This window comes from Polypterus senegalus, chromosome 11 (genome assembly GCF_016835505.1).
Source record: "Polypterus senegalus isolate Bchr_013 chromosome 11, ASM1683550v1, whole genome shotgun sequence".
Classification (NCBI taxonomy): domain Eukaryota; kingdom Metazoa; phylum Chordata; class Cladistia; order Polypteriformes; family Polypteridae; genus Polypterus; species Polypterus senegalus.
In genome coordinates, this window is record NC_053164.1 from 17,368,658 (window position 1) to 17,429,605 (window position 60,948).

At 40.1% G+C, this 60,948-nt stretch overlaps 1 protein-coding gene and 1 long non-coding RNA gene across 2 annotated transcripts; both read right to left on the reverse strand.

Moving 5' to 3' along the window:
* Nucleotides 1–37,185: 37,185 nt before the first annotated feature.
* Nucleotides 37,186–38,662, reverse strand: LOC120538700. Its single transcript, XR_005635503.1, has 3 exons — nucleotides 38,230–38,662; nucleotides 37,524–37,624; nucleotides 37,186–37,289 (listed from the first exon to the last, which is right to left on the reverse strand). It is a non-coding gene; the product is annotated as an uncharacterized LOC120538700 (long non-coding RNA).
* A 1,944-nt stretch (nucleotides 38,663–40,606) lies between these two features.
* On the reverse strand, nucleotides 40,607–52,956 carry snrpd2 (small nuclear ribonucleoprotein D2 polypeptide). Its single transcript, XM_039768101.1, has 3 exons — nucleotides 52,837–52,956; nucleotides 47,022–47,201; nucleotides 40,607–41,095 (listed from the first exon to the last, which is right to left on the reverse strand). Coding segments are annotated over exons 1-3 (357 nt in total). The 5' UTR covers nucleotides 52,839–52,956; the 3' UTR covers nucleotides 40,607–40,920.
* Between the last annotated feature and the right edge of the window lie 7,992 nt (nucleotides 52,957–60,948).

A 60,948-nucleotide genomic window follows, 5' to 3' on the forward strand; every position in this document is an offset into this window, starting at 1 on the left:
AAGACAGAAACAGACAACCTTAGACCAGTTTTTATTTCCGAAAAGGTTGAGACCTAGTAAGCCAGAAGCAGGTCCAAGTGGGCTACAGCCTCTCCCAAGGAGAGAAAGGACACCAGAGAGCCAGAGTCCTGATGTTCTTATGGAAGGAGGCTCTCCTTTCAAACAATAACCACCTTCCATTTCATTCTCCTCCTCCTCCTCCGTTCCTGCAAGACAAAGATGTCAAATTAAATGGTGAGTACAGTGGTAGGCTAGGCACTTTTTATAACTGTTTGGTTAGTACATTATGAAAAATTATTGGTGTTTTTGTTAAATTATGCACATTATACATATTTTTTATTATGAAAAGTTTAAGTAAGTGTTGCTGTGGGAGGTTTGGAACGCATTATGGGTATTTACATTATTTCTTATGGGAAAAATAGTCTTGACGTACAACCAACTCGAGTTACAACCAGCCCTAGTGAACGAATTGTGTTCATAAGTCAAGAGTCCACTGTAATCCATTCCAGACCGTACGAACTGTATGTAAATATTTATTTTTTTAGTTTTTAAGCACAAATATATTTAATTATACCATAGAATGCACATCGTAATAGTAAACTAAATGTAAAACATTGAATAACACTGAGAAAACCTTGAACAACAGAGAAAACTAACACTGCAATAGCAATACCAACCACTCACTAAAAACACTTTTTTTTTAATGAGTTTTAAGCACAGGGAAAAAAATGAACATTTGAAAAATCCGTAATTTAATAAACGACTGCATAGAGAGACTGCATAGCCGCCTCGTGCTCATGACACAAGCATTTAACTTTTGCCGAAATTTGTCGCTGCGTTTTTAGCTGTGTTGTTATTTTCTCTTTCTGTTTTATATTCAGTATATATTGGCGTAGCCGTCACTGCAGTCCTTGCTTTTCTTTCCCCAAGTAACCGATCGCCACACAATCAGCTCTGTAATAGAAGTTAAGCCATCTGTAAGCTTAGCGCCGATTCTTCAAAACGTTTAAAGAACATTGAAATATCTTCGTAGTACATGTTTAATTATTCTATCCTTCACGACACTCTCAGTTAAGAATATAGATTATTTAAATGAAGTTAAAGTTTTATCTGTATAATTTAATAAACATATTTTGCTGCATTTCACCTTAAAAATGTTATCGTCATCATATGTAAATACACGCTTTATAAAGTGGCTCAGGTTGTGCGATATTATAACTATAGTGCAAGTTTACAGTAAGGTGATTGTACTTATAAGTACAAACAGTTCTACGAGGAGCAATTGATTGAGTGCATTTAAAGTTCTTGGGATGAAAATGTTTCTGAACCACGAGGTCCGTACAGGAAAGGCTTTAAAACGTTTTGCAGTGGCTGAGACAGCGTGTCCATGAAGCTGTATACTGATAATTCTCTTTCTGATCAGCTGCTGCTGTGATTCCCACTCAGATACAGTGATATAAATACTCCGAGTGGTGCCGTGAGAGAAATAAGGAAAAAGATGATCCGCTGTGGCAACTCCTAACGGGAGGAGCTAGAAGAAGAAGAAGAGAGTAACAACGCTAAAGCAGTTATGGTATTTGGAATACTATGGCTGTTCCCTGGACCATTATATTGTTAAGAGTTAATTACAATCAGATGCGTTACACTAATAAACAATATGCGGTTAGTTTCAGTGTATTTATAAAGCCGCGTCATGAAAATAATGAGTAATCACACAGGAAAAGTAGCACTGCTTTGACGCTGGGTGCCGCCAGTCTGCAAAACCAAGCGGAGAACTTGCGTACGACAAGGTATGAGGTACTGTGGAAAAGTGCGTGGCTGTACGCCAAGTGTAGGTTTTATACATCGCGATTTGAACGTGGAAAAGTTCTTACGCAACATTTCTGTGCGTACGCACCGTTTAAATATGAGGCCCCTGGTCTGTAAAGACTTCATTTTGCATCTTTTCAAGTATATGCGGTACAAAAATCCCCAAATCTTTTATGCTTTTTCCTGACTCTTATTGCAATGTGTCTTTCATGAAGCAAATCAAAAAACCATCAGAATTATATGAAACCAGCTGCAATTCAATAAAGATACAAAATAAGGAACAGCATGTCATTTATCAAACACATCTATTACACAAATGTTTTCTCAAGTAGTCAAGTCAGGTCAAGTTCAAGGGAAGCATGCACTGGTACAGCGCGTTTCCGCACCCACTACACGATGAAACAACTCAAGATCCCAGTTCCCCAGGAAGACACGCGGTACAGTCCCACCCTCTAGAAATGACCCTCTATCTGCCGCAGCCAGGTGTTACATGGGCGTCCCCTTGGCCTGGTTCAGCCACTCGGGTCTCCAACAGTGAGGATCCTACAAGCTGGATCACCCTCAGGGAAACGCACCACATGGCCGTAGTGTCATAACTGACTCTCCCTCACTATGCAGGTATTGTGCCTCATTCAGGACTCCATGAGCAACACAGAGTCAAACCAGCGATACCCAAGGATTTTCCAGAGAGACACAGTACCAAAGGAGGCCAGTCTTTGTCTCAGGTCACTGGACAGCGTCCATGTCTCACAACCAAATAGCAAGACAGGAAGCACCAGGACTCTAAAGACTTGGACCTTCGTACTTTTAGCATAGATATCGGGAGCGCCACACACCCCTTACCAGTGACCTCATGACCGCCCATGCTCTCCCAATCTGTCTACTGACTTCACAGGAAGAGTCACCAGAGACATGAATGTCACTGCCAAAGTAAGTAAACCTCTCAACAAGGTCGACACTTTCTGTGCAGACGGAAAAACTGCTGATGGCCGTGCCCAAGAGGTCATTAGAAGTGCAAAAATTAACATTATAACTTGAGCACAGGCTTCCAACATGTTAAGCATTTTATAAGAATATAGCAGGTCAGGTAAAGAGCCCTTAATTATAAATTACGCAGTCCAGAGGGTCAACATAGCCATAGTATCCAGGATTTGAACTTCTGACAATTAATATTCACATTATTATCTATCAGGGCAATGTGTTTCAGGACTCTACCCCTTCATCAGGGCCAGACAAACTAGAAACTAAAGATAAATAATTCTCTCATCTCAAGATGCCACATAAATTCATACTCAGAAAGGGGTTATCACCGAAAACACTTTAGGAACACTTCTCAGGTAAAGTATCCACAAATTAGAGTAACGGACCTCTGTCCTATTTAAAGAGCACCAACTAGTTAGACGACTCTGGTGTGCCCATTAATCCAATGCATTAATTACATTCAGTTAGGAGCTTGTTCAAGACCACATAGCCTAAGGAGTGAAATACAATGCAATAAATTGAAAGAACCCCCAAAATTCATAAAAGGGCATATCTCTCTACTATATAAAAAATTCTTGGGACGAGACGAGACTTTTTCAGAGAGACGAGACGTGACTTTCTCAGATAGACACTTTCACGTCCCGCAAGACAAAGAGTAGATGACAAAGTAGAATGTCGTAAAGAATTCAAAAACGTTGGCGTGATACACATGCAGAGCAGGTTAGAGATAATGAAAGTACGAAAATTCGAAAGTCTCCAAAAAATGATAGTAAAGATCGCATTAGCGCAAACAAACAGAATATTGGAACAGCAAAAAGAGATCGAATATATTCTTCGGATTTAAACTTTAAGTCGTAGACTTGTAGATCGCCTAATTCGTGTTGCCATCAGAGACAACTAGTGTTCCTTCCCAATGAAGAGGCGTATCTGTGAGAATTAAAAGATTTGTGGTGAAAGTGAAATCCACATACGCTGTCACGCTTGGGTTACAGAGTTGCACAGATACACAGGAGATTTTAGAGACAGAAACGTTATTCAAACACTACAACCAAACATAACTCTTTTTCAGGAGTGAATCGAGCTCTGTGTGTAGTCGGAGGGGACAGTTCCGTCTCTCAATTAAACAAATAGAAAATCTTCCTCTTCATAGGGGCGCACCTCAGGAGCGGGACTCCCAACAGGAGCAGAGGATGTCTGGGGGAGAAGAGAGACAAGGCAGTGAGAAAAAAGGACAGCTGCTGTACAGGCTTTTAAATTTTCGAAGTGCCATGAGAGATGCAGATCATGCGGCACGGCAGCAGCAGTAAGCCAGCAGCTGATCGAGCAAAGAGGAGGTAAAAAAAAGAAACCTGTAATTATTTCCCATTTATCAGCGAGGGGGTTTTGGAGGAGTGACCACGTCTCCTTGGGGTGCACTCAGCCTCCCACTTCACAACACGAGTGGCAGAGACGTGAAGTGGCTGGCACATAGCGCAGGCCGGGGGGTGGCCTTGGCAAGCGAAGCCCCCTAGTATAACATATACTAAAGGCTGACATATATGTATATAATCCCTCTATATTTATCTCAAACGTTGATGGAAACAGTCAAAAGACTGAATAATCAATACAAAAAAACATGATAATTATACTAAGCCCACTGAATTTGATCAAGATACAAAATAAGGGACAGCAAGGTCATTTATAAAGAAGATTTTAGTTCACCCAACTTCTATTACATATGTGTTTTCTTAACTTAAGTGCAAATATTTTTAACATTATAACTTGAGCACACAGACTTCCGACATGTTAAACATTTTATAAGGATACAGCAGGTCAGGTAAACAGCCCTTAATTATAAATAACAGTCCAGCGCATCAACACGGCCATAGTATCCAGAATTTGAACTTCTGGTTCAGAAATCACTTGTGCAATAGAGGTTGGGTGAATTAAAAATGTTGACCTTGCTGTTCCTTATTTTGTATCTTCATGAAACTTACATACGATTTACAATTCTGGGGTTGGGGTACCAGGCCAAGCCTGAAATGACACACAATCAACAACTGAGGGGTCTGGGGGAATTGGAGAGCTCTGTGAAGCAATGGCTCCATTTTTAAGTGTATTTTTTAAGTCGCAGTCCTCTTGTGATGGTGTGGCTCTGGCTCCATGCTCCCCCTTCCTGTTTTGGGAGCCTCTTGAACCCAACCCCGTCGATAACGTAACCAAATGAGCTGAACAAAATGAGGACAAATCACATGATGCAGCTGACTATTACAAACAGTCAAATCAAAAGTGGCTAAAATGTGCAGTGCTCAAAGTTCATAAATTATCTATAAATACATGGAGGTTAAAAATCCAATAAACAATTCCATTGACAATGAGGTTAAAATACTGGCAGGAACAGGAAAAAAAAAAAAAAGGTGCCTTTCCTTTTATCTGGCGGCTCCTCTGCTTATCCCTCACGAGTCTCACAGCAGAGGAGATGATGCTGACCTCCCGCTCGTCTGGTTGCCTTCCTTCCCAAGGCTAAGTAGAGGCTCCTTCAGCGAGACTCAGGTCCCCAACCAAGGAAGTTCGGTCATCATGAAAATTTAAAAAAAAAAAAAAGAAACAATTAAATGTGTCCACTGGTTTGTGCTATACATTTGTTTTCTGTATGATTCCAATAACTTTGATCATTTTTATAGTCAAAACCGCTAAAATCGCTCATTTACTGTTCAAACACAGGGGAGAAACGTGAGGTGCAGCAGCGACGAGCCTCACCTTGCCTCAGACTGTGCTCTCCCTACCACACAGCGTTGATGCCTGCTACCTCTCTGTAAGTCGCCAATATAATGTTTGCAGACATGTTTATTATACACCCTGACTTTCCACAGTCTGGCTAATATCATTAATAAATATTTAGTCTGGCTGATCGGACATAAAATCGCAGGGAAAAGGCACAAGGTGAGTGAGGCAGACAGTATCGTGGCGCCCTGAAGGGGGCGGATGTGAGCCCAACAGGTACTCGTTGCTGCTGTTCTACTTGGCGATAATCTCCATTGAGGCAGAGAGACTTTTAAAAGTAAAGGAAAATAAGGAAGGCTTTTACAAGAAAGTGACGGAGATTTTCGTGGAGAAGGATAGGAGCATGGACTTCATTTAGAAATAAAGGTAAGCCCATAAACAGTTTTCAATTTTATAAAAAACAAAAAACGGGATCAGACTAATAAAAAAATAATCCAATATTTAAAAATGTAATTTTGACCTTAAATGAAATACAGTATTCTTTTGTTTTTCTTTTTATCCTTTTGTTGAACCATCTGTATTAAAACTGATTAAAGCATCAGAATTAAAACTAAATATTTCAGTTAAGGTCAAAATTGTAATCCATTTTTTTTGCACACCTCTCTATACTTTCATTTGTATTGAATGAGTATAAATTGTGGAATTGCAACGGTAAGTTTAGAACACATGGAGGGTGCAGAGGAAATGCGCTTTCTCCACTCTCTCTCCTCGCTATAAATGTCACATTCTTTCTTAGTCATATATGTGCCTTACCTGTGTGTGTAAAGAATGCTGATGAGATATGAAACATGACCAGCAGTCAATGTGCAGGCTGCCAATTAAACAGTGAATAAGCTACACTCTTGGATTCATATATTTGTAAATCTGACTCTAAAGGAGTCAGTGCCTCACCAGCCATGAACCTCACCACATGTCACTGTCCCCAATAGCCTGGGTGCTCACGCTGGGGCTAGCCTCCCCAAGCCTCCTCGACCCCTGCTGCCTTCCCGGCCTTATGCAGTGAGCTGTTCACATTCCTTGTTGCTGATGCACCTCAGAACTGCTCAGCTGGAGTGACCGTTTCCAACAGCACCCCACCGAGTGTCGGCCATACAATCCTCCTAAGGGGCTCTTCTCCCAGCTGTCTGCATTTTCTCTCACAAGTCTGCTACTTTTCACTTTCTCTTCCTGCCCTCTGTCTTTCGTCCATCTAACCTCCATTCTATCCTGTTTTCTCTTTCAAAAATAATTCCCCATCTCCGGTGCCAGCCCGTACTTATACGGCTCCGTGGGTGCAGTGTCTTCAATCACGCACTGCAGGTGCATCTCTTGGGGCATCTCGCCCCAATTACCTCATCAACTCCCTGTGGATGCGCGAGCGGGTGCACAGAGACTGACATGGCCAAACTTCATTTTATTTTATTTTATCCATCCATCTATTATCCAACCCACTATATCCTAACTACAGGGTCACGGGGGTCTGCTGGAGCCAATCCCAGCCAACACAGGGCGCAAGGCACCAGCCCACTGCAGGTACACACACACACACACCAAGCACACACTAGGGACAATTTAGGATCGCCAATGCACCTAACCTGCATGTCTTTGGACTGTGGGAGGAAACCCACGCAGCCACGGGGAGAACATGCAAAGTCTGTGCAGGGAGGACCCGGGAAGTGAACCCAGGTCTCCATACTGTGAGGCAGCAGCACCTACCGCTGCGCCACCGTGCCACCCTATCTCATTATTGTTTGGCTGCTAATTAAGAGAAAAGAGAAATAATTAAGGGGTTAGACCAATGGTTCCCAGCCTTATTTTGGTCATGCCCCACCTAGGCCTCTCTAAAATCATAATGTCCCCATTGTAACATATACCTCATTCTTATTATTACCTATTCAAAAAGTGAACTCCTACTCAAGTGGAGGAAGCCCATAATGTCATTAATTGGTCTAAACAAGCTTGCAAAGAACATGGAAACAAAAGAGGGAAAGGATAGTTGAAGTACTGACAAAGAAATTACTAAGAAATTGTTAAAAAAAATATAATAAGAAGTAATATGAAAATACAGCAAATACAGTTTTCAAAACATATAATAAAAGACGTGATATTCATAAATTCTGCGGTGGGCTGGCGCCCTGCCCAGGATTTGTTTCCTGCCTTACGCCATGTGCTGGCTGGGATTGGCTCCAGCTGATCCCCGTGACCTTGTAGTTAGGATATAGCGGGTTGGATAATGGATCAATGGATATTCATAAATATAAAATAACTTTAATGACAGTTTTTTCTGTAATATTTTGATCATTTTATATTTTTGTTATGTTACAAAATTTTATAATCATTGTTACAATTCATATTATTTTAATGGTAAAAACGATTTCTAAGTAGAAAAACCCAAGCCGGTTGTAAAATCATAAACTAAAGGGTTCTTCACCACCCCTTTTATGTTTATATAAATATAAAGTATAAATGTCTTTGTAAAAAATAAAAATGATTTGTTTTTTTTCTAACATTTTTAACAGCGAATTTCTGTTTTTTCATTTTATAAATTGTTTAACGTACCTAAATTCTCGAATTGCCCCGCTAAAAAATCTAATTGCCCCACATTGGGAATCACGGGTTAGAGTTTTAAATAGCAATTGAATTAAAATTAAGGCAAAAGAAATTTATTAGCAGCAAAAACTTGTCACTAATAAGGAAAACGGTTAGAATGAAAACCTGCAGCCCTCCGAGATCAGAGGTGGACACCCTTGTCAAGGAGAGAATTTGTGACAGATGTGCTGAAGAATCAGACATTCATGTGACTTCATTATTACAGAGGTCAGTGCCAGCAGCCGGTGCTCATTTAGAGTGTAAGGCAGGGGTGCCCACACTTTTTCGGCTTGCGAGCTACTTTTAAAATGACCAGGTCAAAATGATCTACCTACATTAGAAATGATATACACTCACCTAAAGGATTATTAGGAACACCTGTTCAATTTCTCATTAATGCAATTATCTAATCAACCAATCACATGGCAGTTGCTTCAATGCATTTAGGGGTGTGGTCCTGGTCAAGACAATCTCCTGAACTCCAAACTGAATGTCAGAATGGGAAAGAAAGGTGATTTAAGCAATTTGGAGCGTGGCATGGTTGTTGGTGCCAGACGGGCCGGTCTGAGTGTTTCACAATCTGCTCAGTTACTGGGATTTTCACGCACAACCATTTCTAGGGTTTACAAAGAATGGTGTGAAAAGGGAAAAACATCCAGTATGCGGCAGTCCTGTGGGCGAAAATGCCTTGTTGATGCTAGAGGTCAGAGAAGAATGAATGGGCCGACTGATTCAAGCTGATAGAAGAGCAACTTTGACTGAAATAACCACTCGTTACAACCGAGGTATGCAGCAAAGCATTTGTGAAGCCACAACACGCACAACCTTGAGGCAGATGGGCTACAACAGCAGAAGACCCCACCGGGTACCACTCATCTCCACTACAAATAGGAAAAAGAGGCTACAATTTGCACGAGCTCACCAAAATTGGACAGTTGAAGACTGGAAAAATGTTGTCTGGTCTGATGAGTCTCGATTTCTGTTGAGACATTCAAATGGTAGAGTCAGAATTTGGCATAAACAGAATGAGAACATGGATCCATCATGCCTTGTTACCACTGTGCAGGCTGGTGGTGGTCGTGTAATGGTGTGGGGGATGTTTTCTTGGCACACTTTATGCCCCTTAGTGTCAATTGGGCATCGTTTAAATGCCACGGGCTACCTCTGACCATGTCCATCCCTTCATGACCACCATGTACCCATCCTCTGATGGCTACTTCCAGCAGGATAATGCACCATGTCACAAAGCTCGAATCATTTCAAATTGGTTTCTTGAACATGACAATGAGTTCACTGTACTAAAATGGCCCCCACAGTCACCAGATCTCAACCCAGTAGATCATCTTTGGGATGTGGTGGAACGGGAGCTTCGTGCCCTGGATGTGCATCCCACAAATCTCCATCAACTGCAAGATGCTATCCTATCAATATGGGCCAACATTTCTAAAGAATGCTTTCAGCACCTTGTTGAGTCAATGCCACGTAGAATTAAGGCAGTTCTGAAGGCGAAAGGGGGTCAAACACCGTATTAGTATGGTGGTCCTAATAATCCTTTAGGTTAGTGTGTGTATATATATATATATATATATATATATATATATATATATATATATATATATATATCAGATGCAGTGGGACTGATAGAGGGATAAGTAGAATATAAAGAAACGGGCTGGTGTCACCCTTAAAGGTATAATAAAGCATCACGATACTGCCAGTTACACACCATTAAAAATTGTTTTTCAGGCACTACTCACACCTCTGAAGATATCCTTAGGTTCAAATGTCATAATAAAGATCTCAATAAATCAGTACAAACCCTCCTTGCAACACTTTTGGTGTCAAATTCTCAACAAGTCTCTCCTCGTCTTTGGCAAAGAGGAAATCCCGTAGGCGATTCAGGCTGAAAAGTCACTTGAGTTATGTATGTGCAGTTATGAAGTTTGAAGAAAATGGAGCAACTAGTGGGGGGCATTGGGTAAAGTAAAAGGGTGGGATGCAATAAAAAGGAAGAAGGCCAACAGCCTGAGAAAAAAAAAAAAGAAAGAGCGAAAGAGAGACAAAGTGAACCAAAATTGCTAAGTGAAACTTCAGATGTCAAATGGAAAAGTTGAAATGACACTTGTAGGCACCAGGGAGGAAGGACAGACATTCTGGCCGGAATAAAGGATGGATTCAGACCTGGCCAGGAGGCCATAATGGATGGACTGGTCAAATGGGTTTATGGGGAGCAGTTCATTCCCCCACATGACAGGTTGGCAGTGTTACTCAAGGCTGGACTAGATTAGGGTGGCATGGGAGTTGGAGACCAGAAATACAGAAAAGATGTTGGGGTCTTTGAAACTGCTAGAGGGCACTGCCAGAGCAGGACTACCCTGGTTTCTGAAATATCTGGAAATGGGCTGGATGACTTGGGCCTGAGACCAGAAGCAGTGTCTCAGGTCAAACTTAAAAGAGAGCCCACCGCCTCACTTAATTGGGAGACAGCGAGCAGCACTCTTGGAGGTGGAAAGAAAGAATTTTGTATTTGTGCATTCTGGCCGGTGTTCTTGGAAAGAAGGAGTTTTTGATTAATAAAAATCCTTCATTTGAATGGAGTTTGGGAATTATTGTGTTTGCGGTTTGGGGCTCAGTGACGTCCCCTTGTGGTTACACAGTCAAGGTACACATTCTTCTCCAGTCTCCGTAGCTTCCTTCTGGTTTTCAGTCCACATCTCACAGACGTCCATTACAGGCTGACCTGACATCTTTAAAGTTTAGAAGCAAGATTAGAGGGGGATATTAAAGTCATGGGGGGCTTTAATTACTCAGACACTAACTGGGATAAGCTTACAAATAGCAGAGCACAAGAACAGGGGTTTCTAGGTGTAATCAATGGCTGTTTTTTTAACACGCCATTGTGAGGGGAGACCTGTCGAGATTTAGCATTCTGTAATAATCAGGATAGAATTAAAGGGGTAAATGTGATTGAATCAAGAGGGTCAAATATAATCCAATTAAATAAAAATGGTGATCATGCTGATCCAAGTAACTGTAGGGCAGTAAGTGTAACGTACATCAGAGGAAAATTAATGGAAGCAATGACTAAGGAAAGCACATATCTACACTGTGAGTGGAAAAAAAACACACCAAAATGTTTTTCATCACATCTTCAAGAATAGTCGGCTGATTTACTTAATGTTTGATACAAAGTGTATGTAATATGTTTTCCATCAACAGTTGTATTACTTACTCACATCAAACAAACAACATCGCTGCACTAGCTTATTGAACTTAAGTCTTCGTGTTTTAACATAAATAAAATGAGATTACCTTTTCATTCAAAGTTATCAACAAGATGAGGAACAGTAATTTTAATAAGTGTTTTATGATTTATTAAAGAAGTTGTTCGAAGTGCTTTCCCTTGGCACGGACACAAGCCCTCAGCCTTGGTCTCCACTGATCAATTGCCTTGTCAACAACACTCTGTTTCAGTTCAGCCCAGACAGAGATGAGGCGCCGCTTCAGGTCCTCGATGTCTCGTATTGGAGTCTGGTAGACGCGGTCTTGCATCAAACCCCAGATTCGATCGGCGACGGGATTGAGGTCTGGTGAGTTTGCTGGCTCAAAGGTCTGGTCCAATTAAACCTGGAGTTTCACGACGTAGCAGCTCAACAGTGTCCCGTGCACGGTGTGCCGGGGCGTTGTCCTGCTGGAAGACAAAGAAGTCTCCTGACATGTGTCTGATTGCTGGCAACATGTTCTGTGTCAGCAGGACATCCCGGTAGTATGCACCATTGACTTTTACTCCGGGTTCAATGAAGAAAAGCTCTGTGCAGCCAAGTTTGGAGACTGCTCCTGATACCATAACTGAGCGGCTGAAGGTAGGGCGGGTCCGCAGGAGGCGCTTGGCATCAGTATCTCGCTTCTTTGTTGTTGACGGTACGTACAGACGATCATTCTGGGCATTGACAGGTGGTGCCACCGTAAAAACCTTTTCATCTGTGAACCAGATGAAGCTGACGCTGTGCTCTGAAAACTTGTCCAGCAGCTGCTTGCATCGTTTCAAGCGCGACTCCTCGTTGGCTGTTGTTAACTGCTGTGCACGGCGCTTTTTCAAGCTCTTCAGCTTCAGGTCTTTATGGATTATCTCAACCACAGTTCTTTGGCTTATTCCGGTTTCTCTAGCTATCTGTCGAGTTGTTCTGTGAGTCTGTGGTGCGTCTTCTTGGCTTAGTACAAGATCGTTAACAGCTTCAATGTTTTCAAGTGTACGCACCGAGCGTGGTCGACCACTGCCTGGTTGCCGGTCCACAGTGCCGGTCGACCGAATCTTTCGTAGCAGCACATCGAGGCCGTTTTTGTTCCAACCTTTCTGTGGGAATTCTTTAATCAGTCGACGACTGCTGTAACCCTTTAGCAGAACCAAATTCTTAATAAAAATTCGGTCTTCTGTACTGAAACCCATTTTATCTGCAAATTTAGCAAGGGTCAAACTTGTTTACAAACTTTATCGTCTGCGTTCGCCCGTATCCATGGCAACCAAATGTATAAATAAGTAAGATCTTATACTGCTTTGACACAAGTTTATACAATGTTCCAAATTTGATCAAAATCGGCCGACTATTGTTGAAGATGTGATGAAAAACATTTTGGTGTGTTTTTTGTTCCACTCACAGAATAGGAATACCTGTATTAGCAAATACTCAACTTGGGTTCAAAAGGGGACGGGCGTGTTTCACTAAAATGCTGGAATTCTGTAAGGACGCAACAAAAGAATATGATCAGAGAGGTAATAATTAATAATAATAAAAATTCTTTGCATTTATATAGCGCTTTTCTCACTACTCAAAGCGCTCAGAAATTGCAGGTTAAGGGCCTTGCTCAAGGGCCCAACATAGCAGAGTCCCTATTGGCATTTTACGAGATTCGAACCGGCATCCTTCCAATCACCAGTGCAGATCCCTAGCCTCAGAGCCACCACTGTGTATGATATTATTTTTCTTCATTTTCAAAAGGCTTTTGATAAGATGTAACAATGAAAGTTTATTCATCAAACTAAAAGAAGGGGGAGTGCAGGGTGCAGTCTGTGGGTGGGTACAAAATTAAATCAAAAATGTAGAAAGCAAAGGGTTATGGTGAGGATAATCTTATCAGAATTAGGTGATGTCACAAGTCGAGACCCTCAGGAGTCAATGCTGGGGCTGCTGCTCTGTTTATGGTACATAAACAATCTGACAAGAATAAAATAATTAGCTGGTGAAGTGCGTACATGTCACCAAACTGGGTGAACGGGACAATAATGGAGAATCAGCTAAAATGTTACAGAGGGACTTGGACAGAATACGGCAGCGGGCAGAGGGGCAAATGTAAGTAAATGTAAAGGATCACACGTGGGAAGTAGAAATGTGAGGTCTGAATACACAACGGGAGTTCTGAAACTTGATGATATGTTTTGGCCTGGGTTTATGTCTTTTGTCCTTTTCATTCATTTTTCTGTTTAAATTATTTAGTTTGATTGATTATTACTTTTAATATTGTTCTGTTCATTTATCATTTAGTCAATATGTTTATTGTGTTATTGTTTTTGTTAGGTTTTAAAATATTTCTGTACTAATTATTTAAATGTCTTCAAATTTTCTGTAATTTGTGGGTGGTTCCCCAGGAGTGAGGTAACTTTTCCATCACAGTTTTTTAGCATAGATAGATAGATAGATAGGAAAGGCACTATATGATAGATAGATAGATAGATAGATAGATAGATAGATAGATAGATAGATAGATAGATAGATAGATAGATAGATAGATAGGAAAGACACTATATAACAGATAGATAGATAGATAGATAGATAGATAGATAGATAGATAGATAGATAGATAGATAGATAGATATCTTTATTTGTCCCCAGGGGGAAGTTTGGCTTTTTACAGAAGCTCTTTAAATAAATGCATGCATAGATAGATAAATGTATACACACACACACACACTATGGTCTGAACACACACCAGAATGACTAAAAAAGTAGAAAATTAAATAAAGAAATGAAAACTTCTGACTTGGCAGGTGGTCCAAAGTGTGTCCCATAACTGAGCCTGTCCTTTTAATTAGCTTGTTGATTCGGGTGGCCTCTGTTGAAGTGATCTTAGCAGCCCAGCACATCACAGTGTTGGAAGTCACACTCACCATCACAGAGCTGTAGAAACATGAAGGATGTCACTCACCACATTAGTAGGAACACAGTCTCCTGGGGAAGAAGAGCCTGCTCTGCCCTTTCTCCTCTGTGTTCCAAGACCAGTCCAACCTGACATTACTGTGGAACCCCAAGTACTTGTAGATGTGGACCAGCTTTACATCCACTTCTTGAATGATGACCCGACATAAAGGGTTTTTGGTGCAGTTAATGTCAATTGGGGGGACTGCTTCCACCTCTATTAAGGCTGATGGGAAATTCAGTCCCTTGCAGTTCATTGAATGTAGTTTAGTGAGTTCTCTTTTGGATTATTGCAGTTCTTTGAATTTACTGGTTATTGACATAATAAAATAAAACTATCACCGTTAAATTTTCAACAAGACAAAGTTGCTTTTTGGACTATATTTTGTAGTGTGTAGCTAAAATTTACTTTGACAGTAAAAGAAAATGATGAAGTGTCTGACAGAAAAATTATTGGTAGCTGAACTTCTAGTCATTTAACTATTAAGTTATAGACAAGTTTTATTCACAACATCTTGTGGCGGATAACCGGGGCCCTTGCCCGGACAGGACGCCTCTTCTTTGTATGGCCTGGGAGAACAAGTATGGACAGAACAGTACCTCCCCAGGGATGATAGAGGGCAGCCCCCATGCGTAGCAGTGGTGCCTCAGATGCCAGCAGGGCTCCATGGGAAATGGAGCTCTCTACAACCCTGTTGGGATCCGGGGGTGCCACCAGGGGGCACTGAAGTGGGTGGTTACTGAGCCTGTGTGGGAGGTTCTTCAGCCACACCCAGAAGTACAGCCAGAAATGGGTCATCAAACACCTGAGCACTTCTGGGTGGGCCATAAAAGGAGCCAGCAGCCACCACTCTGGGAGCCAGAGTCGGGAGGAGGGAGACAAAGCTGGCCTGAGAGGAGTGGTGGAGAAAGAAAGAGAAAAAGAAGAAGAAGAAGAAGAAGAAAGTATTAGGATTGTGTGTGCTTGGTGCTTGGACTGTGTTGTGCCTGTGGGAATAGGGAAGGCGTTGCCCACAGACTGAAGAAAAGAAAAATGAAAACATTTATTTGTTTTATAAGTGTGCCTCCTTTGTGTATCTGTGTTGGGTAGCACCTTTTGTCACAATCTTTAAACTAAAATTGAGTAAATTTACAGTTAGATGCTGGCTATTGAATTGCTGTACTGTTACAGTTAATGAGTAAACATTTACAAAATGACTGCAGTTCAACAGAAGCGTACAAACACATCACATTCATTTAGTGGGCAAGTTTACTGTGAAGTCACTGTATTGTATTTTTATTGCAATGTACAGTAATAGGACTGTTAAAGCAATGCAATGACTAACCAGTAATTTACTGTAAATCTGCAGTCAATTATTTTTCATTGTGGATTATATGTAATTGAAAAATATCATCTTCAGCCTAGTATGGCGCTACAGGAGAGCAGCAAAAACACCCCAATTATTATTATTTATTTTTTGGGCCGACATCTATACCTAGAGCGACTTACAAAACGATTATAAACTCGAAGATAAACTGAATCATATGTAAAGCATAGTACTAAAAACAGTCATTGTTCTGGAAGAAAGGTCATCCGTTTGCCTCTGGTAAGATTTTTCTTGTCCTCGATTTTCTTGTTAGGTAACATGAATGGCAATTTCGGAGAAATAATTTATAGATCGAATAGGTCGAATGAAATCCATCGATCTTCATTAATTTTACTCCCATTTAGAAATTGGTAAGTCTGAGTGTGACGAGGCAGCGCCAAGTATATATGCTTTGTTTCAGTGCCACTAGCACCGTCAATCCATTATGTTGGTGGCTGCATAGCGCGCCGTCATCTTTATGCTCCCACCCCCAAACCGTAGAAGTACAATAAGAATGTCTGCGGTAAGTCTCGCTCACTCCGGATACCGAGTGGGACACCAACGTAGGATGATAACGAGTGGGCACCGTTTTGGAAACGAAAAGTACGCACGTTCAGTACACCTGAACTCCTGCACATTGGGACTAAAATGAAACTTAATAAAATGAGCTCCTTCCCAGTCCATTGGCGGTGATCTCATCAGACCTGCTTCTACTGCAAAGAATCTTAATAGTGTCATTTTTGATTCTTTCCTTTCCTTTCTTATTCCGCCCACATAAACCACGTTAAGAAACTTTCTTACTTTCACCTCCGTAATGTATCACGTGTTCGCTCCTTCCTCTCCTTTTCTAATGCTGAGAAACTTGTCCATGCTTTTATCACATCCCGCATCGATTATTGTAACTCGCTGCTGGCAGCTGTCCCTTCTAATCTTCTATCGCAGCTCCAGCGTATTCAAAACTCTTCTCCAAGAGTCCTCACTCGAACCAGCAGCAGCGAGCACATCACACCCATCCTGCTCCGTCTTCACTGGCTCCCTGTGTCTTACAGAATCCAACATAAAATCCTACTAATAACCTACAAAGCCTTAAACGACCTCGCGCCAAACTACATCAGTGACCTTCTACATCACTATGTGACTGCCCGCTCACTAAGGTCCTCTGATTCTGGCAATCTTGTGCCCCACACTAATCTACACTCCATGGGTGACAGCAGGGCCTTCAGCTGTATGGCGCCCAGACTCTGGAATGACCTCCCGAAATGAATCAGATCAGCGGACTCCATGAATTCTTATAAAAAAACAACTCAAAACTCATCTGTTCAGGAAGGCTTTTAGCTCTACTTGACTTTATTACCCTTCTCTCAGTTTACCTCTCTGTCAAGATGCTCGTGTAACCTGTGTGTGTGTGTGCTGGACCATCAATTATGTTGTCTGTTAGGCTTTCTCTGAATTTACTGTCTTAACCTTCTTTATTTATTTATTTGCTTTGTACAATGCTATATACTGTATACCCTGCCGTTCTTTCTTATATTCTGTAAGTGCCTTGAGCATGGGAAAGGCGCTATATAAATAAAATGTATTATTATTACTATTACACCAAGGGCGCGCGCTCCTTAAAGCCCGCGTTATATGCAAAAAAAGGGGCGCTGTTTGTGCTGTCGTGCGCTCCGGAAACCGAGGGGGACTGCCAAACAAAAACACATATGTCGTCAATGTCTAATAATATCGACTTTCCTCTTTGGACAACGTGGGCGACGGTCAGTCCACCCTGCAGCTCTCCGAACGGGCTTCGAAGATTCCAAAAGACGTGTTGGGAGATACTGGGCACAATCGTGGTCTTTGTGAAATTGGGATCACTTTCAGTCTCCTCCAGGAACTGCGCACCTTTTTTTCTCGCTGTTTTATTGGGGGCGTCACTAGACTTCCCACCCAAAAGCAGGTGTCCTACAGCACCTATGGCGAGCTGTTTGCATGATGACGACGCCGTAAAAACGAGTCAGTGGCAGAGATTTACTGCTGCCGCGTTTTAATAAATTTGACAGCTGTGTTTTAATTGAATGATGGGAATGTCAGGGAAGAATCTACGCTTGGAGCCGTGCGGAGGTGGCATCTTGGCTGCTTAGGTGTTAACACTGCTGCAAAGAGCGCAGAAAAGACAATAACCCGAGAAAAAAAAGGCATGGGATTATTAATCACAGTACATCACAGACATTTTGGAAACATTACGCTTTATTGATCTGCTTAACTTCAAGGTGCTTATATCTTCTCCTTTTTTTAAAGTTCATATGAATAAAAGCTTTCTGATCAGGAAAAGGTGCCGATTATGTCTGAACCGCATTCACGAACAAAAATGGTAAATTGATCCATTTAAAATTAAATCTTTAACACAATAAACTTTGCAGAAAGTGGATGACACTTTATTTTTTAACACTACATCTGCTGGGGCATTTACATATGAACTTTTACGGGAAAACTTTAAGGGTTTTAAATAAATTCGGTTAAAAATCGCGGATTTTTCGATAGTTTATGACTTGATTAGTTCGCATGCTTCAAAACGTAACTCTCCAGAGCATATTAGTAGTTCATTTCCCGACCCACATCAATTAAACGTCAAGAAACAAACCCAAAGTTGAACATCTACATGACTGTTAAAAGAATACCCGAATATTTAGAAAAGTAGCGAAAATGTGTACCGCTCAGCTAATGTTTCCCACATGTACAAGAAAGAAAGAAAGGTTTTGTCCTGGGCATTAGATTATCTTTGTATCGTTGTTCGGGGGAAAAAATGTCAAATAATTTATATGACAATCTTTCTGTCTGTATGGGCTGCACGGTGGCGCAGTGTGTGTTGGTCCTGTGATGGACTGGCACCATGTCAAGGGCTTGTTCCTGCCTTGTGCCCTATGCTGCCGCTAGGATTGGTTCCATGCCACACCCACGACCCTGGTCTGGATTAAGCCGGTTTGAAAATGGCATGGCATGGAATGACATGACTTTCTGTCTGTCCATCAGTTCATTTCTGGAAACCTCATTTATCAATTTAAGTTCAATATAAGTGAGGGACCATAGCTGGACGGGATGCCAGTTCAGTTCACTCACGTGTGGCTAATTGTGTGTCTAATTTAGCTTGGTTGTTGCAAACGGACAGTGATGGTGAGATGTTATTTCAGTTCCATTAAATTACTTGCTTAAACGAACACGCTTAAAAATAAAGTGTGCCAAAGTGGTTATTCAGAGCAGTGCCATAGGGGAAAAAATTTTAAAACACCAACGAAAAAATAGATCCGCATGAAAGTTCTATAAAGAATCTTTCTTTATTTAGGTGACTTTAATGTTTGTGGAATTATTTTTTATTTTTATTGTTTTCAACTTTCTTTCGTACTAAGCAAGGGTGTTGAGATCTCTTGGACCACAATGCAACAAAAAGGGGCGGATCCTTATGCGTGTAAAGGATAGTCACGTGTATAACGTGCGTTTATTTAAAGTTAAATCAATTTAATTCAACTGAGTATCATAAAAATGGGCACACCATGTTTTGTGTACTAAAACAGTGTACATTTTGAGAAAGATTAACTTAAAATTGACGAGTAAAGACAACAGGCTGATTAGTGTCTGCTAAAAGAAAATACTTTAATGGTTTTGTTTCAGCGTACTTTAATTGAGTTCATGTGACATCTAAGAGAATTATATCAATTTAAGTATAAAAGGCAAGTGATATCAACTATCACTATTCTTAGTCATTAAGTTAAATTAGATATATTATTTGAAAAACATGTTAATTGTTTTTAGAGTGTTACGCTTAGTAATCCATAATGATAAATGAAAACATGTTTTCAGAAAGGTTTGCAAATGTACTAAACTCGGCATGTCTGGATGTAATTCTAGAAAAGTCACCTGCGGTCCATTTCTAATGTGCAGCACCGTGTTCACGAAGCACAGCCCCGGGACTTTATCTGACCGTCCACGGAGGGAGAGGAGGGAGGACTGATCGCAGCTGCACGCCTGCTGGGGTCCCACGGATAGCCTTTCAAACTGCCGAGGGCTGCTTTCCTACAGACGGGACCTCAGAGGCTGAAGACGCGCCGTCAGATGTGACACCCGCCGGCAGCTCGATCGGATATCTTCGGCTGCGCTCTCTTAGTTACTTTTTAACCGGTGGGTTTCCGAGTTCAAAAGTTTGCGTTTTCATTTTAGTTTTAGACACGCAAGCACCTAAATCATATATCTTGTTAAAAATGCCTGTAGCGAGTATCATTTTCCTCCCCGCCCCCAATAACGGAAACATCCAAAAATAAAGTCAAACACTAAAAGTTAACACTTGCGAAACCAGTGTGTTATTTTGTACAGATAACCTGTGTAGGTGGGCGAGTGAGTAGGCAGAGCAAGCCCCAAAAATGGCTTGCCAACTGGGTAAACCGCGCTAAATTTTAAACAAAACTAATAAATAAGTAAATTAATAAATAAATAAATAAATAAATAAATAACAGGGGCAATGTGAGCTATCAAACAACAAAATAAAAATACAAATGATCGAACATTTTTCTTTCTTTGGGCACAACTGGTCGGAGCTGCTACTGACAGTCACTCTCCCGGGTCTTAAAAAGACGTCACCACTCGAAGACGTCTCCCTTTTATACCGGGTGGACTGGAAGGGGTGGGGCACCTGTGGCTCCATTGCCCTCATGGGATGGCATGTCACTACCCGATCTGTGAGGGTAAAAAGGAGACAAGACTGTTAGTAACAGCACACCCTCTTGATACGGGGTGGTACCACATATTGGGTGAGCCTGGCAGGTGACCATCTGACGCGCATGCGTGACACCTGTATACATTGTTTTTATTACTGTTATAATTATTATTCAAAATATGTTCTGGGGTAGTCCTGATGCTAACACGTACAGTGGTGTGAAAAACTATTTGCCCCCTTCCTGATTTCTTATTCTTTTGCATGTTTGTCACACAAAATGTTTCTGATCATCAAACACATTTAACCATTAGTCAAATATAACACAAGGAAAAACACAAAATGCAGTTTTTAAATGATGGTTTTTATTATTTAGGGAGAAAAAAAATCCAAACCTACATGGCCCTGTGTGAAAAAGTAATTGCCCCCTGAACCTAATAACTGGTTGGGCCACCCTTAGCAGCAATAACTGCAATCAAGCGTTTGCGATAACTTGCAATGAGTCTTTTACAGCGCTCTGGAGGAATTTTGGCCCACTCATCTTTGCAGAATTGTTGTAATTCAGCTTTATTTGAGGGGTTTTTTTAGCATGAGCCGCCTTTTTAAGGTCATGCCATAGCATCTCAATTGGATTCAGGTCAGGACTTTGACTAGGCCACTGCAAAGTCTTCATTTTGTTTTTCTTCAACCATTCAGAGGTGGATTTGCTGGTGTGTTTTGGGTCATTGTCCTGTTGCAGCACCCAAGCTTGAGTTGACAAACAGATGGCCGGACATTCTCCTTCAGGATTTTTTGGTAGACAGTAGAATTCATGGTTCCATCTATCACAGCAAGCCTTCCAGGTCCTGAAGCAGCAAAACAACCCCAGACCATCACACTACCACCACCATATTTTACTGTTGGTATGATGTTCTTTTTCTGAAATGTTGTGCTCCTTTTACGCCAGATGTAACGGGACATTTGCCTTCCAAAAAGTTCAACTTTTGTCTCATCAGTCCACAAAGTATTTTCCCAAAAGTCTTGGCAATCATTGAGATGTTTGTTAGCAAAATTGAGATGAGTCCTAATGTTCTTTTTGCTTAACAGTGGTTTGCGTCTTGGAAATCTGCCATGCAGGCCGTTTTTGCCCAGTCTCTTTCTTATGGTGGAGTCTTGAACACTGACCTTAATTGATGCAAGTGAGGCCTGCAGTTCTTTAGACGTTGTCCTGGGGTCTTTTGTGACCTCTCGGATGAGTCGTCTCTGCGCTCTTGGGGTAATTTTGATCGGCCGCCACTCCTGGGAAGGTTCACCACTGTTCCATGTTTTTGCCATTTGTGGATAATGGCTCTCACTGTGGTTCGCTGGAGTCCCAAAGCTTTAGAAATGGCTTTATAACCTTTACCAGACTGATAGATCTCAATGACTTCTGTTCTCATTTGTTCCTGAATTTCTTTGGATCTTGGCATGATGTCTATCTTTTGAGGTGCTTTTGGTCTACTTCTCTGTGTCAGGCAGCTCCTATTGAAGTGATTTCTTGATTGAAACAGGTGTGGCAGTAATCAGGCCTGGGGGTGGCTACGGAAATTGAACTCAGGTGGGATACACCACAGTTAGGTTATTTTTTAAACAAGGGGGGCAATTACTTTTTCACACAGGGCCATGTAGGTTTGGATTTTTTTTCTCCCTAAATAATAAAAACCATCATTTAAAAACTGCATTTTGTGTTTACTTGTGTTATATTTGACTAATGGTTAAATGTGTTTGATGATCAGAAACATTTTGTGTGACAAACATGCAAAAGAATAAGAAATCAGGAAGGGGGCAAATAGTTTTTCACACCACTGTATATTGGGTCTAGGCCAAGACATGAGGTCAGTTTTATGTGGTGTGTCTACGTGTGCATGTTTTAAAGGATTGTGATTGTCTTAAGGATTTTCCTCACTAAGTGATCTCAAGTATTTAAAATGGCTGCTTTCTGTAGTTGTCTGTGTACTGGTTAATAAGTATATATTTTGTGTAGCGTATGTGGGACAACACCAGTAGTGGATACAAAAGTGGCATGAAGGTCACCCAGTGGCATAGCTAGGAGCGGGCGGAGGGTGCGGTCCGACCCGGGCAGCACATTTTTTGGGGCGGCATTATTGGCCAAAAGGCTCAGTACAATTCGTGTGTTCTGTGGCGGCATCAGACACAGCAGTTGACTTTTATGAGGCAATAGCAAAAATAAACCTAAACATTGCACCGAGAATAATTTCTGGGAAGATAAACAACTAATTTACAATTTATAATTTCGTTTCGTTATCAATCCGAATGCGTTCTTGCTCTGCGCAGAAAACATCCCCACCTATAACTTGTACACTACACTGGTTCTGGTTTTCGCAAAGTAATTACATTAAACTAATAATCAGGACACAGCTTATCAGTGAGTCTATACTATATTCTTGTCTAGTTGATGCTTATAAATGATTATATGTGAAAAATTATTGCAGTTTCTGTATAAATTAATACACCTATGCAAAATGTATCTTAATTTTCCTCTATACGTCATTTCAATTTTCTATTTAAATGGGTTAACATATTCAGATATGTTGGAGGACAGCAAATTGAAGCACCGCCCCGGCCCGAGCGGCACACCCCCGATGTCACCTTGTCCGTTCTTTACAAGTGATGCATTTCTTCTGTAAGTTATGTGTACGTCTGTGTTTTATCTGTGTGTGTATTTTCTTAGTTGTGTGTGTTTCGTACAGCAATGCCAATTAAATACGTTGTTTAATGTAATGTATTTTTACAGTATTTTTCATGCACTATTTTCACCTGTTTTCCCCAAAATCTACATCAGTTTCAGTTTTGAAGGTCCCTACAGCGCGTCCTCTGCCCACCTCACTATTTGGTCACTTATTCCTTTGTGTCTATTGTTCCCTCTGTGATCTAACACTTTCTGACGTTTGTATGATAGCAACCAAGTGCCCATTAAAGTCCCTGTAGTCAGGATTTCACTTTTAACCGTCATTTTACCAGAATTTACACCTTATGAAAATACAGTACATGAACTGAAAAAGTCCCACGATGCAATGCGGACCAGTCCAAATACAATTTCATAGTAACTTGCTGAAGATGGCTTAGCCCGTGATTACATATTTTATAATACATTACCTTATTGTGAAAAACTATAGTTAACTTCTGTGGAATGCTGGTAATATTGCGATACAGGCTTCGTAATACAAACAATCTACGATACAGTGCATCCTCAGAACAACAGAAAAAGAATAAAATAAATAATACATTTGGAAAAAAATGAAGATGAAATATTAGCTTTAACACGAAAGATACAATTAGCATTACATACAGCTTTATACATTGTTCGCCGTTTCTTTCTGAGCTAAAAATACAGTACTATGTATGCAAACGAACCTCGGCTGTTTGGAGCACCCTGTACGCTTCTATACGACGGGCATTGCAGAAGTCCTTCGCCCTCAGTGCTTGGTGAGCGTCATCGTGCTCGTATTGACTGGAGATCTAGATTATTCTTCTTTCTTGAACTTACTATAAAAAAAAAACTCCCCCACAAGAGCTAATGGCGAGGTACATGGGGAAGAGTGAGAGGAGTGGAGGTCGCCCGTCCTCATTCTGCAACAAGTCCATTTTTCCAAGCGCACACTGCAAAGCTGGACATTGACATTTCGGAGAAATCTGGCGAACAGCTAGTTAGAAGCCTTCCTTATTTACCCAGTTTAGCACCTTGTGGTTTCTGATTGTTCCTGAACATTAAAGAACCTTTGCATGGAAGAGTTTTTGAGACACGTGATGAACTGGTTGATACAGTGAATGAGCAACCATGAGTGCTTAACTCAGATGGATCAAGCGTATGAAAAAAGTATTGATTCTGCGATAAACTCACCAAAAATTAGTTTTCATTGGAGAAAAAGGTTTTGTCTCAATTGTTATTAAGTTCATGAAAGTCTAAAAAAATTTGCAACGCCCCTCGTAAATACCGGCAAGCTAAAAGGCGACTTCCTGACCGGAGCAAATACAAGAGACATTTAACAGACATTTACATATGACGGACAAATTAATAACATTTCAGAAATTGATTCACTTTTATGAAATGTCATAATCGGCACATATTATTACGATATTTAAAAGGTAGGAGACGGAACGCCAATATCTGACGCTGGGATTACATAGCTTTGAAATGCGCGTGCGCGTTTTGATTCGCCCAAGCTCGCGGTGAGGACATTGGTTGTGCAATCTGCATTAAGTGAAATTTGAAATTTTCATAATAAAAATTTGTATTAGAATTTTTAAAGGTGGAATATAAATATGGGATCAAATACATAAGTGATTCTCAAGGTTTATAGTTTCATTTTCTGTATTTTTATTTTGTAATATATTGTTGCATTCAAATATCTCTCTTATTAAAGTGTAAGTTAAGGCAATTGCCTCGTCGCCTTAGCCTAAGCGCCAGACCAAACAATAATAAAAATAATGATATTTCCCCACTTTACCTGCTGCTGCATTCTAAAATCTACCTGTGCATATTTGTATATGTGCTATCTATCTATTGTGACAGATAGGGGGCAGTATCGCTCCCTTGAACCCCTGTCCAATACTCCAGACACCGTATAAAAATCCAAAATTTTATTTTATTTATTTGCAACAGTGCACAAAGCACATTCTCCTCCACTGTACTCATCCAATACACAATACAATAACAATAAACCAATCTACCACTCCCAGACGCGTTGCCCTCTTACCACCCAGCTCAGCTCGCCATCTGGGAGCTCCCACAATCCTTTTATATTCCCTGACCTGGAAGTGTTCCAATCCCCAGTCCATGTGATCTCCTATCACTTCTGGGTCAGATAAAAAGTCCTTTTCTTCAACCCGGAAGCACGTCATTCCTCTTGTCCATGTGACTCAGATGTACTTCCGGGGCGTAAGGCAAATAACCATTGTTCCTCCCTGCAGCGTCTCCTAGTGGCCCCCAGGGTATCCAGCAGGGCTGTGTATAAAAACTCTAATGTCCAGGATTCCCTGCTGACATTCAGGGCACCTCCATGTTGCAGGGAGGGCTCCACCTGGCAGCGTGGGGGTACTGGCTGGGATGAACGGCCGGCCATCTATCACACTATCTATCTGAATACTCTCTTAATAATGTGCCATTTTCTAAATCAGAATCATTGTATGCTTTATTTCAATTAGGACGGGACAAATTCTGATTAAATACGCATTGTGCTTAATAAGCAGATCACAAGTTTTCCAGCAGCAGGAGTGTATTTATCAGTTATTTCCAATTAGTTACGACATAAAAATCTATTTGTGGTAGCATCAATGTATTTAAAGCAAAATTGGTAGTTCTATTTTCTAAAAGAGTGGGAAGTGTGTGTGCGACTCGGTGGTGGGGATGCTTATCAGATCACAGTGATTAACTCCCACTTATTATAACAAACATGTGTCCAGGGAGGTGCCTGCTGGAGCCCAGTTTGACCCCTGACCCTGTGCACAGATGATATTTCACAGCAGGTGACTACTTTGGCCATACCCTGCATTGATTGACCAGCTCAGTGAATAAACTGAACAAATAGCCAAGGTCACACAGGTCAGCACTGGGGATCAACAGGAGGATTGAACTTGGCCTCATGTCTCCTCGGTCTTTTTCCAATCCAACTCCTTGTTAAAGGGTGTCCACTGACTGTGGCAGTATCGTGTTATGCTCCCTGGGTCTAATAATGTGCCATTTTCTAAATCATTGAAGAAAATAAAAACATATCTGATGAATAATTGCAAGTATTTTCATTTCTGTTTGGGGACATGTAAAGTATCTATCTATGTGCTATATAGTGCCTTTCTTATATATATGTCTATACACTAAGACACCTTTCCTATTCATGCACAGTATATATTTACCATTATATAGTGTCTTTTCTACATATTTATCTGTTATATAGCACCTTTCCTATTTATATATGGTATATATCTATTATGCAGAGTCTTTTCTATGTTTTTATCTATGTATTATATGGCATCTTTCTTATTTATTGACCTATATACACTATGATGCCTTTCCCATTTTTGTACAATATATTTCTATTATACAGTGTCTTTTCTATCTGTCTGTTAAATATTAAAATCAGTATATAGCTGCCTGTGCTCTATTAAGTCTTTCTTATCCATCTACAGTGCATATCTACAGTATATATTACATAGTGTCTTTTCTATGTGTTTATCTATCTGTTATATAGTGTCTTATCTGTTGGTCTATAGATACAGAGTATCCTTTTCTGAACTGAAGCTCAAGAGAAAGTGGGCCAAGCAGGAAGACAAACACCCATAAACATATTCTACCAAAGAATGATTAATGGAAGAAATTTCATGTTTTGGATTGGCCAAGTCAAAGTCCTGACCTTAATACTACAGACATGTTGTGGAACGACCTGAAGCAAGCAGTTCATGCAAGGAAACCCACCAGCATCCCTGAACTGAAGCATTTCTACATGAAGGTATGGGCTCAAATTCCTTCATACCAAGGTGCAGGGCTGGAAACGATTACTGGTAATATTTGGTTGAAGATATTGCTGTGCACTGGGTTCACACCAGTTATTGGAAGCAAAGACTCACAAATAAATATGTCACACAAATACACCACATTGGATCATTTTCTTCAATAAATAAATGATCGAGTGTAGTACTTTTGGGTACTCTTTATCTCATTTTAGCACTTACATCAAAATCTGAATGTTAATCTGAAAAATGTTAATGTTAACCTCAAATAGATAGATAGATGTCAAAGGCACTATATAATAGATAGCTAGATAGATAGACAGACAGATGTCAAAGGCACTATATAATAGATAGAAAGATAGCTATATATGTTGTGTCACAATTGCACATCAGACAAGCACCTTCCAGGCTCATCAGAGATATGTCATACCACCCCAGGACGATAGGGGGCAATGTCACGAATTGTCTTGTCTCCCTTTCCCTCCACAGCTCTGAGAAGATGCCCCTTGATGGCAACTGATTCAGTTGTTCTACCCGGAAAGATGGCTAAATTGCCCCTTTCACGGCTGCTTTCTTTTCATTTAATACACACTGTTTTTATTGTGCCATTGAGATTTGATTTTGTTTTCATTTTATTAGAATTAAATGGGATGACCTGGCTGTCATCTCACCTTTGAGCTGTGTTTTTCCCCCACTCAATGACAATATAAAGATTGATAGGCACTATATAATAGATAGATAGAACTGTATAAAATATAAAGCAGTATGCCAGCTTGCCACTCGTTTATACTTTAAACAGACTGTTCGTGGCCAATGAGTGACCATATTAAGTGACTCATCATTGGTCTCTCTGTAACTTAGTGGTGAGATAGGAGACTGCTACTTTTGTGCTTAACCAACTCCCCTAATGCCACTTGTTGTCTTTTCATTTTATTTCACTAGGGGGTTTCGCTCACCAACCCCTATGTTTGGTTAATCGGATATACAATTTAATTTTTTTTTTCTTTGGAATTGTTTCAATTTCATTATGTGCACTTTTACTTTAAAGCTTCGTTATAAGCAATATTTTTGGAGACACATTGTGACAATGCAATGTATAACTGCCCGTGAGTGAATATTGTTTCTGTTTCTCTAATAAATAATCCGACTTTTTCTAATGTTTGTCCCTGTGATGTATTGATTGTCATAGCAAAAGCTATTCTCACGGTAAACTGTAAACATTTCAATACAAATGGCATATCACGATTTCCTTTGGTGTGTAGTGTTATTCTCAGAGTATATACATTACCTTTCTTTTTGCCCGTTAAAATTTGCATCGCTTCTCCGTGATCATAAATATACACCTGACCAAATTGTGTATTCTTTGAAATTCAACTTGTCGTTGCTTTAACTGGACCACAGATCATCATAGAGTATGGTCAATTATTGTGTAAGTCCACGTTTTGTGCATAAGAAAGATACGAATGTGAAAAGACTTTGTTGTCTACTCTTTGCCTTTTATTTCTGACCTCGATTTTTCCTGCTCTTTTTTCAATTACACCTGCTTCTGATTATTAATCACCTTTTGTTTTGCGGTAATGCGATCTTTACTATCCTTTTATTGATACTGTAGCGACTGACGTAATAAAGTGTCACAAAAGTTTTACTTGATCAATCGCTGACTTCGTAACCCCAAACACAACTTTCTAGCACCTTCTCCAACCCCTCATGCCTTGCGTCTCCCCTTACCATCAGTCTTCCGTGCTGTACTCCGCCCTCCCTCGATCGGGCCGAACAGTCACTTAACACCAAAAAGGCCTCAACCTAGCTGGGACGCTACAATACTTTCTAATTTTACTGGTTTCATAACCTCTTATCTGCCTTTTTTTCTCTCCAGCGCCTTTGGGTGTCTATTCTCCATATTGTCCTGATACGGTTTATATGTGTTGAGAGCACAGTATGTGAGTGCACTACATGCTTTTACACGACCGACTGTTTTTTGATGCATGTGCTCTTGTAAGATATCATTTGTGAGTAGGGCGTGTCTTGCAAGAATCTCATGTTCCATGTCCCCGCGAGACGGCCCTGGCACCGTCTCTTTTGTCTCACGGGTCTTTTAAATGTTTAAATCATGTATTGTCGCCTTGCTTTTGCATTCCAGGATTTCTTTTTATAATAGAGAGATACATTTATTTCCAGACTGCCATGTCATAGTCCACATTAGGCTGAATCAAGCTGCTTATTACCTTCTTGTGCTGGCACCCAGACTGACTTAGGACTGGACTGTGAGGCAGTGGTGGGATTTGACCTTTTGACCTTTCAGTCTAACTGTCCAGCATGTCCGTCTCCAGTAAGTCCCCAAATTCAACAGATGGTCAAGACCATCCAGACATTTGCACTTTGTCTAATTTTTCTAACACCTGTTAAAATGACACTTTTTTATATTTAGCCAAGCGCCTCATTCAGATTAATGGAGGGATCCTTCCTCTGGTTAATGTAGCTACAAACTGTTGCTGAGGAGCAGACATCCTTGTAAACATGGCTTTCTGCAATTCTATCACTGGGTTGAACTTCTCCATATAAAAATGACTAGATCCCCCCACCCCACCCCACCATCACCACTTCAGGCCTGGTATAACACACAGATGGCTTTTCGGATTTGGAGCCGTGTTTCATTTGGCAGCTTTGTGATGAAGTGCCTGTCAGCACATCTGGCCACATCAATAATTCAGTGCCTTTTAAATCGCAGTTTGTTACCGCTATCGATCACGGCCCGGCTGTAATTAATACTTTAAGTAAATTTGTTTTTAAGAGCGGTGGTTTAAAGTGTCGGATTTGGAGCAATCTGTAAAAACATAAGCGCTGTGCTGGAGCCATGGCGAGAAGGAGAAAGCAGAGTAGGGATGTGGGCGTATGGGGTTGGGGTTGGGGGACAGGCTGAAAACAGGAGACAGAGATCAGAAGATGAAAAATCCATTCATCCATTTTGTAACTGCTGAATCTTAAGACTTGGATGCAAGGCAGGAACCAACTCCGGATGGGACACCAGTCCATCATACGATTGACCACTTAGCCATCTCCTCTCACACAAGGAGTCCCTCAAGGTTCTATCCTGGCTCCCCTTCTATTATCCCTTTATCTGCTCCCCTTGAGGGCCATCTTTTACAAACATGATGCCGCGTATCATTGTTATGCTGATGATACGCAGCTGTACCCCAAAGTTAGTCCTGACATCACTTCATCTGTAAAAAAGCTGTTGAAGTGCTTTGAGGATATTAAATACTGGATGGTACAAAATCTCTTACAATTAAACGGAAATAAAACAGAGGTCATAAACAAATCTCTATGGTAGTAAAGTCCAGTTTTTACCAACTAAAATCCTTACTTTCACAGAAGGACTTGGAAATAGTCATTCATGCCTTTATTACATCTCGGCATTATGAAATATTGAAGGTCAAAATAACAGAATATAACAACACTAGCCATGTGCACCCAACTACGTTGCGTGTGTTAATGTAGGCTGTGATGGGCTCCCTGTTTAAACGCGGCCGCCAGTCACGAACTGGGCCCTTCGTCACACAGCATTATGATTTTTTTATAAGGGAAACAAAATAACAAAAGAAAACCCTTGGATATTGATTCGATAGGAACGGCCTACTTGGAATCACTGTCCGAATCGTAATTATGTGGTGGTGTAGGAGCATTTCTGCTTCTGTCCGTTCACAGTCCGTGTCGTTTTCATGACGCTATCGTTTTCTCTCACGATGTCTTCTCAACCTTTCTCCAATCTTGCAGGTTGCTTTGTGGCAATCCAAAGAGTAAGGCAATATACACGGAGCAATGGTTATAAAAGGGGGACACATAGGTATCCAGGCTCTTTAAAGCATAAATAGAGATCACTTCACTGACATGTGAGCAAGCCACGGTACAACTGTGAGATGCGCAGCACTCGCCGGCTACAACGTAACAATAATAATTTCCTGGAGCGTGCTGTTACGTTGTCATTCATTTTCTCCACTGTCTTTCTTTCATTCATATGTTACGTAGGCACGTACCTTTTATCTTCGGCAATCTCATTCTCTAACCAGGCCTCAGGAGCTAACCAGCGTAACACTGTCCACCACCCCTGTCGTTATTCCGGCACATTGTTGACATCCGTGAGTAACAACAGCGTACTAAACTGGAAGGTGGTCTACGCATGCGTGGAATTCGCAGACAAACAAAGATCAAGATCTAAATGAAGATCTCTTTAGTTAATTTAAAGCACAACAATTTCTTTAGTTTGAATGTCTGTGTTTTGAGGTGTGACTGGCGTACTACAGTCTTCAGTAGTATAAGCCTGGAGGAGATTCTTAATGCAATGCCTATGTTTTAGCTGTCTCTCTACTGCCATCTAGTGCTTCTTCTTCTAATTCATTCGCGGACAAACAAAGATCAAGATCCAAATGAAGATTATATATAGAGATAGTCCGTCTTGATTGGCGCTGTTATTTCTCTAGAATTATAAATAACAATTCTAGTAATCCCAGAGTCTTATTCTCTACGATTGATCATCTGATAAACCCCAGTCTCTCAATGGAATGCCTCCAAAAAACTTCCAGTGAAACTAATGAGGCTTTTGCTGTATTTTTTAATCAAAACATTAATGATATTAGAAATAATACAGTACATCTCCACAATACTGAACCACTTAAACCCCAGTACTCCATTTTAAACAAATTAACTTCTTTCACCAGAATGGATTTACCTGATTTATATAAAATAATTTCTCAACTGAGATCCTCCACCTGCATCCTTGACCCAATACCAACAAGGTTTTTCAAAGAAGTGTTGGGCGTGCTAATTGATAATATTCTTGACATAGTAAACTCGTCATTAGATACGGGGGTTTTCCCAGACTGTCTTAAGATTGCTGTAGTTAAACCCCTGCTCAAGAAAAATAATCTTGACTCCTCTGCTTTTATAAATTTTAGACCCATTTCTAACCTGCCTTTCTTAAGTAAAATTCTAGAGAAGGCAGTCATTAAGCAGCTAAATGACCACCTCAATAAACCTGCTATTCTAGATAAGTTTCAGTCGGGTTTCAAAACAAATCACAGCACAGAAACTGCACTCGTTAAAGTAGTAAATGACTTGCGAGTAAATGCAGACAGAGGCCGCTTATCTGTTATCCTCTTACATCTGAGTGCTGCATTTGACACCATTGATCACAAAATTTCTTAGAAATCACCTTAGTCAGTGGGTGGGACTCTCTGGCGGGGTCTTAAATTGGTTTGAATCCTACCTGGCAGGTAGAAAATTCTTTGTAAGTTGTGGTAATTATACTTCAAAGACACGTGATATTCTATATGGTGTTGCACAAGGCTCTATCCTGGGTCCGTTGCTCTTTTCGATTTACATGCTTCCGTTAGGTCAAATTATCTCGGGCCATAACGTGAGCCACCACTGCTATGCTGATGACACACAACTGTACTTATCAATAGTGCCTGATGACCCCGACTCTGTTGTTTCACTAACACAATGTCTTACTTGTGTTTCTGAATGGGTGAGTAGTAATTTTCACAAACTAAATAAAGAGAAAACAGAAATTTTAGTGATTGGAAATAATGGATATAATGAGGTTATTAGAAATAAACTTGATACATTAGGATTAAAAGCCAAAACGGAGGTAAGGAATTTAGGGGTAACTACTGAATTTGACCTGAATTTTAAATCACATATTAATCAGATTACTAGGAGAGCATTTTTCCACTTAAGAAATATAGCAAAAGTTAGACCCCTTATAACATTGCAAGATGCTGAGAAATTAATTCACACATTTGTTTTCAGTCAACTAGATTACTGTAACGCTCTCCTCTCAGGACTACCCAAAAAAGACATACATCGACTAAAATGAGTGCAGAATGGAGCTGCTAGAATCTTAACTAGGAAAAGAAAATCCGAGTACATCAGTTCTGATGTCACTACACTGGTTACCTGTGTCATTCAGAACTGACTTTAAAATCCTGCTTATAGTTTACAAAGCCTTAAATAATCTCTGCTCCATTTTATATTTCAGAATGCCTCTCACCTTACACTCCAAATCGTAACCTTAGATCTTCAAATGAGTGTCTGCTTAGAATTCTAAGAGCTAAACTTAAAAGAAGTGGTGAGGCGGCCTTCTGCAGCTGAAATCCAATAGGAATTCACCAGGCTAATACAGTGGAGCACTTTAAAACACTGCTGAAAACTCATTATTGTAACATGGCTTTCTCATAACTTTATTTTAGTTTAATTCTGATGCTCTGTATATTCAATTAATTATCATGATTATTCATGGTGGCTCCAAAATCTGTACTAACCCCTACTCTCTCTTCTGTTCATTTTCCGGGTTTCTGTGCTGGTGACCAGTAAAGCACTTTGAGCTACATTATTTGTATGAACATGTGCTATATAAATAAAGGTTGTTGTTGTTATTGTAATTCCTTATATTTGGGTCTGCTAAAATCTGCTCTGTCGCGCCTTCAGCTGGTTCAAAATGCTGCAGCTAGATTCTTAATTGGGTCAAGAAAAGAGGGTCACATCTCCCCAATTTTAGCCTCTCTCGCCACTGGCTACCAGTGAGATGTCACATTGACTTTAAAATCTTGTTGTCTGTTTTTAAAGCCTTGGTTGGTCTCACCCCAAAATACACCTGTGACCTCCTTCACCTCCTATGTGGCACTGAGAGCACTGAGGTCATCTGGTCACCTAGTCCTCGTAGTGCCAAGATCTCGGCTGAAGTCGAGGGGAGACAAAGCTTTCTCAGTTGTTGCTCCTCGGCTTTTAAATGGCTTCCCTTTTCACATCAGGAATTCATCCTCTATCGAGGTTTTTAAAAGTCGGCTTAAGACAAACTTGTTTTCGCCTTTTGCTATGTATAATGGGATTGTGGTGGATGTTATAATTGGTGGTTTTATAAATCTGCTTCTACATGATTGTTTGCATTGTGTTTATTTTAATGCTTCTTTGTACAGCACTTTGGTGCAACCTCTGTTGTTTTAAATGTCCATCCATCCATTATACAACCCACTATATCCTAACATAGGGTCAAGGGGGTCTGCTGGAGCCAACCCCAGCCAGCACAGGGCGCAAGGCAGGAACAAATCCCGTGCAGGGCATGCCAGCTCACCGCAGGACACACACACACACACACACACACACTAGGGACAATTTAGGATCGCCAATGTACCTAACCTGAATGTCCTTGGACTGTGGGAGGAAACCTACGCAGACACGGGGAGAACATGCAAACTTCACGCAGGTAGGACCCATGAATCAAACCCGGGTCTGCTAACTGTTAGGCAGCAGCACTACCCACTGCACCACCGTGCCGCCCCATTTTAAATGTTCTTTCATAAATAAATAATCTAATCTTATCTATAAGGGGCTCTTTTAGGGCTGCCAATCAATCTCCCATACACAGGTCTTTGGAAAGTGGGAGGAGCTGACAAAGGGAGAGCATGCATACTCCACAAAGACAGTGGCTGGGTACTCGGGTCAAAATCCAAGAATCAAAGCTACCCACTTTGCCCCCCAAGACGGATACAACTGAAAGTCCTCTCATCAGTTTCATTGATTCCAAAGTGATCTTATCAATGAATGCAACAAATGCTTCTCATGGTGCTCTGCCACACCATTGTTGGCACCAGGTGACACCCATAAGGGCAGAGGAGCTTCATGTCACTGGAATGCTGAATTGCTAGAAGACCAGGAAAGAGGGTGGCACCCGCCAACACAGACTCTTGTCCAAGAAGGTTGGAAATGGGACTGGAGTCTTCAGTAGGTGCTACCAGGCAGTAGGGCGACAACAGATTCTTAATATCATTTGACAGTTTCTGTGTGCTACTGATAACACCTTCTGGACTGGTTTTGTGTCACAAGACAGACAACTTTTAAAATATATTATATCTCTAATACATTTTTCCTGCAAATCTTCTTTGTTGTTTTGGGGGCTTGAGATATTAGAGATCATTTCTTGTTGTATGTATGTTTAGTTTGTAACTTCTGGAATGAAATAAATTTCTGCTGTTACAGTAAACCCTTCCTATCCAAGTATTTTATTCCCATGGACACACTCATCTGCTTCTATAATAGTGAGACACATTTTCACAATAGCTATAGTCTACTCGTGTCTATTCACAGTTGAGTACAAAAGAAACTCAGAGAGGCCTATTGCACACCATAGTGAGATTTCTGTGGGCAGAGGGAGTGAAACTTGCGGAAATTCACCAAAGTCAACATCTTCACCTTGTGTGTGCGCCATGTTGATGGTTGACCAGAATGAGCTTTGCGCTTACACTTGCTCTTCCCACTTTAAACCATTCTACCCATTTATAAAGTGTTTATGAATTTCAGCAGGTTTCATTCTCTTTGCCCAAAGAAATCTCACTATGGCATGTTGTTCAACAATGCTGCAACCCCGCAGCAGAGCATCCATGTATATTTGACCTTGGCTTCCACTACGTTAATGGCAGAGCACTGTGCTGTGTGTGCTCAAACTACCCGTAAGCCATGGCAAATGAGCTGTATTGAGTCAGCTTTTGTCTGTTGCAGTTACTGTGTAATTTTCAAATTGCCTTTACTTTTTGATTTACCTTTGTCACACAAGTGTGCCTCGAGGACAGTTTAAAAGCTCTGGTGGTGGTAATTCAATGCCGATCCACAAGATGGCGGTGTATACTAATGCCTCTTCTCTTTCTCCCTCTACAGATCAGATGATTGACTGCCCAACCACCTCTGCCGCCACCTCCGGTATCCATCTCCCTGGACCCGCCTCTTCCTGCCTGGCATGTACTTAACAGGAAGTGTCGTCATGTCTTCCAGTCTAATTTGAGACTTGTGTCCTAAGGCAGGGGTTGCCAGCTCCAGTCCTGGAGGACTACTGTGGCTGCAGATTTTCATTCTGACCCTTTTTTTAAATGAGTGCCCTGTTTGTGCTGCTAACTAACTTCTTGTGAATTCATTTTAAATGACTTCTCCTTTAAGATTTGTTCCCCTAAATTTCTTCATTGTTCCTCTGATTTGCTTAATTTCTTTCCGTAAATGAAAACAGAAATGAAATGTGAAGTGAGGGAGCCAAGAGAAGGCCAGCGAAGTCACGGTCTCAACCTCCAACCAATTTCACCCCAACCAGCTGCTTAATGAGGTGCCGTCGTTAATTAAACTTGTTCTTTAATTCTGTGACTTGTTGCTGTCATGGTTCATTAGCAGACATTTATGAAATTGTTGATTTCTCTCTTTCTAAGAGCACCGTTAAAATGTTTGGGGGTCCTGAGCAGATTGACATTCCTGAGACCTTCACCTTTCTTTATTTTCAGATATTGAATGATGGACACCAGTTGTTTTGGTTCATTTTGTATCTCATTATTGTCTGGTTGCTAATTAAGGAAAAAAGAAACCATTAAGCGGCCTGAGTCTTAAAGAGCAAGTCAATTAAAATTAGTTCAAAAGATGTTAATTAGCAGCAAAAACAGGCCACTTGTTAAGAAAAGGGTTAGAATGAAAACCTGCAGCCATGGTGGTCCTTCAGGACAGGAGTTGGCAACCCCTGTCCTAAGGGATATTACTTTTTGAGGAAAAGCCTTTATTATTTTGCATTTATAATATACTAGCTGTGTAAGCCCTTGCTGTAAAAAGCCCATAGTCCTAGAAACCAATTGAAACTGAAATGTAGAGAAGTCAGGTAATTGAAAGGAACTACTCTGGGCGTCTCTCTCCTTGGATTCGTTTTGCCGATGTGCTCGCATCACTTGTGCATTAGCGGCAGGAAGAAAAGAAAAAGGGACACCATTTTGCCAATGTTAGTGGGTCAGCGATTTTGTCTTTCTTCAGAGGTTTCATTTTGCTGACATGCTGGCCTGGCTTGTGTTATTAGCAGCTAAGCGAGTTTTCTGTTTCCTCGGAGCCCTTATCCCAACTCCACCTCTCACTTCTGGGCTAGACAGACACACACTTCCACGTGTAGACGTTTATTTATATATATATAAGATGGGGTCGTGGTGTCGCCCCTGTTCTTTCTCTTTTGTCTTTGACAGAGCCCGAGAAGTAGGCTTTGCAGGGAGTGCCGGTCAAGAGGAAATGGGTCTGGCGGCAGACGCACATGGATAGTGATGAAAGGTCCTGAAGGTACATGTGAGGCCAGAGACGGCAAATACTATTAAATGATTCTATAACCTGTCTATGACAAGTAGCCTGGCTAGTAATAAAAAAAATGGTCATTTTCAATATGAAAATAGTATCAAAATACTTCAGAGGATGATGGCAGAAGTGGGTTTGTTGTTTTCTGGTTGTTTGCTGTGTCCCCTTCTGATTTAATATTCAGATATTTAGAAAAACATCTAAGAAAATAAAATACCTTAGTGTATCAGGGTGAAGTTCAGGATGTTCTCACACCAAACTGACAAAAAGCTGGGGTTCACGGCATACTGAAGAACAGCTGCCCAAGGAAGAAGACAGTAGACTGGCCTGCAGAGGTGAAAATTAAAGCAACAAATGACTTCTTTTGAAACAGTTTTCAATATCATGTCACCGAGGTTTTATAATTGCTTAGTAAAAACAAGATCAATGTTTTCCAGTTGCACACCACAGACTGACTCGTGTGCCCTAATTTGACTTTGTCACATTTTGAATATAAATTTTATGACACATCTACAAATGTCAGCGAGTTTCATTAAATCAACCTTCATAATTTTTTTGTACCTTTATGTCTTGCTCTTCTTTCCTGCTTGGATGAAAAAGCCATCTTTGACCTTAAATCTCCTCGTTGACACAGCAGAGTGCGAAAACACACCTCAGTCAAACTGTGGACAAACACAAGCAATTAGATTCTAGAGTCTCACTCAATAATTCATTAGGAGGAAGTATCCATCGCTTGCAAAAAAAAAAAATAAAAAAATATAAAGATCACTTTCATCATCGCCATCCTCGGGCACAAACAAGGCCAACTATGAGAAGAGCCAAAGCTGTGTTCTGACATTGCTGCAAATCTGTAAGGTGGGAATGGGCTTTTTCTTTTATCTGTCAAAATGCTTGTAGGAATATCCGTTCATGTGTGCTACCATTTTCTGAACAGGCCAAGCCCGGTAAAAGGCCCCAGGGAGATTCAGTCTGGCTCACTATCTTTCAGTGCATGGCCCTGAACTGGACACCAAGTCACCATTGCCCACACTCCCACTGGACCTCTTTAGAGTTCTCGATCAATGCGAGCAGAAAACACATCACACCAAGAAAACACTCTGGGACAGGACACGCCAGCTTCACACATAGCATCCATCGAGGATAGGCAGTGGTGATAATCACAACATCACAAAGCTTTCCATTTGCAGGATAACAGAGAAGAAAAAGAAATTAAAGTTCAACAACATGCAGAAATAGATTAAATGAATTAAGTGTAACTGATATCCACCTTGTGCGCAAGAAACATAGCAGCAAATTTTGAAAATGGACTTTGCATCCAAACAGAATGTGGCATCGATGTGTCTGTCGCAGCTCCACAAGTCATTTGTTTCAAATTGGTCGAGTGACAGCGAGTGCGAATGTGTGCTCAAGTGCGCCGCGATGGACCGACATCCACCTCCAGGGCTTGTTGCATGCTGCTCAGCCTCACTGCGATTTTCATGGAAGAGATGATGAGCTCACAACAGAAGGATGTCACTAAATGTGTCAATGACAACCATTAAATTAGAGGCTGACATATAGAAAACAAAAGAACACCGAAAAAACAAACTTTATAGTCTAATAAACCTGATGAGCTATTACTAGACCAGTTAAGATTATCGCCATCGACCTGTCTACTCTAAGCCACCCTGCAGATTGTGAAAAAGGAAGTAATATGGAAACAAACAATGGGGGGTCAGGGGAACAGTAGCAGTGGATTGGGCCAAAAAAAAAAAAAAAAAAAAAGATCCCCTGGCCATCATTTACTACGCAGGTAGAAGTTAAGCAGAACAGTTACTTGAGTTGTATAATTCTCATTAAATAAAGTGGCCTTACATCTGTCCTTTGTGATTTTCAATAATCTCGATTTTTATTATTATTTATTTATTTTTTTTTTTAAGTCTTTCATTTTTCAACTGCTTATCCACGCCCGGGTGCAACAGTCTTAGCAGCGAGGCCTACACATTCCATTCCCCAGCCACACTTGCCAACTCATGCTGTGGAATTCCAAGGCATTCCCAGGCCATCTAGAAATGACCATCCTTACAGTAAGCCCTGGGTCTTCCCCCAGCCTGTCATGCCCGACCCACCTCGGCTTGCTCCTCTCAATGTGGCAGGTCAGCGGCTCTACTCTGAGCCTCTACCAGATATCTGCACATCTCATCTTATCTCTAAGGGAAAGCATAGCCCCCCTATGAAGAAAGTTCATTTCAGCCATTTCTACCAGCAATCCCATCTTTTTGGACATTACCCAAAGCTCACGACCATATTTGAGTGCAGGGACATAGATTAACTGGTGACAACATAACTTCACTCGCTGCCTTGATCTGCTTGTCATTTTTTCCCTCTTTTGAACAAGACCTCAAGATACTCAAACTTCTTCACTTAAGGCAGCAACTCACCTCCCTCTCAGAGACGACCATCCACCTTTTTCCTACTGACAACCATGGCCTCTGATTTGAAGGTGCTGATCCTCATCCCTGCCGCTTCACACTTGGTTGCATTCATAGTCAAATGAAGCCAACAGGACCACATCATCTGCAAAACCCAGTGGCACAATTCTTAGGCCACAGAACTGGACATCATCCCCTCCCCAGCTGGACCTTGATATTCTGTCCATGAAAATCACAAAGAGGATAGGAAACAAAGCACAGCCCTGGCAGAGTCCCACACCCACTAAGAACAGTACTGTTCAGTCAACCCCCCAAAGCTCTAACGACGATTATTAAACAGCCCTAAGTATGGTCACCGGCCACCAACACAGCTCCCAGAATCCCTCAAGAAAACCTGTCATACACCCTCACTAAATCCACAAAACATACAGTGCGATTGGGTGTACTCCCAAGACCCCTCCAGGATCCCCATGACGGTAATGAGCTGGTCCACTGTTCCATGGCCTGGATGGAATCCACATTACTCCTCCAGGATCCAAAGTTCAATGACTGGGCCAAGATATTGGAAATTTAGTCTCTGTAGTAAGCAAATATACAGAGAACAGCACACAAGAAGAAGGCAAGGCACTATACCTCAAGTACAACCTGCTTATTTTACATATCTTGAATCAGCTTCTAAAAAATAAGCTACTGGCACAAACAAATCTATAATCCAGTTTAAAAATGTGAGAAAAAAGAAATTAACTCATATGGAACAAACCGTTTAACTCAACTATATGAAAGAGAAATGATCAAAGATGACAGCATAGAAAACAGTTCAACAGAAGCTTCTTAGATAACTATGAATACCAGAAGTGGGTGTCAAACGGCTAACTCTTTAAGGCTGAAATATTCACTGAAGCACTGAGAAAGTTCTGTCAGAATGAGTGAATACCAAAAAAAACCAAAGGCTAAAAAAGGAAAACGTAAACTTACAATGTGGAACGTACAGGAATATCTTTAACCAAACGGAGATTAAGAACAACCTTTCAAAAAACATTTGCTCACCAATTGTACAGAAAATGCAAAAAACGCAATTCAGCAGAATATATTTCCATGTAGCTTATTACAACTGCAAACATCTGGACAGAATTTTAAAAGAAATGCACCGTTTGCAATGTTTCTAAAACCAAAAGGTAATGGTTGGGTGGGGGGAACGGGGACACAGAAAAATTTATGCCATAGTAGAACACGTTTTACTTCTGTTTTATCAGTTTATTAAAAAAAAGAAAATTACAAAATGATATTGTCTTCCTCGATTGCTCTTTTTCACTCCAGCTAATACAAAATGCAGCTCCAATTTCTAATGGAACAATGGCTAGTTATGAAGTGATACAAAGGGCATGTTTTGATGCTTCATTCAAGCCTTGTAAGACACCAACTGAAAAGGTTATTGTAATATTTAATGTAAGAATTTATGGTTAACACAAAATAAAGGATTAAAGTACAGAAAACTGTATTGACTGGCAGAATCTAGAAACCCTGCAGTACAACGTAGGAGGGTACAGTTATTTTCCTGTGATCAGAGGGTTCCTCAGCACCACAATTACTGAATCACCCCGAAGGAACATCTTGGAAATATAGCGGTCCTTGTTCACAGGTTTAGATTTCTTCTTGCCCTTGCCACTTTTAGGTACTTCAGTCCACATCTCCTTTACATTTTCAAGAACCATGTTGCAATGTCTAAACAAAGGGGGGAGAAAAAGAAAAAAAAAAAAAAAAAGTCAGTCAAGTAAAAACAAATACATTACCTGTAACAATAAATACAATGCATTTCACCTCTGCATGAGAACCACCTTTTTCCACCCTTTCGGACATATGCAGTTTTTAATGTCTGGAAAATATTCGGGATTAAATCACTTAGAGATCTGTACATAGACAATGTCTTTGCATCTTTGCATCCTACGAACAACTGCACTCCAAATTTAACTTTCCAAACACCACATTTCTTTCACTACCTTCAAATTAGAAACTTTGTTAAACAGAACCTGTTAAATTTTCCTCGTCTCCCACCTACCTCTATGCTGGAAAAAATTTTGATCAGTCTTGAGAACTCAGACAGCATCTCTGTAATATATAACACCATTTTACAGTCCCTCCCTTTCAAAAATCCAAGAGGACAGTGGGAAAAGGATCTCTTACTTAACATCTCAGAGTGGAAGGTTGCAATGCACAGAATTCACTCGAGCTTCATATGCGCAAAGCATACAATTATTCAACTCAAAATTATATATCAAGCGCATCTCTCTCATTTAAAATTGCCCAAAATGTTTCCAGGGCGAGATCCAACCTGCGATCGCTGCAATCAAGCTCCAGTCTCACTGGGCCGCATGTTTTGGGCCTGCACTAAATTAACATCATTCTGAACCAAAATCTTTAAATGCCTTTCAGACAGTCTTGGTGTCACAATCCCTCCTAACTCACTAACAACTGTGTGTGGTGGGCTCCCAGATGGGCTTAAAGTGTAGAAGGAGAAACAAACTGTAATGGCCTTCACTAGACTATTGGCACGTAGACTTGTTTTGCTCAACTGGAAGAATCATAACTCGCCTCTTAAGTCAGCGGGTAACTGATGTTATATACCACTTCAAACTGGAAAAAAACAAATCCGCACTTAGAGGATCTGTGCAAAACTTTTTCAAAACCTGGCAGGATCTCAATAACATTTTAGAATAAGCATTTAAATTGAGGAAGCAGGTTCTCTCCCATCTTTTACTCCATTTATCTTTATTCATTTATTAATTTATCTATTTACTTATTTTTTACTAGCTTAAAGTTCTACTCTACTGGCCTAGCACTTTCTCTCAGGGAGAGGAGGGCTGATTTGTTCCAAAATTTTTTTGTGTGTAAAACTCGAGTTATTTGTAAGGAATGTTATTTGATTTCAATAAAATAAATAAATACAATGCATTAACTAAAGCATCACAAAATCCATATGTATGTTTTTGAAACAAAAAGAAAATTAAACAGTCCTTTAATCAAATTTAGCTCAAAACAAAACATGAAGACAGATGCCAGATAAATATTATCACATATAAGTAAGCAAATATTTCTTCAATAAATTGCAACATGAATGTAACCGGACATTTATGGATGGGTACTAATTGCAGATGTTTTACTAATTCAATCCACTTTATATCATAAATAGAAAAAGGAAAAATCAGCCTAAACTGTATCCTTCAATAGAACTGTTGCTGTAAAAAAATTCTTTCCAGGTCCAGTGAGTTAAGTTGCAAATCTGTCCTGAACCCACAATTCTGTCTTGGTACATTAAGCAGGAACCTACCAGACAAGAACCTCTTCTATTTGCAAGGTCCAAAACATGCTTTTCTTTTTAAACCTCATTGCAGCATTCTATGTATTGTACTTCCAGCTCAGCACTCATTGGTTCTTAACTCAAACACACAACCCTGCCTCTATGACTCATGGAAGAAAAAAAAAAATCAAACCTATTTATTTTTGCTGGGGCTGAATGATCTGGATATGTTAGACTAAAGAACTTGTGGTCACAGTGAGAGTGTGCCGTGAAGGTCTCCAATTCACTCAGATTAAGTAAATGAAGATTATGACTGAGAAAAAAAAAAATCACTGAAAATTTAATTTAATGTGACAGGGTCTTTAGATGACCATTAAAGATGTGATAAACTTGTAATATAGTCCCAATCTCAAATCTGTTATATACTTCAATTAAGTGTCTTATCTCCTGGGGTAGAGTTAAAAGCAGTATCTTAAACCATCCCAGAGACAACAAAGCACCAGTAAATCCAGCACACCAAAAACTAAACATATTTGCATTTTTGTTTGTATTTATTGTATAATTTGGAAAGAGAGGAAAAAAAAATACTGCAAATAAAGAGATTGTTACATAGTCTACTGTCAAATAATTCAAAGAGTACACAACATGTGTTCCGCCCTTATTTGGGCTCATCCGGTGTACACACTCCACTGTACCCCTCGCAGGGGATCGAACCTCGGACATTAGTGTCACAGACGAAGCCCCTTTATGCTGCGCCACAGCGTGTGGTTTGTTTATTTGACAGCCAGGAGATCTGATGAGCCCAAATAAGGGCAAAACACGTGTCACGTACTCTTTGCATTACTTGACAGTCAACTATGTAACATTCTATGATCTGCTTCTCGTAACTCGCAAGGGTGTGGCAGATGTTTGCCGACTGGCAGACCAACCACATGCGTTACCTGGTAGGTAACCACCCATACAATCAGACCGGGACTCACAATACGAATGATATGAATATGAATGAATGAATGAATGAATGAATACATGCATACATACATACATGCATACATACAGTGGAGGAAATAATTATTTGACCCCTCACTGATTTTGTAAGTTTGTCCAATGACAAAGAAATGAAAAGTCTCAGAACAGTATCATTTCAATGGTAGGTTTATTTCAACAGTGGCAGATTGCACATCAAAAGGAAAATTGAAAAAGTAACTTTAAATAAAAGATAGAAATTGATTTGCATTTCATTGAGGGAAATAAGTTTTTGAACCCCTACCAACCATTAAGAGTTCTGGCTCCCACAGAGTGGTTAGACACTTCTACTCAATTAGTCACCCTCATTAAGGACACCTGTCTTAACTAGTCACCTGTATAAAAGACACCTGTCCACAGAATCAATCAATCAAGCAGACTCCACACTCTACAACATGGGAAAGACCAAAGAGCTGTCCAAGGATGTCAGAGACAAAATTGTAGACCTGCACAAGGCTGGAATGGGCTACAAAACCATTAGCAAGAAGCTGGGAGAGAAGGTGACAACTGTTGGTGCGATTGTTCGAAAATGGAAGGAGCACAAAATGACCATCAATCGACCTCGCTCTGGGGCTCCACGCAAGATCTCACCTCGTGGGGTGTCAATGGTTCTGAGAAAGGTGAAAAAGAATCCTAGAACTACACGGGAGGAGTTAGTTAATGACCTCAAATTAGCAGGGACCACAGTCACCAAGAAAACCATTGGAAACACATTACACCGCAATGGATTAAAATCCTGCAGGGCTGCAAGGTCCCCTGCTCAAGAAGGCACATGTGCAGGCCCGTCTGAAGTTTGCCAATAAACACCTGAATGATTCAGAGAGTGACTGGGAGAAGGTGCTGTGGTCTGATGAGACCAAAATAGAGCTCTTTGGCATTAACTCAACTCGCTGTGTTTGGAGGAAGAAAAATGCTGCCTATGACCCCAAAACACTGTCCCCACCGTCAAGCATGGGGGTGGAAACATTTTGCTTTGGGGGTGTTTTTCTGCTAAGGGCACAGGACAACTCAATCGCATTAACGGGAAAATGGACGGAGCCATGTATCGTGAAATCCTGAGCGACAATCTCCTTCCCTCTGCCAGGAAACTGAAAATGGGTCGTGGATGGGTGTTCCAGCACGACAATGACCCAAAACATACAGCAAAGGCAACAAAGGAGTGGCTCAAGAAGAAGCACATTAAGGTCATGGAGTGGCCTAGTCAGTCTCCGGACCTTAATCCAATAGAAAACCTATGGAGGGAGCTCAAGCTCAGAGTAGCACAGAGACAGCCTCGAAACCTTAGGGATTTAGAGATGATCTGCAAAGAGGAGTGGACCAACATTCCTCCTAAAATGTGCGCAAACTTGGTCATCAATTACAAGAAACGTTTGACCTCTGTGCTTGCAAACAAGGGTTTTTCCACTAAGTATTAAGTCTTTTTTTGTTAGAGGGTTCAAAAACTTTTCCCTCAATGAAATGCAAATCAATTTCTATCTTTTATTTAAAGTTATTTTTTCGATTTTCCTTTTGATGTACAATCTGCCACTGTTGAAATAAACCTACCATTGAAATGATACTGTTCTGAGACTTTTCATTTCTTTGTCATTGGACAAACTTACAAAATCAGTGAGGGGTCAAATAATTATTTCCTCCACTGTACATGCATACATACATACATACATACAGTAGAACCTCTGGTCACGAACGTTTCTGAACATGTACAAATCAGGTTACAATCAAAAAGTTTGCCAAACTTTTGCATCTGTTCACAACCACACACTCTGGTGGCGAACAAAAATACTGGCACCCAGTTTCCCTTCTGGTTCGTAAGCGCCAATGATTTCCACATGTGTTCAGTCTCTCCCTGTACATCGTTTCCGGTCAGATGTGTGTGCATTTGCTGTGAACTCTTTGTGCTCTATTTTGTGTGCTTTTGCATTAATTTTGCAATTAACCATGGCCTCTAAGCAAGTGAAGAGTGGTATTGTTGGCGAGAAGAAAAGTTCAAAGGAAATTGAAATAAATTAAAGAAAGAAATCATTGAAAAGTATGAGCGTGGCATTCACGTTACCAGTCTTGCTGCCGAATACAAGAAGCTGAAATCTACTAGAAATCTATGGATTTCTAAATCAAAATCTTTCTTTGCGGAGCTGGATTCTCCCTCAAAACTGTAACCTCCTTTTCACCCAGCTTCCTCCTCACTTCCTTCATGCCAGAGCTCGAATCATGCAAGGTTAGTTTTCTTGCTTGTTTATGGTTAGTTTTTGTATAAATTAAAGATTTTTCAAACTTTAATTTTTTTCCCCCTGTGGTTAAAACTCATTAAAAAAAAAAAGTGCTTACACCGAGTGGTTTGTAAGGATGTAGCACAAACTCTTGCAAAGTTAGTTTTCTCTGTTCAAGATTTTCTGTGTTATTCAATGTTTTTACATTTAGTTTACTATTACACTGTGCAGTCTATGGTATAATTAACTATTTCTGTGCTTACAAAAATATATATTTACATAGAGTTCGCATGGGCTGGAACGGATTAATCGTATTTACAAACAATCTTATGGGGAAATTACGTTCAGGTCGCGTCTGGAATTTTGGAACGAAATACGGTCGTGACCAGGAGGTACTACTGTATTTTTTTTCAATATATATGCATATTTGCATATATTCAATATGCAAAACATGTAAATTGTACAAATAACTGCAACCGAAACATTTACGCCCTTAAACAAATCAAATGCACAGTATATTATAATTTCCCCACTCTTATCCTTCATTAATTCTGCAGAACACACAGCAAATCAACAGCAATCTGCCAAAGCCTGACCAGAAATTCTCAATAATGCAAACAAGTAGGAACTCCAACATTGCCATACAAGCAAAACTAAGTACCATTTACATTTGGTTATTTGACTGATGCCTTTAGTGAAGGGGATTTACAACATCTGATACAAAAGGTTACATTTCTTTTGTTTTTTTTCTTCAGGTGGAGCACAGACAGGTCAGGTAACCCCCTCATGGTCATACAGTGTCAGTAGTGGGATCTGAACCCACAACCACAGGGTTTGAAGTCCAAAGCCTTAATGACTGCACCACACTGCCTGCCTAAGTACCAGTCTCATTTAAATTATGACACCAAGTACCAATGCATCTGTAATGGGCAGTGGGGGCAGGACTATGGTGTCTTGGTTGGATGCAGATTGCCATCACATTTTTAAATGTTTTTCCCCATCATGCTTTCCCCAGGCATTCAGTTACCACAAAAATTTTCATTTGATTAAACATGCAGATTTTCCTTTCCTTTTCACTTAATATAGACATCAAAGACACGAAAAACCAAAGAAAAAAACCAACCTATCAAAAGCTTTTACACGTCCTAGTAGCTTCTTGTTGTTACGACAGTTGATTAGAACTTGTGTATTATTTTTGACGGACTGTGTGAGGACTGAGAGTGGTCCTGTATTGAACTCCTCCTCTTCTCTCTTTTGGAGTTCCTCAGGGGTCATTTCAGACTTGGGTTTATTTAACAAACTCCTGCGCATAAAAAAAAAATCAAGTTAAACACAATGTATAGTAGGTCATTGTTTGAATTATTACATATTAGAAATGAACACTGTAAACTTAACTTTAATAATGGAACACACTAAAATATTAAAGAAAAAAAAACAAGTGACTAGGTAAGAGTCCTGATTAAAACAAAAATGTCTTCTATTTTTCTTAGTGTATCAAATTGTATTTTTCCTCTGTAAAAGGCAAAAAGAAAATACTGTATTAAGTAACCCAAAAAGAAATGGGTTATTTTAATACTCACAAAAACAGAAATTCTCAAACTAACTTAACCCAGCCATGGCTTTGCCCTCACTGCAACCCAATGTTGGCAGCACTAGGAACAAAGTATAAATCAAGCCTGGACAGAGCACCAGACCAACACCGAGCCCACTCATGCACATATCAACACAGAGGGCCAGTTTACAATTGCCAGTTAACCTAACCCAAAAACTTCAGTATACATGAGGAGGAGAAAATAAAATCAAAATTCTGGAAGAAAAAACTATAGAAACAAGAGTAAAACATGCAACTATCACATGGATAAAACCGAAGAGCGGAATTCAAGTCCCGCACGCTTGATCCATGAGATGACAGACCTTACTGTTGTTGCGTTCAATTTTGAACCGAGTGGGCAAAGTCGGTCCTGGAGGGCCATAGTGGTTGCAGGTTTTTGTTGCAATCCAATTGTTTAAACACACACCAACAGTTCCCAATAACATCTTATATTACATTGTATATTTTCCCTTTTCAATGAGATCACTCAAATAGCTTGAATCCTTAAGTGGATGAGTAGTTCTCAGTCAGTCACTTTTTCTTCTACTAGTTTCTTTCCAAAAAATTGAGTAAACCAGATAGTTCGCAATAAACACACAAAGGTGCAAATGGAAAAAGAGTTTGATGGAGAACTACAAGTTTAATTGTCAACTGCATCTTATTGCTAATAAAGCACAATTAAAAACAGTTAATGTACAAGACTAAAAGAAACTATTAAGGTCGGGGAATTTTGATAAGTGATTAAGAACAGAAGTACTTATCTTTTTGGACCAAGGACCATTTTGCTAGAGTGAAATTTAACGGCAGCAACTTGACGCTAATAGTAATCTGCTAGCGCAATTCTGCATGACATTTCACAAGTTTAACTTAAATTATGTGAACAACAACTAGATTCTGGATTTCCATTTCAAAGTCCCAGATTTCGACCAGCAATCAATAATAATGTGATCCATAATAGTCCCTTGGATATTAAAGGAATAGTCCAACCAAAATTTACATTTTTGTGTGTTACTTTGCCCATGTAGGTTACAGTGATGGGTGAGAGAAAAAATTAAGCTCATGTTTTCATGAAAAAGAAAAGGACAGGACTTTTGACCAATGAATGAGGGGGAAAGAAAGGTCTTCAATTCAAAAGTACAGAGTTATGGAAATGCTCCTCTTTTCTGGAAGTATTCATATTTTACCAAAAACCACGTGTTTTGCATATTGGAGCATTCAAATGGATAACAGGCATGTGGATTATGGACTAGGATTATTTTTTTTTATGGACGTTTTTCACATTGTTGGCTGCTGGTCAGTATTGGGTTACAGTGAAGTTCCATTACATCATATATTTTATCTCCATTCTCCATGAAAACACGGTATTTTTCTCAGCCAATCACTACAAACTACATGGGGTATGTAACATATAAAAAGAAATATTTTTGGTGGAGGGTTCCTTTAAACTTGGTAAGTTTGTCAGCATGGGTGTGTGAGTCACCACTAGACTGCAAGACTGTTTAAACCAGATGTAAGCTCTCCAGATTGAAAAAGTGAGGCTGGAAGAGAGGCCTGCACAGTGAACTATATAGCAAGAGAATATATATGTTAAAAGAGGTGGGTGCTGAGGCAACCACAGCAAGCAAACAAGATCTAAACTGGAAGGTGTGGAGTTGAAGCAAAATTTGTTAATGTCTGCAAGGAACCTAGATGGTTTACTCCACAGTGGTAGTTTTAGATGAATTTCTCTTCTATCTAGGTATATTGATTTAGCAGTAATTTTCTCAAACTAAATAAGGAGAAAACAAAGATTTTAGTGGTTGGCAAACATGGATATAATGAGGGTATTAGAAATAAACTTGATCCATCAGAATTAAAAGTCAAGACAGAGATAAAGAATTTAGGGGTAATTATTGACTCTGACATGAATTTTAAAATCACATATCAATCAGATTATTAGGACAGCATTTTTTCTCTTAAGAAATATAGCAAAAGTTAGACCTCTAATAATAAAATTGCAAGGTGTTGAGAAATTATTTCACGCTTTTGTTTGCAGTTGGCTAGATTACTGTAACGCACTCCTCTCAGTACCACCCAAAAAAAAAAGACATCAATTGATTGCAACTCGAGCAGAATGGAGCTGCTAGAATCTTAAGTAGGAAAAGAAAATCGGAGCACATTTCTCCAGTTCTGATGTCACTACACTGGTTACCTGTGCCATTTAGAATTGACTTTAAAATACTGCTTATGGTTCACAAAGCCTTAATAATCTGCTCTCTCTTATATTTCAGAATGCCTCTCACCTTACACTCCAAATCGTAACCTTAGATCTTCAAATGAGGGTCTGCTTAGAATTCCAAGAGCTAAACTTAAAAGAAGTGGTGAGGCAGGTGGCCTTCTGCTGTTATGCACCTAAAATCTGGAAGAGCTGACCGATAGAAATTCGCCAGGCTAATATAGTGGAGCACTTTAAAAAAACTGCTAAAATCACACTATTTTAACAAGGCTTTCATATAGCTTCATTTTATTTTAATCCTGATATTTTTTATATGCATTTAATTATCATTCTTGGTGTCTCCACAATCCATACTAACACTTACTTTCTCTTCTGTTCTTTTTCTGGTTTTCTGTGGTGTTGATCTGCACCCCCACCACCCAATCAAAGCATCCTGAAGTCCCTACATTGATGGATTAAAGGCCAGAACCCACATGACCGTCATCATCAAGTTCTTCCATGAGAACCCTGAATACCATGAGGACTGATTGAAGTTATTTATGTTAGGTAGAATGTCTGGGCGGGAGCTGAGCGGTCTTGTGACCTCGGAACCCCTGCAGATTTTATTTTTTTTCTCCAGCCATCTGACCTTACTTTTATTCTATGTTACTTAATATTGCCTAATTTTATTTTATTTTTTTAAAATATATTTTGTCTTTATTCTCTTCATCATGTAAAGCATTTTAAGCTACATCATTTGTATAAAAATGTGATATAGAAGTAAATGTTGTAGTAGTAGTGCTGATGTCAGCTAGCACCCTTGACTGTTGCAAATACTCTAAATGTTTAAGTAAAAAAAAAAAAAATACACAACAGACCAATGTACCCAAGCAATTAAAAGTCACTTTGCTCCGATGACTGCCAGCTTGCAAACCACTTGACACGCAGTTAGGGGTCACTGCTTCAGACAATATTGTTAATAAATTTGCTGTCATTAGATACACAGCCTCTTATAAAATCACAATGATCTGCCAATTGCTGGATGCAGAAAATGTTAGTTTAAAATAAGGAAAGTTCTGTATTAACATATTTATACAGAAACAGCAAAGATGATTAGAGAAAAAAAAAAAACCCAACAACAATATAAATACCTTATTAATATGATTTACCTGTAAGACATAAATAAATACTTTTTTTTTCCTGGCATCTCTCTACTGATCCCCAAGCCCTTGTTAGCCTATGGGACAGGTGACACTATACTACAAAAAGGCAACAAGGTCTCATTCATTCTACTCTGACAGCAGGTGGAAAGTGCACACTTTCTGCACGTCTCCTCTGGTCGTGGTCTTAAATTGGGCACGCTGCCGCATCTCTTTCTTTGGGTTTTTTTGTGCTGCCATCTAACAGATTGAAGGATGCCTGGCCACCAAGCAGGTCTCAATGTTCTATTTTTCATTATGTAGCAGGGAACCTTGCCTTACATTTTCGTTTGGCTAAAGATCTCAATTTAACCATCCAGCTTGGAGGTCGGACATTATGATAACTCTCTTGGGCACTACTCCATTACCTCAACAGGAGGCGAAGTAGCAGAATCCAGCCCTGCTCACTCCATTTCACCTCAGAATGGTAATCAGGATAAGGACTATGCTCTATTGAAGTACCTTAACACATTTCAGGGTACTTTGTTTTTGTTACTTTTATTTTCCAGCATAGTACCTTGCCCTACAAATATGTCTAGAGTTCTGAAACACTGGCGTTTTGAGGTATGGGAATTATACCCTCTAACCATGATCCAAGAGAGTGGAGACGTTGCATGTTTAATTACCACAACTAGGAATTTCCATGCACATAAATGCAAGACAGAAAACGGTCTACTAGTCTTGAAGCACAAGGCTGTTCAGTTCTACAGCAGGCTTACTAGTGACTCTAAGCAAGTTAATATTCCCCCAGGGCTCACGCTGAACCATTACAGAAGCATAATCTAGAAACCTGTTTAAATCAATTATAAGGAATTCAGGTGGCAGCACCTTTCCACTGGGCTCAGGGCAAGAGACGACTCACAATTTCACTATAATGTAAAGCACCTAGAGATGATGTTCGCAATGGAGGAGTGCTACAGGAAATCTGGATTTGACATTAAGGTGTTCATGTCTCCAGTTCAACTTCAACTAACTAAACCTGTTAAGCATGATTAAGTTAAACAGTGGGAGCAACAGAACTATACTGTAAAGCGTAACACGTTTCTTACCGCTATGTGCGGAAGACGCTGCTCAGGCGTGCAGGATGAGAATTCAACACCCACTAAAGACATACTGTGTTATTATTACAATTACTTAAGCTTATTTGGCTGACGCCTTTATCCAAGGCGACAACATTTGAGATACAGCACAAATGATTACATTTCTTTTGTATTTTCATTTGAAGCACAAGCAGGTGAAGTAATCTGCTCCTGGTCATACGGTGTTAGTAGCACAAGATCTGAACCCAAAATCATCGGGTTTAGCTTAACCACTATGTGACCTGGGCAACCAAGTCAGATCAACAAATAAAACGAAGATTAATAAATTTCAAATACCTCAAATTTAAAATACTCTTGATTTATAATAGCTTGCCGTACAACCTATTAGGTATTACCGAGCTATGCACTGAAGAAGTCGTCCAGTTCAGTAAAATCTGAAAACATAATCCCTTTGAGGGTAACTACATGGTTTTAAACCAATCTACATTTTTTTATTTAAAAAAAAATCTACTTCAAATATATCTGATTTTAAAAAAAAAAAACTTGCCTTGGAAATCAGTTTTTACAAAAACGCGACACGACATGAACTGGCTTAAAACAGAATGGAAATCAAACTAGGACAGAACTCACCAAGCAAGAAGTGTGAACTCTAAAATGGAAAAGGAAACGTCGGTCGCACTACTTGTTCATTTTTGTTGGCAAATCTTAAATCCAGTTCAACGCAACCTAATTAGCAATTCTTTAACAATAGGAGAAGCAGCCCACACAGGCCTCACTACTAACCCCGGCGTTTTTATCAAGCCTATAACTTAATTCAGATTGTTGGAGACAGGTCTATAATCATAAGACTTGAAACTAATGCATGAGCACATGAACTGCATAACAACAACAAAAAAAACCATTACAATACGTACATTTTCGTGACTATAAAAACCTTCTTTCTTTTTTCGACTTAAACCTTTACGCCGACCACACGCACGACACTCCGACTCTTTCTTGAAGCGCCGAAGAAGACCTTCCGGTGTCAAACTCGTGGATTGGTGCTTAACTGTGATGTCAATATTAAGCGCTTCCGTAGCGACATAGACTTACTAGACGCCGCATGACCAGCAGCATCGTACGTCAACGTCGCCGCCATATTGCGAGTGGCACTGCTGTGAAGTGAAGCAATGGATGCAGACGCCTCACGCGTGTGCTTCTTGGGATTGTATAAACCGCTGCACGCTCCAAACCAGATCCTCGGGGATTACATTTCATAGGTAAGGCTGAACAATTTTTTTTGGTTATATTAGGCCATTAGAAAATCCTGTTTTATAATCTTAGCACTCAAAGTCACCTTACAATTAAATTAAACAACATTAGTAAAATTAAAACAAGAGAATGATAAATCAAAAAGCAATAATTAGCAAACAAACAAAGATAACTGGTAGTAAAAGTACAAAATTCACAATTGGTGTGCCAGTTTGAAAAGATACATTTTGAGGGCAGTTTTAAAATGTGTTATTGAATCAAGCTGACGTATATGAGAGGGAAGAGAATTCCCGAGTTGACAAGCACCATGAGAGACGCTCGACCTCCCATAGCACTGAGTCTGACGTGTGGTACAGAAAGTCGAGCTGCAGATGAGGATCTGAGTGAGCGAGACGAGTGTCAGTCTGTAGGAGATCAGTGAGGTGTGGAGAGCTTTAAATGTTCAGAGCAGTATTTAGTATTGTATTCTGTAGTTAACAGGGAGCCAGTGAAGTTGAGAGGGAATCGATGTAATATGTTCAGTGGATTTAGAACAGCAGGTTATTATCCTGGGAAGAAGTTGTAAGGGATGGATACGTTTTTGCGGAATGCCAGATAGAATAGCATAACAGTAATCTATGCGTGAGGTGACTCAGGCATTAACCAATACTTCAGTACTGTGTTGCGTAAGAACAGGACGAAGTCTAGAAATGTTTTGGAGATTGAAGAAGGCAGTCCAAGAAATGTTACTTATATGGGAGGAATTGGGTTATTTACTGTAATAATTGCCATTATTAGTGTATAAATGGGTATAAATAATTGCATGTAAACGATTCACCAAAATCTGTTGTATGTAAGCGATACTGTTTTAAGTAAGGAGTAACTTTGACCCCTTGTAGGGGGTAAACAGTTGGGAGCTGATTGATGTGGCCTGCACAACTTCTAGACCTTCTGATAATTTTTGCTGAAGACACCTATTAGTTTACTTTTCATCATATAATCGTGTAATTTCCTGCACAAAATATGATCCAAAATTATTTTTTTTTTTCGTCTCTAAAGGGCCAAAGTAGTTGGAACCTCAAAAAGGTCGATGCCATACATAATTAGACTTCAAGACAAGTCGAACAGTATATAATATTGTGGGGTTAGTTACTGGTGAGTTAGAAGGCGACCAGACAAAAAAAAAAAAAAGGAAGTGATTTCAAAGCATTCAGAACTAAAACTTAAAAACACAATATCAAATTTGTATAAAAGTGGATATCAAATTAATGATAAGAGGCAGGTGGGTATGATGTAGTGGCCAAGTTTAAAGTAGTAGTTTGCTAGGGCAGACCTCACTTCCAACTCACGGTGTGACCCTGAACAAGTCAATTAATTCCCATACCATGTTCTGAACAGGGTCACGGGGGTCTAGAGCCTATCCCAGCAAGCATAGGGTACAAGGCAGGAACAATCCCTGGACAGGATTCCAGTCCATGAGAGAGTGAACACATACACACACACACTCTCAAGGGTCGATTTAGCATTGCCAATCCACCTAACCTGTGTGTGTTTGGACTGTGGAAGGAAATGAGAGCACCAGGAAAAAACCCATACAGACACAGAGAGGACATGCAGACTGTATGCAGGGAGGACCTGGGATGCGAACCCTGGTGTTCTTACCACAGGGAAGCAATGCTGCTACTGTGGCACCATGTTGCCCAACTGTAAAAATATATATTTAAATGTTAACAATTGTAATTTATGCTAATAAAAGTTTAGGTAGAAGCATCAAGTAAATGTACAATAATATGACATGCAGCAAAATAATAATTTGTATGTTAAAGATGAACGGTTTTTACCTTCCATTTAGACTAACACACTGGGCTTTTTACTTGTTCCTGAATCTAATTGTGGACCATGCTGGATGATTTAGGTCTTTAAATATACTGCTTTCCGCTCAGCGACAGTGTGTGATGGACATGTCTTCTTGAGAAGGAAGTTGGCTGCCAGTAGTATGCTAATAGTGACACTTTCTCTCGATGGTAAGCCATTGCCTTAAACTTTTCTTTCATATTACACACTGGTAGAAACCATCTTAACATCCTTTTTAACCAATTCTTGTGCTCACTTCTACTCCAAGTCACAGAATCATTTTTGAAGTCATGCATAGTTTAATTTATCCATAGAGAAACCAAGCTAAATTGTCTTGGCTGATTCGATTTTATTTAATAACTAGCAGCAACACCCAATTTTAAGCTCTGGTGTTTTTGTCTGCTACTCTGGCTTCATTCTGTTCTGGTGTTTTACATGTTCAGAGCCACCAGGTGGCAATGGTCTTCAAACTGCAGTGAGTGCAGAACAGTGGAGCCATTCCCAGCAGTACTGACTATAAAGCAGCAAACAACTCTGAATCAAAACTTATATCTTTGGGAACATAGAAACTGCACACAAACATGTCCAGGGCAGGATTTGTACTCTGGTCCCTACAACAACAACAACATTTATTTCTATAGCACATTTTCATACAGAGGATGTAGCTCAAAGTGCTTTACAAGATGTCAAAGAAAATGATACAAGAAAAGAAAAACTAATTAAATTAGAATAATAATGAATAAGTAATACAAATAAATCAATACAAGCTTACATAACATAAAGTGCCCTACATAATATTTGGGACATGGACACATTTTTCCTTGATTTATCTCTCTTCTGCTCCACAATTCAAAATTAAAAATCAAACAATGCAGACATGATTAAAGTGCAAATTACAGACTTTCATTTAAGGGGATTTACAGACATTTTGGGCCCACCACGTAGAAACAACAACATATTTTATATACACATCTCCCCTAATTCAGGGCATCTTAATGTTTGGGACAATTGGCGTCACAGGTGTTTGTGATTCCTCAAGTGGGTTTCATGGCTTCATAAGATACCTTGGCTTGCTCCTAACCTTTGGAGTCTGCAGTTGCCATTGTTCAACATGAGGATTAGAGCTGTGCCAATGAAAGTCGAAGGAGCCATCGTGAGGCTGAAAAACAAGGATCAGACCATTTGAGACATCAGTAAAGCATTAGGATGACCTAAATCAAATGTCTGGGATATCATTAAGAGGAAAGAACATGTTGGTGGGCTTAGTAATCACAAAGGGACTGATAGGCCAAGGAAAACCTCCACTGCTGATCACAGAAGAATCCTCACTATGGTCAACGAAAGTTCCAAATGCCTGTCAGACTGATCATACACAGTCTTCAGGAGGCAATCTGGACATGTCAGAGATGACTATCAGCAGAAGACTTCATGAACAGAAACACAGAGGACACACTGCAAGATGAACACCACAGATTACAGTTTGAGAAAAAAGGAGTTAAGAGAGCCTGCATAATTCTGTAAAAGATCTTGTGACCAGACGAGACAAAAATGAACATACCCCAGTGTGATGGCAAGAGCAAAGTGTGGAGACAAAAAGGTACTTACTGCCCAAGATACAAACCAGACTGGAGGGTGTTATGGCTTGGGAATGTATGGCTGCCACAGATCCTGGCACACTTCTCATCATTGATGATGGAACTGCTGACAGCAATGGCACAATGAATTCTGAGGTGTGTAGAAACATCTCACATGCTCAAGTTTCAGTCAATGTCTTCAAACTCAGTGAATTGTGAGTCGTGAAAAATCTTGAATGGTCAAGCCAGTTGTCTGATTTAAATCCAATTAAGCAGGCCTTCCATATGCTGAAAAGAAAATTTAGGAGAGTAAGCCCCTGAAGCAAACGGGAGCTGAAGATTGCTGTATTAGGGGCATGGCAGTGCATCACTTGGTAGATCCTCAGCACCTGGTGATGTCTATGAATTGCAGACTTCAAGCAGTCATTGCATGCAAGGCATATGCGACAGAGTCCTAAATATGACACTTTAACAGACCTGCCAATGCTGTGCTCAAACAATATGGTGTTCTGAAATGGGGGGGCCATGTAAAAAAAGTGTTATGTGACTGTTGTGATGTGAAATTTTGCATACAAGTTGATACATTTTTTGCACGTCTTTATTTGTAACTTAGACAAAGCAATGTAATATTATTGTTACATTAATGATAATAACAGCAATGGTTTGATGGTTTAAGAACCCCTTCCCCCTTTTAGGACCGAGTCTCTTTGTAATTTTATGACAGGATTGGGGCGAAGTGCCTCAAACAAGTTTGACCAATATTTCTCTGCTGAAGTCTCTCAGTCAGCCTCCACAGGAAAGCCAGACTGCCTAACTGCCAAGCTTTACTTTAACACCTGGTAGATGTGCTATCCCCCCATTGGTCTGAAGTATGGCTGTTTGGAACTGTCTTGTATCAGAAGCCTTTAAGTACCATGACATCCTATTGGCTATAGGGGTTGGACAGAAAATCTATAAATTTGCTTGCTTTACCCAGCTCTCTCTCTGTTACCAAACTGATGAAAGACCATCACACACACCATGAACTGAAAAGGAGAACACAATGAAGATCACAGCTCGGCAGCCATATTGAGACGGGCATGCGGCCTGTTCTGAAGAAAGCTGACCACAAAATGATACCTTAACTAGAGACATTTGAAGTAACTAACAGGTCTGTGTGCCGCCTGAGAATACACATCACCATTTATCAGGTTGTATGGTTGGCAATATTGAAATATACTTAACATATTGTTATTATTTATGAATATTATCAATAATGCATTATTTAAATTGTCACTTAACTCCTGCTTGTCTTTTACTACACCTAATTGCCTAAGGTTATAAATGTAGAAGGGAAGGTGGGGAGAAGTTATATGGTACAATACCTTAAATACAGTGGTAAGTCTGTGATTTGAGGCATTCTGATGAAGGCTACATATTAATAATACAAAAGGAGAAAGTAGAGTACTCTACCAAGACAAAACAGTGACTGAAATGTGTGCAAATCCCCTTAACTGAAAGTCTGCAATGTATATTTTAATCATGATGTCTGAATTTTTTGATTTGTAATTTTAAACTGTGGAGAGCAGAGGAAATCAAAGAACAAATGTGTCTTTGTCCCAAAAATTATGGTGGGCACTATATATATAATTAGTAGAATAATAGAGTCCTTATATATAATATCGTATTCTAAGTTTCTGAAGATGAGTTTGATGATAAGGATCGATGGCTTAAGAGGACAAAAAAAAAATAGAGATAAGCTGGAAATAAAAACAAAATCTGCAGGGGTTCCAAGGCCAAAAGACACCAAGCCCTTGCTAGGCAATCTTAACATAAATGTTTGTAAGGCACTCCTCATTGTCTCCAGGCTTTGTACCAAAGGATTCAATGCAGTGAGTGACATGGGAAGCTGGGTACTCATCTTCATTTGAGTGTCAAAGTTTGCTATACAGTGCCTCAATCAGGTGGTGGTGGTAACACGGAAAACTGGAAAAGAAAACTGAGTAAAGTTGAGAATAGTAATGATTACAAATCCCTGAAGGATATAAAAATCCTATGCATATATATCTATCAGCAGTACAGCTAAAATGTAGCTATATAAAAGTTAAATTAAAAAGTGGGGTTTCAGCAGTTTTTTTAAAATGGTCCATGGTACTCCCAGCTTCTTTTATGCTCAACCACCACTAGATGATCTAAAGTTAAATAAACAAACACACGTACTTGGGTCTGAACACACACCAAATGACTATAAAGATATATATATATATATATATATATATATATATATATATATATATATATATATATATATATATATATATATATATATATAGATTATATATACCACCTGAGGCCACAGGTCCGCCACGCCCTCGACCCTCTGCAGTTCGCATACCAGGATAAGGTGGGAGCGGAGGATGCCATCATCTATATGCTTCACCGATCCCTCTCCCACCTGGACAGAGGCAGTGGTGCTGTAAGAATTATGTTTTTGAACTTCTCTAGCGCCTTCAACACCATCCAACCTCTGCTCCTTAGAGACAAGCTGAATGAAATGGGAGTAGATTCACACCTGGTGGCATGGATTGTGGACTATCTTACAGACAGACCTCAATATGTGCGTCTTGGGAACTGCAGGTCTGACATTGTGTGCAGCAATACAGGGGCACCGCAGGGACTGTACTTTCTCCGGTCCTGTTCAATCTATATACATCAGACTTCCAATATGACTCGGAGTCCTGTCACGTGCAAAAGTTCGCTGATGACACTGCTATTGTGGGCTGCATCAGGAGTGGGCAGGAGGAGGAGTACAGAAAGTTAATCAAAGACTTTGTTAAATGGTGCGACTCAAACCACTTACACCTTAACACCAGCAAGACCAAGGAGCTGGTGGTGGATTTTAGGAGGCCCAGGCCCCTCATGGACCCTGTGATCATCAGAGGTGACTGTGTGCAGAGGGTGCAGACCTTTAAATATCTGGGAGTGCAGCTGGATGACAAATTGGACTGGACTGCCAATACTGATGCTCTATGTAAGAAAGGTCAGAGCAGACTATACTTTCTGAAAAGGTTGGCATCTTTCAACATCTGCAGTAAGATGCTGCAGATGTTCTACCAGACGGTTGTGGCGAGTGCCCTCTTCTACGCGGTGGTGTGCTGGGGTGGCAGCATAAAGATGAAAGACGCCTCACGCCTGGACAAATTTGTTAAGAAGGCAGGCTCCATTGTAGGATTAAAGTTGGACAGTTTAACATCTGTGGCAGAGCGACGGGCATTAAGCAAACTCCTGTCAATCATGAAGAATCCACTGCATCCACTTAACAGTGTCATTTCCAGGCAGAGGAGTAGCTTCAGTAACAGACTTTTGTCACCGTCCTGCTCCACTGATAGACTAAGGAGGTCGTTCCTCCCCCACACTATGTGACTCTTCAATTCCACCCGGGGGAGTAAATGCTAACATTAATTTTATTTAAATTTTTTTCATTTTTATTACTATTTAATTTAATATTGTTTCTTTGTATCAGTATACTGCTGCTGGATTAAGTGAATTTCCCCTTGGGATTAATAAAGTATCTATCTACCTATCTATCTATCTATCTATCTATCTATCTATCTATCTATCTATCTATCTATCTATCTATCTATCTATCTATCTATCTATCTATCTATCTATCTATCTAAAGCAAGCAAAGTAAAAACAATGAAAATGTCAGACTTGGTTGTCACAGTCACAATGAGGCATCAAGCAGGCATATTGCTGTTGGTATGAAGGAGCCCCAGTAAACGAACCTTTCCTCCTGAATCCTCACCTCTGTCTCATCCACTTTATCAATACATCATCTGAGAATTTCTGTAAGTGACATGACTTCACGTTATATTTATAGTCATAGGTGTACAGGGTGAAGAGAGAAGGAGACAAGACAGTTCCTGGTGGTGCTCCAGTGTTGCTCACACAGTCCTTGAGTCTCACAAACTGCGGTCTGCCTGACAGACAGTCCATTATCAGGTCACAACAGGCTTATCCACCTGCATATCTCTGAGTTTATCCCTTAACAGTGATGGCACTGGAGAAATACCGGGAGATTCACTCAAAAAAGATCCCGAATATTCTGTTGTAACTCCCGTTAGGATGAAGCAATCTGAATCAAAGAAATATGCTCAATATCTTGACGTATGTGTAATGGATTGCATTACATTCAATGCTGGAAGTGGTTTCCGTTTTCTGCCAGGCACATTTCGACGCAGCGCTCCATGTTCCTGAACGTATTGGCAAGCGTCTCGGGGCAATAGCTGCAATTTCACTTTGAATGTTGTCCTTTAAATCTTCCACAGTGCGAGGCTTGTTCCGATAGACTTTTCCTTTGATCATACCCCAAAGGAAGAAGTCTGG

Bases quoted from the DNA above. Each gene is read 5' to 3' on its own strand.
- snrpd2 (XM_039768101.1), bottom strand. The intron at 41,096-47,021 runs GTTGGTTTTTTT...CCCTTTGTTTAG, and splicing joins CGTGTAAAAGCTTTTGATAG to ACATTGCAACATGGTTCTTG.